The sequence below is a fragment of the Gopherus flavomarginatus genome, chromosome 20 (assembly GCF_025201925.1).
Source record: "Gopherus flavomarginatus isolate rGopFla2 chromosome 20, rGopFla2.mat.asm, whole genome shotgun sequence".
NCBI classification, from domain to species: domain Eukaryota; kingdom Metazoa; phylum Chordata; order Testudines; family Testudinidae; genus Gopherus; species Gopherus flavomarginatus.
This window is the reverse complement of record NC_066636.1, coordinates 5,862,275-5,934,113: the sequence shown is the minus strand read 5'-3', so window position 1 is coordinate 5,934,113 and position 71,839 is coordinate 5,862,275. Positions and strand designations below refer to the sequence as shown.

General features: G+C 49.3%; 1 protein-coding gene across 1 annotated transcript; it reads right to left on the bottom strand.

The window, feature by feature from the left end:
* Window positions 1–23,680: 23,680 nt before the first annotated feature.
* LOC127038139 (IgGFc-binding protein-like) lies at window positions 23,681–51,001 on the bottom strand. Its single transcript, XM_050930576.1, has 11 exons — window positions 50,909–51,001; window positions 49,815–49,868; window positions 43,705–44,931; window positions 35,259–35,596; window positions 34,301–34,874; window positions 33,303–33,901; window positions 31,232–31,799; window positions 27,845–28,434; window positions 26,386–26,956; window positions 25,039–25,238; window positions 23,681–24,122 (listed from the first exon to the last, which is right to left on the bottom strand). Exons 2-11 carry the CDS (start codon window positions 49,864–49,866, stop codon window positions 23,973–23,975), a joined length of 4,869 nt encoding a protein of 1,622 aa, XP_050786533.1. The 5' UTR covers window positions 49,867–49,868; window positions 50,909–51,001; the 3' UTR covers window positions 23,681–23,972.
* Between the last annotated feature and the right edge of the window lie 20,838 nt (window positions 51,002–71,839).

Genomic DNA, 71,839 nt, shown 5'->3' with positions numbered 1-71,839 from the left:
TTAAGGTCTGCTATAGTGTGGCCAGGGAGGATGAAGTGTTCTCCTACAGGTTTTTGTATATTGCCATTCCTAATATCTGATTTGTGTCCATTTATCCTTTTTCGTAGCGACTGTCCAGTTTGGCGTATGTACATAGCAGAGGGGCATTGCTGGCATATGATGGCGTATATTACATTGGTGGACGTGCAGGTGAATGAACCGGTGATGGTGTGGCTGATCTGGTTAGGTCCTGTGATGGTGTCGCTGGTGTAGATATGTGGGCAGAGTTGGCATCGAGGTTTGTTGCATGGTTTTTACCCTCACACACAACTATTTCAAATTTGATGATAATATATATCTCCAGATCACTGGCACCGCTATGGGCACCCGCATGGCCCCACAATATGCCAATATTTTTATGGCCGACCTGGAATAATGCTTCCTCAGCTCTCGTCCACTCATGGCCCTTCTCTACCTATGCTACATTGATGAGATCTTCATCATCTGGACCCATGGGAAGGAGACTCTGAAAAAATTCCACCATAATTTCAACAGCTTCCACCCCACCATCAACCTCAGCCTGGACCAATCTACATGGGCGGTCCACTTCCTGGACACCACTGTGCAAATAAGTGATGGTCACATTAACACCACCCTATACCAAAAACCTACCGACCGCTATGCCTACCTTCATGCCTCCAGCTTCCATCCCAGGCACATCACAAGCTGCATTGTCTACAGCCAAGCACTGAGGTACAACCGCATCTGCTCTAACCCTTCAGACAGAGACCAACACCTACAAAATCTCCATCAAGCATTCTCAAAACTACAATACCCGCATGAGGAAATAAGGAAACAGATCAACAGAGCCAGAAGTGTACCCAGAAGCCTCCTATTGCAAGACAAACCCAAGAAAGAAATCAACAGGACTCCGCTGGCCATCACATACAGTCCCCAGCTAAAACCTCTCCAACACATCATCAGGGATCTACAACCCATCCTGGACAATGATCCCACACTTTCACAGGCCTTGGGTGGCAGGCCAGTTCTCGCCCACAGACAACCTGCCAACCTAAAACATATTCTCACCAGTAACTGCACACCGCACCATAGTAACTCTAGCTCAAGAACCAATCCATGCAACAAACCTCGATGCCAACTCTGCCCACATATCTACACCAGCGACACCATCATAGGACCTAACCAGATCAGCCACACCATCACCGGTTCATTCACCTGCACGTCCACCAATGTAATATACGCCATCATATGCCAGCAATGCCCCTCTGCTATGTACATCGGCCAAACTGGACAGTCTCTATGGAAAAGGATAAATGGACACAAATCAGATATTAGGAATGGTTATATACAAAACCTGTAGGAGAACTCTTCAACCTCCCTGGCCATACTATAGCAGACCTTAAGGTGGCCATCCTTCAGCAAAAAAACTTCAGGACCAGACTTCAAAGAGAAACTGCTGAGCTTCAGTTCATCTGCAAATTTGACACCATCAGCTCAGGATTAAACAAAGACTGTGAATGGCTTGCCAACTATAAAACCAGTTTCTCCTCCCTTGGTTTTCACACTTCAACTGCTCGAACAGGGCCTCATCCTCCCTGATTGAACTAACCTCGTTATCTCTAGCTTGCTTGTATATATATACCTGCCCCTGGAAATTTCCACTACATACATCTGACAAAGTGGGTATTCACCCACAAAAGCTCATGCTCCAAAACATCTGTTAGTCTATAAGGTGCCACAGGATTCTTTGCTGCATGTACTAGCATTGTATGTGGAGTTGTGGGGTATTGCTACATGTGCTACTGAAATATGTTGTGAGCTTGGAAATACCCATGACCAGCCTTTCAGTTGCAACAAAGGAGGGCCAGACAGGTGTTAATGGCCCATCTAGGAGAATCAACTATCCCGGAGTGTTCTCAGAGAAGCCACCTACACCATGGGGGCCAACGAACCCATGTCACAGCTTCTTTCACAGATCTTTCTAGTAGCTGGAAGGAAGTATAAAAGAAGGGCAGTGACACCATCAATGGGCCTCTCCCCCTTCATCTCAAGACCTGCAAGATCTCCTGGAAAACAAAGACTTTGGACCAGGGAGATTGGGCCCAGGCTGGGATAGATTGCACCCTCAGCAAGTTCGCAGATGACAATGTGTTGAGGGGAGAGGTAGAAATGCTGGAGGGTAGGGATAGAGTCCAGACTGACCTAGACAAATTGAAGGATTGGACCAAAAGAAATGTGATGAGATTCAATAAGGACAAGTGCAGAGTCCTGCACTTTGGACTGAAGAATCCCATGCACCGCTACAGTCTGGGGACTGACTGGCTAAGGGATAGTTCTTCAGAAAAGGACCTGGGGATTACAGTGGACAAGAAGCTGGATATGAGTCAGCAGTGTGCCCTTGTTGCCAAGAAGGCTAACGGCATTTTGGGTTGCATTAGTAGAAGCATTGCCAGCAGATAGATGGAAGTGCTTATTGCCCTCTGTTCAGCACTGGTAAGGCCACATCTGGAGTACTGCATCCAGTTTTGGGCCCCCCACTACAGAAAGGATGTGAACAAATTGGAGAGAGTCCAGCAGAGAGCAACGAAAATGATCAGGGACATGACTTATGAGGAGAGGCTGAGGGAACTGGGGTTATTTAGTCTGCAGAAGAGAAGAGTGAGGGGGGATTTGATAGCAGCCTTCAACTAACTGAAGGGGGGTTCCATAGAGAATGGAGCTCGGCTGTTCTCAGTAGTGACAGATGACAGAACAAGGAGCAATGGTCTCAAGTTGCAGTCGGGGAGGTCTAGGTTGGATATTAGGAAACACTATTTCACTAGGTTGGTGGTGAAGCACTGGAATGGGTTCCCTAGGGAGGTGTTGGAATCACCATCCTTAAAGGTTTTCAAAGCCTGACTTGACAAAGCCCTGGCTGGGATGATTTAGTTGAGGATTGGTCCTGCTTTGAGCAGGGCGTTGGACTAGATACCTCCTGAGGGCTCTTCCAACCCTGATATTCTATGTTTCTATGATTCTAATACACTTAAGTTCTCTCCCAGGCTCTACCAGTGACCCATTCTGTGATCCTGGGCAAATCATTTCCCCCTCCATGCCTGTTCCCACTATCTGTAAAATGGGGACACGGACACTCACTAACCCTCTGTCATAAACAGATAAGTAAGAGTTAATAGAACAGAAGTACTTCATATCTCTTTTGCCTGTAAAGGGTTAACAAGATCTGTGAGCCTGGCTGTCACCTGACCAGAGGACCAATCAGAGGACAGGATATTTTCAAATCTTGAGGGAGGGAAGTTTTGTGCTGTGCTGTTAGTGTTTGGTTGTTCGCTCTGGGGGCTCAGAGGGATCAGACGTGCAACCAGGTTTCTCTCCAATCTCTCCAATACAGGCTCTTATAAGTTCAGACTAGTGAGTACTAGGTAGATAAAGCGAGTTAGGCTTATGGTTGTTTTCTTATTTGCAAATGTGTATTTGGCTGGAAGGAGTTCAAATTGGTATTTTGCTGAAAAGATTTTAATTTGTACTTGTATACTTACGCTGGGAGGGTATTCCCAGTGCCTATAGCTGAAAGACTCTGTACCTATTCCATTTTAAATTTACAAAGACAATTTTTACAGTTTTTCTTTCTTTAGTTAAAAGCTTTTGTTGTTTAAGAACCTGATTGTTTTTTTTATTCTGGTGTGAGACCCAGGGGACGGGGTCTGGATCCACCAGGGAACTGGTGGGGAGAAAGGAGGGAAGGGGGAGAGAGAGGCTAATTTCTCTCTGTGTCAGGATAACTGTCTCTCTCAGGGAGAATCTGGGAGGGGAAGAGAGAAGGAGGGGGGAAGGTGAATTTTCCTCTCTGTTCTAAGATTCAGGGAGTTTGAATCACAGTGATCTTCCAGGGTAACCCAGGGAGGGGAAGTCTGGGAGAGGCAATGGTGGGGGAAAGGGTTTACTTTCCTTGTGGTAAGATCCAGAGGGTCTGGGTCATGGGGGTCCCCGGGCAAGGTTTTGGGGGGACCAGAGTGTACCAGGCACTGGAATTCCTGGTTGGTGGCAGCGCTACAGGTCCTAAGCTGGTAATCAAGCTTAGAGGAATTCATGCTGGTACCCCATCTTTTGGATGCTAAGGTTCAGAGTGGGGAATTAGACCATGACACCCTCCTTTTACAAAGTTCTCTAAGATCCACGAATGAAACACTGCTGAGCACCTCTGAAAATCATTTTAATTTCTTACCCTCACGAACCCGGTCTCACGTCTGACCACTGAAATGGTGACATTGTAGACACGGACTGTCACGAAACCAGCATAGGAAACCCTTGTGTTGCCCCTGTTCTCGTTCTTGGCCTCAACACTAAAGGACGGGATCGTCACGTTGGGCCCGCAGGTCTTGGCGACGGTGTAGGTGCAGGTGCCCATGAAGTCATAATAGCGCCCGTCGAAGGTCTTGTAATGAGGGTCTCCCGAGAGCCAGCAAGTGGCTGAGGATTGTGCCACGCACATTGGGCTGCCATTTACCATCCGGCACGTCTCCTTCTTTCTGCACTGGACGGTGTCACAAGAGGACGTTGGGTTAGCTGGGGAGTCTGCATCAGTGGGAGAGAATAACACCAGAAGAACCAGTTAGATGCACAGGTGACCAGTGTGGAAAGGGTCATATGGGAGGCTGCTAATAAGGAAGCAATTATTTATCTGGAGATGAGGGCATCGGATTCCCCTTTGCCTGGTGCAGGGAGGGGAAGACTGCAAGAGGGGTGGCAAAGGGGCAGCACCATCCATGTTGGGAGGATATGGACGTACTGCAGGGGTTGGGGTGGGAACCAACTCTCACTGTGCAGGGCCAATGGATGGGACCAGCTCCGAAGCAACCCTCACCTTTGGCACAGACAGCCACAGAGCCATACGAATTGAGCCGGGAGACCCCAAAGCTGAGGACTCCGAAGGTGGAGCTAGGGTGCTCCAGGATGTGGCTGCTGGACCCTTTGCCCAGGCTGCGTATGCTCCAGAGGTACGGCATGGCGTCTACTGGGTGCCATTGGCTACGCCCCAGTGTCTGCTTATCCAAGGTGAGCATTGGGACTGCTGAGTTCTTAGCTATGACCGCAGCGTAGTTATCAAACTCCTGGAGCCCGCTGAGGCGGTAGGACAGGCAGTAGCTAGTGACGGGCGGGACGTTCATGATGAATGGGGCATAGTCAGCACCGTAGTTCTCCCCGCCGGGTGAGTAGTAGAGGACCTGGATGTGGGCGCTGGCACTAATGGAGAGAGCTTTGGTGCCTCCCATCTCCACCTCCATGACGTCCCCGGCTGCCATGTCCTGGACCCCGGACTCCTCCCCGCTCTGGTGCCTGACATGGGTGGGCTGAGAGGCAATGATGTAAACTCGGTCAAAGTTGAAGTAACCCGCCCCTAGAGGAGGCACCACGAAGATGGATCCCCAGCTGGAGACGGGCAGCAGCTGCTCCACCACGTGGCTCTGACCGTACATGAGGGAGATGCAGCTGTGTCCAGACAAGACAGCCACAGGATTCTGGGCAGACACCTTGGTGCCAGAAAAGCCATCCCGGCTTTGCAGTTGGATGGCCTGGTAGGGCTGGAGCGTGACGGACAGTGGGCTACTTTGGTTATAGTAACGGTCCCTGAAAAACACTAACCCTTTCAGGTGGATCTGAATGGTGGTGGAAGCTGGTCCGGCCACGACAGCAAACTCCGGGGAGTTGCTGACCCTGGCCAGTATCTCCCTGGGAGTGACGATATAATACTCCTTGCCCAGGCTCTCCAAAGGGTACACCACCGTGCTGTCTGCTGTCTGGTTTTTGTAGTTCAGGGCGAGGACGGAAATGTCCTTGTTGGCTTCCACCATGATTGTGCTGTTGAACAAGCCACTCCCCACCATCTCCGCCGAGGTCGGGAGCTGGACGGGCACTGTCTGGCCAGAGCTGAGGGTGACGACCTTCTGGAAGCCCAAGCTCTCCCCGGTGACGGTGACCATGGTGGAGGGGGAGTAGCCGGTGATGAGTAGCTGGAGGGCTGTCTGGGGAGTGGACATATAGGGGAAGTGGTTCTCCAGGAAGGCTGTGACGAATCGCTTCCCCAGGGGGCCGGTGCCAGAGGCGGCTGGGAGCAGAGATGGATAGTGAGATGAGGTGGTTTAGCATGTGCATGTCACAGGTTCCCCATTTCCTCACACACAGCTCTGCTGGTGTCCCTCAGTCCCGACCCGCAGCCCCCTGCTACCCAGCGTTGGGTTCTCCCGACCTCAGTTCTGCCAGCGCCCCTCAGTCCCAACCCACAGACTCTGCTACCCCAGAGCTGGAGTCTACCCAGCCCACAGCTCTGCTGGTGCCCCTGAGTCCCAACCCACAGCCCCTGCTACCCCAGCCCTGGGGTCCGCCCACCCCACAGCTCTGCCAGTCAGTCCCAACTCACAGCCACTGCTATCCCAGCCCTGGGGTCTGCCCAGCCCACAGCTCTGCCGGTCAGTCCCTACCCACAGCCCCTGCTATCCCAGCTCTGGGATCCACCCAGCCCACAGCTCTGCCGGTCAGTCCCAACCCACAGCCCCTGCTATCCCAGCTCTGGGATCCACCCAGCCCACAGCTCTGCCGGTCAGTCCCTACCCACAGCCCTTGCTATCCCAGCTCTGGGATCCACCCAGCCCACAGCTCTGCCGGTCAGTCCCTACCCACAGCCCCTGCTATCCCAGCCCTGGGATCCGCCCTGCCCACAGCTCTGCCAGTCAGTCCCAACCCACAGCCCCTGCTATCCCAGCTCTGGGATCCACCCAGCCCACAGCTCTGCCGGTCAGTCCCTACCCACAGCACCTGCTATCCCAGCCCTGGGGTCTGCCCAGCCCACAGCTCTGCCGGTCAGTCTCAACTCACAGCCACTGCTATCCCAGCCCTGGGGTCTGCCCAGCCCACAGCTCTGCCGGTCAGTCCCAATCCACAGCCCCTGCTACCCCAGAGCTGGGGTCTACCCAGCCCACAGCTCTGCTGGTGCCTCTGAGTCCCAACCCACAGCCCTTGCTACCCAAGCTCTGGGGTCTGCCCAGCCCACAGCTCTGCCGGTCAGTCCCAACCCACAGCCCTTGCTATTCTAGCCCTGGGGTCAGCCCAGCCCACAGCTCTGCCAGTCAGTCCCAACTCACAGCCCCTGCTATCCCAGCCCTGGGGTCCGCCCAGCGCACAGCTCTGCCAGTCAGTCCCTACCCACAGCCCCTGCTATCCCAGCCCTGGGATCCGCCCAGCCCACAGCTCTGCTGGTGCTCCTGAGTCCCAACCCACAGCCCCTGCTACCCCAGCTCTGGGGTCTGCCCACCCCACTGCTCTGCTGGTGAGTCCCAACCCACAGCCCCTGCTATCCCAGCCCTGGGGTCCTCCCAGCCCACAGGTCTGTCAGTCAGTCCCAATCCACAGCCCTTGCTATCCCAGCCCTGGGGTCAGCCCAACCCACAGCTCTGCCAGTCAGTCCCAACCCACAGCCCTTGCTATTCTAGCCCTGGGGTCCGCCCAGCCCACAGCTCTGCCAGTCAGTCCCAACTCACAGCCCCTGCTATCCCAGCCCTGGGGTCCACCGAGCCCACAGCTCTGCTGGTGCTCCTGAGTCCCAACCCACAGCCCTTGCTATCCCAGCCCTGGGGTCAGCCCAGCCCACAGCTCTGCCAGTCAGTCCCAACCCACAGCCCTTGATATTCTAGCCCTGGGGTCTGCCCAGCCCACAGCTCTGCCAGTCAGTCCCAACCCACAGCCCTTGCTATCCCAGTCCTGGGGTCCGCCCAGCCCACAGCTCTGCCAGTCAGTCCCAACCCACAGCCCCTGCTACCCCAGAGCTGGGGTCTACCCAGCCCACAGCTTTGCTGGTGCCCCTGAGTCCCAACCCACAGCCCCTGCTACCCAAGCTCTGGGGTCTGCCCAGCCCACAGCTCTGCCGGTCAGTCCCAACTCACAGCCACTGCTATCCCAGCCCTGGGGTCCGCCCACCCCACAGCTCTGCCAGTCAGTCCCAACTCACAGCCACTGCTATCCCAGCTCTGGGATCCGCCCAGCCCACAGCTCTGCCAGTCAGTCCCAACCCACAGCCACTGCTATCCCAGCTCTGGGATCCGCTGAGCCCACAGCTCTGCCAGTCTGTCCCAACCCACAGCCCCTGCTATTCTAGCCCTGGGGTCCGCCCAGCCCACAGCTCTGCCAGTCAGTCCCAACCCACAGCCCCTGCTATTCTAGCCCTGGGGTCCGCCCAGCCCACAGCTCTGCCAGTCAGTCCCAACTCCCAGCCCCTGCTATCCCAGCCCTGGGATCCGCCCAGCCCACAGCTCTGCTGGTGCTCCTGAGTCCCAACCCACAGCCCCTGCTACCCCAGCTCTGGGGTCTGCCCAGCCCACAGCTCTGCCGGTCAGTCCCAACCCACAGCCCCTGCTATCCCAGCCCTGGGGTCCGCCCAGCCCACAGCTCTGCTGGTGCTCCTGAGTCCCAACCCACAGCCCCTCCTACCCCAGCTCTGGGGTCCGCCCACCCCACTGCTCTGCTGGTCAGTCCCAACCCACAGCCCTTGCTATTCTAGCCCTGGGGTCCGCCCAGCCCACAGCTCTGCCAGTCAGTCCCAACCCACAGCCCCTGCTATCCCAGCCCTGGGGTCCGCCCAGCCCACAACTCTGCCAGTCAGTCCCAACCCACAGCCCCTGCTATCCCAGCCCTGGGGTCCGCCCAGCCCACAGCTCTGCCGGTCAGTCTCAACCCACAGATAACTAGGAATTATATATTAAAAATTACTGGCTACCCCCTGTACACCGACAGTCGGTAATGAACCATTACAAGAGTTAAGAAACCATTCAAATGATCATTAGCAATAGCAACTAACTAACTGGAAAGTAATTGCTGCTCTGGGGTGATCAGGTTAACTGTCCGTTACCATCCAGTGCTTGCTAATCAGTAAAGTGCATTTCCCCAGGAAGAATCCCAGCTGAGTGGAGCCGGCATTGGTGATCTCAGACTCAAAACCAGCCCCCAGGATCCCAGTGGAGTCACTCCTGATTTACACTGGGGCAGCAAGAGGGGAATTCCCTGTAACCTCAATGGAGTCACTCCTGATTTACACCAGGGCAGCCAGAGGGGAATCCCCTGTAACCTCAATGGAGTCACTCCTGATTTACACCAGGGCAGCCAGAGGGGAATTCCCTGTGACACCAATGGAGTCTATCCTGGTTTACACTGGGGCAGCCAGAGGAGAATTCCCTGTGACCCCAATGGAGTCACTCCTGATTTACACTGGGGCAGCGAAAGGGGAATTCCCTGTGACCCGAATGGCATCACTCCTGATTTACATGGAGGCAGCGAGAGTAACTCAGACCCCCTGACCCCAGTGGAGTCACTCCTGGTTTAGCCAGGGTGAGTGGAGAATTCTCCGAACCTCCCTGCCCTGCAGTTTCCTTCGCCTGAGGCTGGTCCCAGCCCTTGAATGCTCTTTACTGCTCCACTTCCAGCTCTAGTAATCCCACATCCCCGCTTTGCTCCTGTGATCCTCCCACACCCTGAGCTCCCCCAACCCTGTGTCAGATCCCCACTCACCCCCAAGCAGCACCAGTCCAGTCCAGAGCAGCAGCATCCTCCTTGTCACCATGGCTGAAACGCAAGTGGAACGGGAGAGGGTTAATCAGGGGAGATGGGGTCACAGCCGCCAGCCCTGGAGCCAGTGGGGGGAGGGGTCCAGGGATTCGTTCACCCCCAGGACACCCCCTTGGAATGAAGAAGGGGAGTCAGGCGGGCCCACTGGCTCTGGGAAGGGGAGGAGACAGGAGTGAGATCTGGTGCTTAGAGCAGGAGGTCTGGGAGTCCGGACTCCTGGGTTCTATCCCAGCCCTAGGAAGGGAGTGGGGACCATTGCTTAGAGCAGTGTGTAGGGAGGGGGGCTTGGAGTCAGAATGCCTGACTTCTATCCCTAGCTCTGGGAGGGGCGTGTGGTCTGGAAGGTTAGAGCAGGGGGAGCTGGGAGTCATGACTCCTGGGTTCAACCCCTGGCTATGAGAGGGGAGTGGTGTCTAGTAGTTAGATCAGCAGAGACCCTACACTTTCTTTCTCCAGTTGCTCTAGAGAATTGCAGGGGTCTCTCCCCAGAATGGAGCGAAAGGGGCTGGGGGCTGAGTACAGGAGAGGGGTCTCCCCCACCTCAAAGCCCCATAGGCAGATCAGATGATCCTACATTGGTCACCTTCTGGAAGTCAGAGCTGCACGTACCTGTTGGAAGCTCCTGGTTAGCCCAGAGCTTGAGCTTGCCGGGTTTATATTGGTGGGGGACACCAGGGGCAGCCTGGTACCATGGGTGACACCCATGGATTAGGGGGCATCAGAGAGGTCAGACTTTATCGCAACTTCCTGGAGGAGATAATGTGCATCTCCTGCTGTGAGTCACAGCCAGGTGTATTTAATGGCTGCAATCATCTTTCCATCTATAGCCCTTATCATCATTCGATTGCAAAGTACTTTACAAAGGAGGGCGGTATCATTACCCCTATTTCATGGGTAGGGAAACTGAGGCACAGACCAGGGCAGGGACTCATCCAAGGTCACCAGGAGTTCTGAGTCCCAGCACAGTGCTCTACCCACCAGGTAACACTGCCTTTAGGACAGCTTAGGGCTAACTCTAATTATCAGGGCATCCTCACCTGGGATCATGGTGATCAACATGGGTTGGGAATCCAGGACAGATCCCAGCGAGGTGGGTGGGCATTTCTGGGGCAGGCTTTCCAGGGGCAGGCATTCCCAGTGTGGGGAAGACTGAGAACCACTATCTATCTATCTATGTATCTATCCCCACACACCCCCTCTATCTATCTATCTATCTATCTATCTATCTATCTATCTATCTATCTATCTATCTATCTATCTATCTATCTATAGATTTGTCTGGAGATAGGTAAGTTGATGGATAGATGTGAATGGGGGTGGATATATACGTATGGGGATAGGTAGATGGATGGATAGATATGAATGGGGATGAGTAGATCTGTATGGGGATGGATAGATGTGAATGGGAATGGGTAGATATGTAGGGGATGGATAGATGTGAATGGGGGTGAATAGGTAGGTTGATGGATAGATATGAATGGGGGTGGGTAGATCTGTATGGGGATGGATAGATGTGAATCAGGATGGATTATATATGTATGGGGATAGGTAGATGGATGGATAGATGTGAATGGGGATGCATAGATCTGTATGGGTATAGAAGGGTGTGTGCACATTAGACAGGGTAGGTAGATATGAATGGGGATGGGTAGGCCAGAGAGGCGGCCAGTGCGGCCTCCTGGACAAAGTGCTGGGCTGGCATTCAGGGTCAGGGACCGGGCTGTATTCCCAGCTCTCTCACTGACTTGCTGGGTGATCTTGGGCAAGTTCCTTCTTTTGTCCGGGCCTCTGTTTCCCCTCCCACTTTTTGTTCATTGGGTGAGCACAGGGGGTGAGCTGGACTCTTCTTCCACCCCTGGGGCCTTCCTGCTCAGATATTGGGGCAGCAAATGTTTCAAGGAAATGTAGATCAGAAATGGTACCACCTAGAGGGGAAATTCCCCATGTCCCATTTCCTACCCTCCCGAGTCAGCCACTTCCTCAGACTCATTGATTTCAACTCAGGGTGGCTGGAAGGAATGAGCCCAGAGTGTTTACACTGCAGCAGGCACACTCCAGCTGGTCTCTGAATGAGTTTATGGCACTGCATTAATTATGTGCATAGTATTTGTATTTAAACAGAGCATTGACCCTAAATAGGTCAATAAAGTAACTCAGACAGGTGGGATGCACAGCTAAGTCCCATAAAACTATCTCAGGTGAAAAATGAAACACGAGAGATAGGGAGAGCCAAACGCTTTCCTTGTGGGCAGTCATTCAAACCCCAACTAGTCCAGTGGGCATTTACAGGTACCACCCCTTTAAATCATCCAGAACTCCATTGTCTGCAGGGACAGGTCACAGAGGGATGCTTTGGAAGGAAGGAGGTGCTCTTCTAAGTTCTGCCCATAAAATAAACCCCACCTATGTGAGGCTCCAGAATGAGGTGCCCCTGTGGGGTAGGTTTTGCATATGTTTGATGATGTGGCTGCTAGGTCTTTGGGCTTGGCTGCCCCTCAGTGGGTTGTGAACCTGCGTCATGGGCTCTGCTGCTGTATGGCAAGAAAAACCTGAGTGGAGGCATCACCCTAATGCCACCCTCCCGGGGGCCTTGGGATGAGACAGTGAACTGGGACCCTCCTGCCTCCTCATTCATGAGGGATGAAGCAGTTGAGGGTGTGAGCGTTTAAATGATCATCACAGGCATCTGAGTTAGCACTGACATCAGCAGAGGGGCAAATCACACCTCTCCAAGCACTCATTGCAGCATGGGTCACACTTGGGCAGCTCCCCCATCCCACGGTCACAGTGGCAGGCTCAGGCTCTCTGCAGACCCAGGCAGCATCGCTCACACTAGAGGAGGCTCCTCACACTTGGAGTGATGTATTCAGGCTCTCTGCAGACTCATCTCTGTGTCAGTTACACTCAGTTCATATTTCTGACGTTTTCTTCACAACTATAACTACGAGCAGGGCCGGCTCCAGGCCTCAGCGCGCCAAGCGCGTGCTTGGGGCTGCATCCCGCGGGGGCGCTCTGCCGGTTGCCGGGAGGGCAGCAGGCTGCTCTGGTGGCCCTCCCGCAGGCTTGCCTGCGGAGGGTCCACTGGTCCCGCGGCTTGATGGAACTTCCGCAGGCACGCCTGCGGGCAGTCCACCGGAGCCGCGGGACCGGCGGACCCTCCGCAGGGACGCCTGCTGTAGGTCCACCAGAGCCGTGGGACTGGCGAGTGGCAGAGCGCCCCCCCGCGGAGTGCTGCCGTGCTTGGGGTGGCAAAATGGCTAGAGCCGGCCCTGACTACAAGAAACTTAATTTTATTTTAACTGAATGCTGAGATTCTGGAGAATTAGATAATAAATTTGGAGCAGGAGACAGTGGATCATATGGAAACTTACTGGCCTAACTGGCCTTAACTGACCTAACGAAAAGAGGAAAAAGCATCTTCCCAAGCAGGCTGGCTAACCTAGTGAGAAGGGCTTTAAACACGTTCACCAGGGGAAGGAGACCAAAGCCCTGAGATAAGTGGGGAAATGGGGATATTGGGAGTAAGTACGAGCAGGAGAGTGCAAGGGGGAAGGACTCCTGCCTCATACTGAGAAAGCAGGATGATCAGTGAGTTATCTTAAGTGCCTATGCACAAATGCAAGAAGCCTGGGAAACAAGCAGGGAGAACTGGAAGTCCTGGCACAGTCAAGGAATTATGATGTGAATGGAATAACAGAGACTTGGGAGATAACTCACATGGCTGGAGTACTGTCATGGATGGATATAAACTGTTCAGGAAGGACAGGCAGGGAAGAAAAGGTGCGGGAGTTGCATTGTATGTTAAAGAGCAGTATGACTGCTCAGAGCTCTGGTATGAAACTGCAGAAAAACATGAGAGTCTCGGGATTAAGTTTAGAAGTGGGAGCAACAAGGTTGATGTTGTGGTGGGAGTCTGCTATAGACCACCAGACCAGGGGGATGAGGTGGACGAGGCTTTCTTCCAGCAACTAACAGAAGTTACTAGATCACAGGCCCTGGTTCTCATGGGAGACTTTAATCACTCTGATATCTGCTGGGAGAGCAATACAGCAGTGCACAGACAATCCAGGAAGTTTTTGGAAAGTGTAGGGGACAATTTCCTGGTGCAAATGCTGGAGGAACCAACTAGGGGCAGAGCTCTTCTTGACCCGCTGCTCACAAACTGAAGCTAATGAGAACTAGCCAGGGTAGAAGGAAGTTGACTTATTTCCTGTTGCGGCTGAGGCCCTGGAGTGACTCCCTCTGCCACGTATCCTGATGAGGAAGGACTGCTCCCTCACCTTGGAGCTGGGTTTGTTCCTGCCCAGGGTATTTCCCCGGCTCAGTTGCTAACACCTGCCAGGTGCTGTGACGTTATTAACACAAACTGGGACCATATAGATCATTATTGCAACCAAAGTCCTGTAGTGGCACCAAATCTTGTATAAAGGGGGTCAAATAAGGTGTCTAAGACAAGGTTATGGTTTGCTGGTTATGATTATGCTATCTGTATGCATGTATCATTTTTGTATTTAAAGTTATAAGTATTGGCTCTGTACTATCTGTATTTCAAACTTGTGCTATGCTTCTGGGTGACACCCCAGACAATTTGGTGTCAGCACTGCTTAGCTTGCTTGATGGCCCATTAAGGAACATCAGCTGTACAACTGACCCATTGAGAGAAGGCAGATACACCTTGTGACTCAGCGGCGAACAGCGGAGGCTGACAGAGGGAGTTTGCCTAGGATCTGTCCTAGAGGAGGTACGCTATGTGCTGCACTGGGGGGCTGTGTTGGTGAGTATCTGAGTGTCTGTTGTGGGGACAGTTTGTCAGTTTGAACGTGTGCTTGATGGTTTGTTTGAAAAGTGTGAACTGGGAGAGCTTTGTTCCAGGTGGGCCTTGACTGGGCCTGCTTGTTATAAAAAGGCAGTCAGCAGCGAACCAGCTAAGCTGCGAATAGCAGAGGCTAATAGAGGGAGTTCGCCTTGGGAGGGCCCACTGAGGCTTTCGTTTTGCGGGCTTCTCTGAGTAGTTTCTGCAACAGCTGAGGAAACTCTTAGACGGAAGGTAATCTGGAGGGTGAGCGTTCAGCTGTTGTGACCTGCACATGATGTGCCATGTCTGTCTTTCTTCACAGGACAGAAGCGACTTTGTCTGTACAAAGTACAAGCTGGTCTCCTTATTGGAAGAGAAGGTGCAAGGTCTGGAGAAACAAGTATTGACCCTGTGTTACATAAGAGAAAATGAAGATTTCCGGGACAGATGTCAGGATATGCTTCTATGGGCACAACATTCTGAAGAATCAGAGCAGGCGACGCAGTGGGGACAGAAGGATGGTGAAGAAAATTGGCAGCCTGTGATCTCCAGAAGAAGAAAGAGGAGCGTCCATGTACCAGCAATGGAGATATAGGTGAGCAAATGTTTTCATGTTCGCCAGTAGGCTGGCTAACCTAGTGAGAAGGGCTTTAAATTAGGTTCACCGGGGGAAGGAGACCAAAGCCCAGAGGTAAGTGGGGAAATGGGATACTGGGAGGAAGCATGAGCAGAAGATCGTAAGAGAGGAGGATTCTTGTCTCATTCTGAGAAAGCAGGATGATCAGTGAGTTATCTTAAGTGCCCATGCACAAATGCAAAAAGGCTGGGAAACAAGCAGGGAGAACTGGAAGTCCTGGCACAATCAAGGAACTATGATGTGATTGGAATAACAAAGACTTGGTGGGACAACTCAAATGACTGGAGTACTGTCATGGATGGATATAAACTGTTCAGGAAGGGTAAGACGATGAGATAACTGGCTCTGTGGATGAGGGGAAAGCAGTGGATGTGCTACTCCTTTCCTTTAGCAAAGCTTTTGATACAGTATCCCACAGTATTCTTGCCAGCAAGTTAAAGAAGTATGGGCTGGATGAATGGACTATAAGGTGGGTAGAAAGCTGGCTAGATCATCGGGCTCAAAGGGTAGCGATCAATGGTTCCATGTCTAGTTGGCAGCCAGGTTCAAGCAGAGTGCCCCAAGGGTCAGTCCTGGGGCCGATTTTTGTTCAATATCTTCATTAATGATCTGGAGGATGGCGTGGGCTGCGCCCTCAGCAAGTTTGCAGATGACACTAAACTGGGAGGAGTGGTAGATACGCTGGAAGGTAGGAAGAGGATACAGAGGGACCTAGACAAATTAGAGGATTGGGCCAAAAGAAATCTGATGAGGTTCAACAAGGACAAGTGCAGAGTCCTGCCCTTAGGACAGAAGAATCCCATGCACTGCTACAGACTAGGGACTGAATGGCTCGGCAGCAGTTCTGCAGAAAAGGACCTAGGGGTTACAGTGGACGAGAAGCTGGATATGAGTCAATGGTATGCCCTTGTCACCAAGAAGGCTAACAGCATTTTGGGCTGTATAAGTAGGGGCATTGCCAGCAGATCGAGGGATGTGATCATTCCCCTCTGTTCGACATTGGTGAGGCCTCATCTGGAGTACTGTGTCCAGTTTTGGGCCCCACACTGCAAGAAGGACGTGGAAAAATTGGAAAGAGTCCAGCAGAGGGCAACAAAAATGATTAGGGGTCTGGAGCACATGACTTATGAGGAGAGGCTGAGTGAACTGGGATTGTTTAGTCTGCAGAAGAGAATGCGGGGGGATTTGATAGCTGCTTTCAACTACCTGAAAGGGAGTTACAAAGAGGATGGATCTAGACTGTTTTCAGTGGTAGCAGATGATAGAACAAGGAGTAATGGTCTCAAGTTGCAGTGGGGGAGGTTTAGGTTGGATATTATGAAAAACTTTTTCACTAGGAGGGTGGTTAAGCACTGGAATGGGTTACCTAGGGAGGTGGTGGAATCTCCTTCCTTAGAGGTTTTTAAGGTCAGGCTTGACAAAGCCCTGGCTGGGATGATTTAGTTGGGAATTGGTCCTGCTTTGAGCAGGGGATTGGACTAGATGAGCACATGAGGTCTCTTCCAACCCTGAGATTCTATGAAGACATGAAGAGAAAAGCCTATGGATAGAACTCTAAGGTTTTTCCATGCCATGTGCTGGATAGCTTGTCTTTGGGACAAAGAAAGCAGAGACAACATGGCAAGAGACTATAAAAGGCTGCTGCATCTCCTCCATCTTGTCTTCTATCCTGCATCTGACCTCTGGAGGGACTTTGCTACAGATTGAAGCTCTGAACAAAGGACTGAATGATCCATCCCAGCTGTGGATGTAGTCCAGAGACTTGATTTGAACCTGCAGTTGATTCTATCACTGCTACAAGCCTGAACCAAGAACTTTGCCATTACTGTTTGTAATTATTCCATTTAACCAATTGTAGCTCTCATCAATATCTTTTTCCTTTTATGAATAAACCTTTAGATTTTAGATTCTGAAGGATCGGCAACAGCATGATTTGTGGGTAAAATCTGATGTTTATATTGACCTGGGTCTGGGACTTGGTCCTTTAGGATCGGGAGAACCTTTTTTCTTTTACTGGGGTGTTGGTTTTCATAACCATTTGTCCCCATAACAAGTGGCGCTAGCTGTGATACTGGAAAACTGGAGTGTCTGAGGGACTTGCTTGTGTGCCATTTGGTTAACCAGTGGGGTAAAACTGAAGTCCTCCCTGTTGGGCTGGTTTGCTGTGGCTTTGTAGTGAAGGACCCCCAGCCTTGGGCTGTAACTCCCCTGCTCTAAGCAATTTGTCCTGAATTGATACTCTCAGTAATGTCCCACCAAAGGCAGCATAGTTATAGGCACCCATTGCTTTGTGTCAATACTGGTGCTGGGGAGGCCGGTCCAGCTGCTGGGTTACAAGCAGGCCCTTGGGTGCAGGGATCCTGGGAATGTCAGATCCTGGACACAGGGAAAGATGTCTGAGGAAGTGGTGAGGGGCTTAGCTCCACATCTGTCTATTTTCATACTCGGCCATTGCCCTTGTATCTATTTATCCCCATACATACCCATTGTCCTTCTATCTATCTATCTATCTATCTATCTATCTATCTATCTATCTATCTATCTCAGTTGTGTACTGTTATCCATCACCCTAGTATCTAGCTGTCTTCCACATGAAGTCAATATCAATAGTGAAGTCTCCAGTAGACTTCATGGAGTCTCTGGTGCTTCTCCCTCTGTCAAAGTTGGTGATTTTTGGGGGTATGGAGCTGGTGGGGGATTGGGGAAGGAACCGGGTGTTCATATTATGAGTGTTACTTATAGTGGAAAGACCTGCTCAAAGGAGAAGTTTCCTAAAGATGGTGAGATCTTAGCCAGCTGTGCCATGAGACTTGTTCTTTTGTGAGAGTGCTTGGTACTTCTCAGCTTCACGACATTGTGTCTGAATAGTGATGAGAACCAGCCAAGGTCTGGAAAATGTCCCATGTGAGGAGAGACTCAGAAGACTGGGATTGTTCTCTCTAAAAAGGAGAGGGGCAAGAGGGGAAATGATAACAGTCTGTAAAACAACATCTGGGATCGAGGCAGCATATTGGGAGTTTCTGTTTTCCCTGTCCTGTATCACCAGAACCAGGGGACACTTAAAGGTGGCAAACTCAGAAATGACCCATGAAAAGACTTGTTTCACACAATGTGTGATTAGCCTGTGGAACTCATTGCCACATGATGTTGCTGAGGCCAAGAACACAGCCAGATCAAAGAGGCACTGACATTTCAATGGATAACAAAAATAGCCAGAGTTAGAATAGTTAATCATAGAATCATACGACAGGAAGGGACCTCAAGACTTCTTCTAGTATTATCTAGAACATCCCTGACAGGTGTTTGTCTAACCTCCTCTTAAAAATCTCCATTGATGGAGATTCCACAGCCTCCCTAGGCAATTTGTTCCAGTGCCTAACCACCCTGACAGTTAGGAAGTTGTTCCTAATGTCCAACCTCAACCTCCCTTGCTGCAATTTAAGTCCACTGCTTCTTTTCCTGTCCTCAGAGGTTAAAGTGAACAATATTTCTCCCTTCTCCTCGTAACAACCTTTATGTACTTGAAAACTGTTATCATGTCCCCTCTCAGTCTTCTCTAAACAAATCCAGTTTTTTCAATGTTCCTTCATAGGTCATGTTTTCCAGACCTTTAATCATGTTTGTTGCTCTTCTCTGGACTTTCTCCAATTTTTCCATATCTTTGCTGAAATGTGGCACCCAGAACTGGACACAATAGTCCAGTTAAGGCCTAATTAGCATGGAGCAGAACAAAAATATTACTTCTTGTATCTTGCTTACAACACTCCTGCTGACACACCCCAGAATGATGTTCTCCTTTTTTGCAACAATGTTACACTGTTGACTCATGTTTAGCTTGTGATCCACTATGACCCCAGATCCCTTTCCACAGTACTCCTTCCTAGGCAGTCATTTCCCATTTTGTATGTATGCAGCTGATTGTTCCTTCCCAAATAGAGTACTTTGCATTTGTCCTTATTGAATTTCATCCTGTTTACTTCAGACCTTTTCTCTAGTTTGTCCAGATCATTTTGAATTTTAATCCTATCCTCCAAAGCACTTACAGCCCCTTCCAGCTTGGTATCATCTGCAAACTTTATATGTGTATGTGCCATTATCTAAATCACTGTGAAGATATTGAACAGAATCAGCCCCAGAACTGATCACTGCAGGATCCTCCTTGATATGCCCTTCCAGCTTGACGTTGAACCACTAATAACTACTCTCTGGGAACGGTTTTCCAACAGTTATGCACCCACCTTATTATGCTCTATCTAGGTTGTATTGCCCTAGTTTGTTAATGAGAAGGTCATTGGAGGCAGTATCAAAAGCCTTACTAAAGTGAAAATATACCACACCTACCTCTTCTCCCATCCATAAGGCTTGTTATCCTGTCAAAGAAAGCTATTAGGTTGGTCTGATACGATTTGTTCTTGACAAATCCATGCTGACCGTTGCTTATCACCTTATTATCTTCTAGGTGTTTTCAAACTGATTGCTTAATTATTTACTCCATTATCTTTCCAGGTGCTGAAGTTCAGCTGAATGGTCTGTAATTCCCTGGTTGTCCTTATTTCTCTTTTTATAGATTGGCACGATATTTACCCTTTTCCAGTCCTCTGGTATCTCTTCCATCTTCCATGGGTATTCAAAGATAGTCACTTATCTTTGTGTACTCTAGGATGTATTTCATCAGACCCTGGTGATCTGAAGACATATAACTTGTCTAAATAATTTTTTCCTGTTTTTTTCTCTATGTTGGCCTCTGATCCTACCTCATTTTCACTGGAGTTAGATGTCCAATTGCAACTAACCTTTCTGATGAAAACCTAAACAATAAAGTCGTTTAACATTTCTGCCATTTCCACATTTTCTGTCATGTTTTCCCCCCTCTCATCGAGTAACGAGCCTACCTTGTTCTTGGTCTTCCTCTTGCTTCTAATGTATTTGTAGAATATTTTCTTGTTACCTTTTATGTCTCTTGTTAGTTTAATCTCACTTTGTGCCTTGGCCTTTCTAATTTTGTCTCTGTATATTGATGTTGTTTGTCATTAATGCTAAATAAAAACTTTGTAAGAGATAGTAACCCTCATGCTTCAGGGTTTAAGCCAATCTCTGACTGTTAATGGTCACGATGAGAGCTAATATGGGGGGCAGATTACCCCACAGCTGCTCCTATGGTGTTCTTCTACCTTCCTCTGGATCATTGGTGCCTGTGTGATGCTGGAGCCAGGATACTGATCTAGCTGGACCTCGGTTCTGATCCAGACTGGCCATTCCATTGTTTCTTGGCTCTTCTGTTTCCCTTTCTCTCTCAGTGACTCCTTGCATCTTGGTTTCCCCCCTTGCTGTTATGTTGGGGGCAGGAGCCCAGAAGCAGCAGCTGGGTAAGCGAAAAGAAACAATTGGCTTGCCTAGCCTGAGACCTAGACAGCACACGGGCACTGAGCCAACAAAAATAAGGAAAGGTTTCTTTGTCACTCAGTGCCCAATGCCCATATTTCCTTTGATCAGTTTGCATTTGCCACCTCTTTCATTGACCCTCCCTGGTTCTGGAGCGACAGGACAGGGTGAATGTCTGAGCCCATTTGTTATTTTATAGACCAGGGGAGGGGTAGGCAACCTATGGCATGCATGCCAAAAGCGGCACGCTAGCTGATTTTCAGTGGCACTCACACTGCCTGGGTCCTGGCCACCGGTCCGGGCGTTCTGCATTTTAATTTGATTTTAAATGAAGCTTCTTAAACATTTTAAAAACCTTATTTACTTTACGTACAACAATAGTTTAGTTCTATATTATAGACTTATAGAAAGAGACCTTCTAAAAACATTATTTCTGGTACACAAAACCTTAAATTAGAGTGAATAAATGCAGACTCGGCACAGCACGTCTGAAAGGTTGCCGACCCGTTATAGACTTTGAGCACGTCCTCTTTGACCCATCTCCTTTTCTACGTGAACAATCCCAATCTTCCCAATCTTGCTCCCCAGGGGAGTTTTTCCAAGCCGTGCATTGTTCTCACTGCCCGTCTCTGAAGCTCTGGCGATATCCGTTAGGACATGGGGGTGTTCACTTCCCAGTGAGCTCACACCATTGATTAATGTAACACCATGACAACAATCTCTGTATTATTCTCTCCCCATTCCCTGCCACCCCAACATAGAATCAGAGAATTCATCAAGTCCAACCCCCTGCGCTAAGGCAGGACCGAGTAAACCTAGAGCAGCCCTGACAGGTGTTTGTCCAACCTATTAAAATCCTCCAGTGATGGGGCTTCCACAACCTCCCTTGGAAGCCTGTTCCAGAGTTTTATTTCCCCTTAGAGTTAGAAAGTTTTTCCTAATAACTACCCTAAATCTCCCTTGCTGCAAATTAAGCCCATTCCTGCTTGTCCTGCCTTCAGTGGACACAGAGAACAATTGATCCCCCTCTTCTTTGTAACAGCCTGTAACTTATTTGAAGACTGTTACCAAGTCCCCTCTAGGTCTTATTTTCTCTAGATCGGTGGTTTTCAAAATTTTTTGATTTGCAGACCCCTAAACAATTTCAAATGGAGGTGCAGACCCCTTTAAAAATCTTAGACATAGTCTGCAGCCCCCCAGGCCTCCATGGACTACAGGTTGAAAACCACTGCTTCTGCTAGTGTTCTCACCCTTTCCTCAGAGGACAGGTTTTCTAAACCTCTGAGCATTTCTGTCGCTCTCCTCTGGACTCGCTCCGGTTTGTTCACATCTTTCCTACAGTGCAGTGCCCAGTGTAGCCTGGAGCATGGGTCCTGGGGCAAGGCCTGAACCAGAGGCTGTGAACCAAAGTCAGGCCATGGATCCAAGCAGTTAGTTACAAGTTCACTGCGAGGGTACACGCCTTGGCAAAGGCACTATGAGTGTGGCTGGCACACAGTCACTCCTGAGAAGCAGCAGATACTGAGTATGTGTGTGAACACACTCCACAAGATTATCCCGGGACATCCTGCCGTAGCATGAGATAGGAGGGTTAGACAGAAGTGATGGACAGAGATGTTCTGCCCGAGACACCTGGAGTAAGGTACCAGGGGCGGTAACAAGCTGCTGTCATGCAACACGTGAGGTGGTACATAAGTTGTTTTTTCTCAGTCTCTGAGTGTCCGGGTACTTCACCTTTCCCCTTGGTCTGGCCTAGGGAGCCACAGAACGTCCTGCTGCTGACTGAACTGTTCCTTGGCACTTGGCACTCATGTGTTAGTGTAGCTGTGGACACTGATCTGGGAAGCTAGTACTGTTTCCTGAGGCCAATAAACCTGGCCGAGTGCCTTCGCCACTGAACCGCGCCTGTGGTCTTTCTGGGTAGTGCTATCGAGGTCTGCTGGGTTGGCTATCAGTGTAGGGCTGACACAGCATGTGGCGAGAGCACACACGCACACCAACTGACAACACCCAGAGTTGGATGCAGTACTCCAATTGAGGCCTCACCAGGGACCATGACCTCCCATGTTTTACATAAGATACACCTGTTATTGCACTCTAGGAAGGAATTAGCCTTTTTCTCAGCTGCATCACATTGTTGACTCATATTCAATGTACTGTCACCCCCAGATCCTCTTTAGTGGTACGACCCCCTAGCCAGTTATTCCCCATTTTGTAGTCGTGCATTTGATTTTTCCTGCCTAAGTGTTGGACTTTGCACTTGTCTTTATCGACGTGTTAGCTTTTATGACCCTGACTGTGCACTGAGCAGAGGTCTCCACCAAGCTGTCTGGAATGACACCTGGCCTCCTTCTCTGAGTCCAGTTTGTCACCCTTCCCTGAACCCCTCTAATTCTGCCCCGTCTGTGGCACCCGCTGTCCAGTTCTGCTGGGGGAGAGGGTGCCCACGTTAATCACTTCAGTCTGGGAGCAGGAGTGTAGGTTATTGCTGTAGAGTCAATTATATATTTGGGTGGGAATTTGGGAAATATTTTTTTACAAGTCCCCTCAGTTCCCCTCTGGGCCACATACTGCTATGCACTGAGTGGAGAAGTCAGGCCTTGCATTTTAGGTTTTTATTTTGTTTAATATTTCCCAGGAATTTATCAGTGCTTATTACAATTGTTTTAAAAAGAGTGAAAATTGGTAAAAAATGAAAATAAAGGGCTGTAGATAGCCAGTGCTCATGGGGTGGTGGAAGGGCAGAGGTCACTGTCCTCACTGGAGATGGTCTTGATGCCTCCAGTTGAGGAAACATCCCGCTCACTGTGGGCCTGCTCTTAGTTGCCAGGACCTGGCTCCCTGCCTGTCTTGTGTCCTGTCCCCCATGGAGCAGCAGCCGCCCACTTGCAATTCCTCTCCTTTGCATGGCCATGCTGAAAAGTCCCATTAGCCCTGGAGAACACACGGAGTCAGCGCCTATGGTTTCTACAGTGCTACAGGTGTGCGTATCACTTCACAGAGAAGTGAAAGATATGTAATCTGCCCCCCAAAAGCTCACAATTTATGTGCTGAAAGTTTGGGAGAGAAATGTCTTTGAGATGGTCCAGGTTGCAATGCACTAGCTTTTATGAAGTCCAGGTTTGTATAGTGCAAGATTTCACAGAGTGAAACAAAGTGCAAGGTTTGGGCATCATTGGGTGATCTTTGTTAATTTTTGCAGGTACAAGATGTGGGCAGCAGTTGTTCCCATAGAAATTATAGTCCATCAGCGACACTGCAGCAGAAAGAACCCACTTTACTGAGGACAGAAAGAAATGCACCACAACTACCACAGGGCATTCTACAAGATCTCCTATACATTCAGTTAACAGAACTGGCAAAACTATTGTAGCGGCGCCATCTTGTGGCTGGCCAGTAATATTATAAAAAACAATAATTCAGAAGCACAATGCACATGCACCCATGTAATGGATAGCACCACAGAACACAATAAAACAAAGCGACTGCAATGGTAGCTATAAATCATATACATTCTAACTTGTCCATTGTTGGGTGCCATGGCCCTCACTATTCTCGCTCCTTTGTGCAGCTGTGTGTGCCGTTCTTGAGCATGCAGGTCTGTCTGGGCTCACAGGTGGCTTTCTGACACACAAGGTTGCTCCTCAGATAGCAGGTGCAATTCTCAGTGCAGTTGGCAGAAATCACAGTCTCCGTTGACTGGGGAAGAGAGCAAGAGTCAAATGTGACGCATTAGTCCTTGGTCAGAAACATGGGTTCACTGTCTCCACTCGACCTTTCAATGCTGTAAACGTTTCCCACCCCCAGTATCCATTGACATCACTTGACTTACACCAGATTTGTGCTAGAGCCCAGTCCCCTCCCAGAAGGATGACTAGAACCTTGGAATCCTGATTCCCAGTCCATCCCACCCCTTATGTGATCCACTAGACCCCAGCCCCTCCCAAAGCTGAAAATAGAACCCAGGAGTCCTGACTGCCAATCCTGTGGCTTCCTCTTTGACTGAACATGTTGATTTACAGTAGCTCAGGAAGAACTGGGCTCTAAGAGGCTGGACTGTGTGCAGTAACTGATATTCAGCTCCAAAGGCATGTCAGAAAGGGTTCTTTAGTGCCCGACAGGATTTTGTTTTAGCTTAACTGCTCTAACAACCTAAGTGCCAAGATTCTGGCAGCCAGGAGAATCTTAACCAGACACGGGCTTCACTGGAACCAGAGGAGCTCGGTGAAAATTTTTTGAATTAATAATTTATTTGCCAGAAATGCAGCTTTGGATCAATGGAAACTCTTGGGAAATAGGGGTGAATTTGACAGAGTTCTGGGCAAAAAAGAAAAAAAAATGTCTAGATGTCTAATTTCAAGCTTTTCAAAACAAGACATTTTGACCCTTCGTTTTGAAACATCATTTCATGTAGAATTTTTTTTTAAAAGATAAAAAAAACCCTAAAATGAAATGAAACTTTTTGTCCCACCCAAAATAATTTTTTTCTCCAGTTTTTATTTTTGGCACAAGAAAACAAAAGAGTTTTCCATTTGACCTGAAGCAATTTCCCCCGCGTCCGCCCCACAAATTATTTTGTCAGTTATTTGCTCAGCTTTAGTTACCAGTCGCCTACCTTGATGTATCTTCCATATCTGAAGCATCCACAGCCACCCGGAAACACACAACTCTCCCCATCAAACAGCAGCCTGTTGTCGCACTGGCAGCCTTCGAAGCATCTCTTCGTGCACTGAGGTGAATTGGACAGGCCGGCACAGGTGAAATCGCAGGAGCGGGTGCAGAGTTCGTAGTGACTCTTAGCTGGGCAGGTGAGAGCTAGATTGTGAAACAAATGAGATGCAGAGATCCATGGAACACAAACTCCACCATAGAGAGTAACCATGTTCCTCTCCATTGACTTCTCCTATGAACACTCTGGTTAAGTGTGTGCACTCTGTCTGCCTCTAGAGGATAACAGCCTACTATTGATCCCAGTTTTCCATTAAGAAATACTTATTCCTGCAAGGTTACACATGTAGGAACAAACAATGCAGGCCACACCTACAGAATGGAGGACTGCATCCTGAACAGCAAAGGATCTGGATGAGCAGCCAGATGCAAACTTCCAGAGTAATGCTGTGGTAAAGAGGCCTAGTGTATTCTTTGGATATATAAACGGGGAGTAGAAATTAGGCACAAGAAGGGGATTTTACTTCTGTATAAGGCATTGGTGAGACTGATACTGGCACACTGCATCCAGCTCTGGTGCCCACAGTTTTAAAAGGATGTTGCAAAACTGCAGCGGGTGCAGAAATAAGCCACAAAAATGATTCGACGGCTGAAAAAAAATGCCGGACAGTAAGAGACTTAAGGAGCTCAGTCTGTTCAGCTCATCAAATGGTGACCTGATTACAGTATGTAAATAACTTCAGGAGGTGAAAATAATGGGTCCTAAAGTCCTCTTTAGTCTGGTGGAGAAAGGTAGAACACAAACCAACAGCTTGAAGCAAAAGCCAGACAAATTCTAATCAGAAATAAGGCACTTTTTTTTTTTAACAGTGGGGCTGTGGGGAGATTAAATACTGGAGCAAACTCCCAAGGGAAGTGGTGGATCAAGACTGGATGCCATCGTGTTTAGGCCAAAACAAGTTATTGGCCTCCATTCAGGCGTAACTGGGTGAAATTTAAGGTCTTGTGATTGACTGGGCAGACTAGAGGAGCTAATGGTCCCTCCTGGCCTCAGCATCTATGAATCTCTGAATTAGCTCAAGCAGTAGCACTCAAGTGGTAGCACTGTGCAGAAGGCCCCAGATGTGAAATGTGGTGACGACCGAGGATAGAGTCATTTCCCTTTCCTCCACAGTTCAGTCTGGCCCAGCTGGCATCCTCCCCCACACTCCCTGGACTGGCATGCAGTTTGCACATGCTTTAAGTGACACGCAACAAGGCGAAATCAGGGCTACAGGTTGCTCTATAAACTCACGGCAGAAGGAGGATGTTCTCCAAGCTCTGATCTTGGCCCCAGCTGCCTGGCATGCGGCTGTGTAGCCCTGCAGGCTCTGGCAGAGGGTCTTGCCTGTCCCATTGGTAGCACACATGTCGTAGAGACAGTGGTTGAAGTACTCGGCAGGGCTGACCAGCGAGTGACAGTCTCTGAAGGGACCTGAGGCTGCTCTAATGAGACCACAAGACCTCTCAGTTTGGTACGGTTCTGTCTGTGTTGCATTACAGATAGGGCATCTGTCATTGCAGCCATCGGCGCACGTGGCACCATCAACGGGCACCTTCCAGGAGCTCCCAAACTCATCCGCATTCTGGGCGCTCTTCCCACTGGGCAGCAGGAAGTCGTCGTTCTTGTCTCCATTAAAGTTGCCACACAAGCCACATACATGTCCCTTGTAGTTGCTGGGGATGGACAGTAGGAGGTAGGATGCAACATCGTAAAGGACTTGTAGGCCAGAGGCTGATTGGACAATGATGTTGTTCCCCTCTTGATTGATCAGAAGATTCCCCTCATCCATAGCCAGTGGCAGATTGTAGAGCTCACCGCCCACCTGTGCCAATAAGTGGAAAATTCACCTGTCACTGGTGGGAACTCAGCAACTGTGTCCTGGCACCACACACACGCACAGGATTACACATATTGTCAGAACTACACTAGAGTCAGCTGAGTAACACAAGCGTCAGTGGAGTTATTGTGGATAGATACTGGCCTCCATGAAGTTATTCTGGATGTACAGAGGTGTCAGAATAACTCCAGATCTACACTGGCATTAATGGAGCTATTCTGGATTTACACTGGTGTCAGTGGAGTAACTCCAGATATTCATCATGTTAATGGAGTAACTCGGGATTTACATCGGCATCAATGGAGTACCTCCAGCTATACACTGCTGTCAATAGAGTCACTGTGGATTTGCACTGAGGTCAATAGATTTACACTTGTACAGGTGTGAGCAGAATCTGGGCTGGAATTAGGCCCTGTCTACACTAGCACTTCTGTTTGCAAAACTTTTGTCTCCCAGAGACGTGAAAAAAACAACCTCCCTGAGAGACAAGTTTTGCTGGCATAAGCACTCGTGTGCACAGTGCTATGTCGGTGGGAGATCGTCTCCCGCCTTCCCGCCAACATGGTTACTGCCACTCATTGAGCTGGTTTTATTATAGCGACGGGAAAGCTTTCTCCTATCGGCATAACATGGCTACACGGTACAGCCGTGCCGCTGTAAGCTTGTAAGTGTAGACGTGGCCTTACAAACGCTTCCCTCCCTGAGGCTTTGAATAGCTGCAGATGTGGTCACCTGGGTTAACCTCACCCATTAGACCCTTTCATTTGCTCTTCACTTTCTGAACTGAATAAACTTTATTTCACTGGGGGACATTGGGTCAGTCACGGAGTAGACCTCAGATGTTGGTGACATTAATCTGAAATGTAAACTTACCATGACCTTCCACTTCCTCCCTCTCTCCATGATGATGGTGTAACCATGAATGGAGACTGCCACTGTCCTCATCCGAGCCATGCGGCCATCACCAGCATTCTCCTTCTCTACTACCATGGAGAAGTTCACCAGCCCAGCATCGCTGCTACAGACTCTGGCTAAGGTGTAGGTGCAATTGCCATGTAGGACAAAAGCCCATCCATCAAAGGTCAGGTAGTGGGAATCACCAGCCATAGTGCATCTGCCTGCAGGATAGCAGCCCAGGACACCTCTCTCCACCCTGCACTCCTCACTGGCTCTGCAGGAGGCCTCCTGGCACTCGACGACTCCGTTGTCTTGGCACCGGCACTTCTCCTGGCAGGAGTTGCTGGTGTAGAACACCTCTCCCTTCCTGTAGTACCTGCCCTGGTGCACACAACCGCACTGCTCGATGGGGACACACTGGTCTCCACTCAGGAGGAACCCGGCATCGCAGAAACACCCTTCAGCACAGGGGGCGTCACAGCCGTCCGGCGCCGAGAGGCCGTGGCAGGTGGCAGGGCAGCCGCTCCCACAGAGTTCGTAGTGGGAATTACGGGGGCAGGTGGCGTCTGCAGGAGATGATGAGAGAGAATGTGCAGATGAAGGTGAGAAAAAGCTTGTGGAATCAATGAGTTTGTCAGAAAGAAAAATCCCTCCCGAACAATTTCATGTGAATTTAAAGCACTTTGGTTCCATCCATTTTTAAAATATTTTTTCTGCTGATTTTTTAAATTATATTAATTTGTTTGCTTCCAAAATTGATCATTTTCTGAAATGAATATTTTCTGCTTGGTAAAATACAAAGATCAAACCCTTCAGTGGAAGATCAGTCTCCGTGGTCCAAGCAGTCCCTCAAGGATACACGATCTGCATGGAGCCAAGTGACGAAGGGATAGAGTAAGACAAGGAGGGAGGAGAATATAACCACCAGAGACATAAAAGAAGGACAATAGAATGAGGAAAAAGGAGAAGAAAAGAAGGCAATAGCAAAATTCAAACACCTAGAAGAAGAATGATAGAATCATCAAAATGAAAATGAAGGACAACAAAACTGGAGGTGGTCAAGAATTTTCCACCAGAATGGTTTTCTGCTGGAAGATGCCATTTTGTTAAAATTGAAACTTTCTGTGGAAACGCAAATGTTTTGATTCCTATACAACTGCGCTGCTTTTACCATCAGACTCTATAAAAATCAAGGGTGATGTCATGGTAGAGGTCTACTACAGACAACCTAACCAGGAAGAAGAGGTGGATAAGGCTGTTTTTAAACAACTAACAAAATCATCCAAAGCACAGAACTTAGTGGGAAAATAACACAGCAGGGCACAGATTATCCAACAAGTTCTTGGGATGTATTGGAGACCATTTTTCATTCAGAAGGTAGACAATGCTACTAGGGAAGAGGCTGTTCTAAATTTGATTTTTATAAATAGGGACGACCTGGTTGAGACTTTGAAAGTGGAAGGCAGCTTAGGTGAAAGTGGTCATGAAATGGTAGCATTCATGATTCTAAGGAAAAGTAGGAGTGAAAACAGCACAATAAAGATAATGGATTTCAAGAAGGCAGACTTTAGCAAACTCAAGCAGTTGATAGGTAAGATCCTATGAGAACCAAGTCTAAGGGGAAAAACAGTTCAAGAGAGTTGGCAGCCTTGTGGATGGGGGGTATGCGGTAGACATGTTGACTTTAGTAAAAGTTTTTTTTATCTTGCATGACCTTCTCCTAGACAAACTAGGGCAAAACAACCTAGGTGGAGCTACTGTAAGGTAGGTGCAAAACTGGTTGGACCACCCGTCTTCCCGCCCCAGAGAGTAGTTATCAGTGGTTCACCATCAAGCTGGAAGGGCATAACGAGAAGGATCCCACAAGGATCAGTTCTGGGTCCAGTTCTGTTCAATATCTTCATCAATGATTTAGACACTAGCATATACATGTATAAAGTTTGTAGATGATACCAAGCTGGGAGGGGTTGCAAGTGCTTTGGAGGATAGGATTAAAATTCAAAATGATCTGGACAAACTAGAGAAATGGTCTGAAGTCAATAGGATAAAATTCAGTTAGGACAAATGCAAAGTACTCTATTTGGGAAAGAACAATCCATTGCACATATACAAAATGGGAAATGACTGCCTAGAAGGGAGCACTGTGGAAAGGGATCTGGGATCATAGTGGATCAAAGCTAAATATGAGTCAACAGTATAACATTGTTGCAAAAAAAGCAGACATCATTCTGGGCCATGTTAGCAGGACTGTTGTAAGCAAGACACAAGAAGTAATTCTTCTGCTCTACTCCAAACAGATTAGGCCTCAACTGGAGTATTGTGTCCAGTTCTGGGTGCCACATTTCAGGAAAGATGTGGACACATTGGAGAAAGTCCTGAGAAGTGCAACAAACATGATTAAAGGTCTAGAAAATGTGACCTATGAGGGAAGATTGAAAAATTGAGTTTGTTTAGTCTGGAGAAGAGAAGACTGAGAGGGGACATGATAACAGTTTTCAAGTACATAAAAGGTTGTTACAAGGAAGAAGGAGAAGAATTGTTCTTCTGAACCTCTGAGGATAGAACAAGAAGCAATGGGCTTAAATTGCAGCAAGGACAGTTTAGGTTGGACATTAGGAAAAACTTCCTGTCAGGGAAGTTAAGCACTAGAATAAACCACCTAGGGAGGTTGTGGAATCTCCATTGTTGGAGATAGATAACAGCAGGTTAGATAAATAACTGTCAGGGATGGTGTAGATCAGTGGTGGGCAACCTGCAGGCACGGCCTGTCAGGGTAATCTGCTGGCAGGCTGCGAGACAGTTTGTTTACATTGACTATCTGCACGCATGGCTGCCTGCAGCTCCCAGGGGCCGCGGTTTGCCATTCCCAGCCGCAGGTTGCCCACCAGTGGTCTAGATTTAGTCCTACTGTGAGTGCAGGGGACTGGACTAGATGACTGCTCAGGGTTCCTTTTAGTCCTATGATTCGTTGAGACCACTCCCCTCCTGGGGCTGGGTGATAGAACCCAGGAGTGCTCATTCTCAGCCTCTCTTCTCTAACCACTCAACTCTCCTTGCAGTGCTGGGGCTAGAACCTGGAAATCTCCTAGTTTCCCCTGCTCTAACCCACTAGACCCCACTCAGCTAGGGATAGAAGATGGGGATTGGTCCTGCTTTGAGCAGGGGGTTGGACTAGATACCTCCTGAGGTCCCTTCCAACCCTGATATTCTATGATTCTATGAGTCCTGACTCCCAGCCCCTCTCCCAATGCCCCCAGCTCTTACCCACTAGATCACACCCAGAGGCCTCTTTAAGGATCTTTGATGGCAAGTTTTCCCTTCACCCTGAATTAGTGTTCATCCCAGAAGAAGAGACCAAGTTACCACAGAAGCTGTTGGATCGCCATGGCTCTATAGTCACCCCAGAAGCCTGGCAGGTCACGGCATAGCTGGCGAGGATCTGGCACACAACAGCCTGCTGCCCCCTGAAGAAGCAATAGTCATAGATACAATCTTGGAAGTAGCCCTCTGGAGGGACTTTGCGATGGCACTCTCGGAAGGGCCCAGCCGTCGCTAGGATCATCCCGCATTCCCCCTGGATTTTCCGCTGGTGTCTCTCAACGGCTGCTAGGTTGGAGCACTCCTGTTTCTCAGGTTCAGTGCAGTCAGGTGTTTCTGCCACCCGCCAGCTCTGCCCAAAGGCTGTTGCATTCGGGGCCACTCTGCCATCCCTCATGGTCAGCTCGTCTCCCTTGTCACCATTGAAGTTCCCACAGAGACCGCACAGGGCCCCAGCGTAGGTGCTTGGGGCAGTGAGGGTGACATGGCTCTGCCAGTCGAAGGCAATGGTGAGATGGAAGTTGGTCTGGATCGCTGCATCATGCCCTCTCCGGTACATGGAGATTTTGCCATCGTCAGTGCTGTACGGCAGATTGATGAGCACTCCATTCACCTGCGAGCAATGGGCAAAGGACCGGTGAGAGTGGCAGAGACATCATCCTGCAAAGCCCCAATGTGCCTTCCGGCAGTGGAATGCAGCTGCCTGTGGGGTGGGGCATGTTTAACAGCTGTGCAGAAATGCTGCACAGGGATCACCCACCCAGCACTGAATGCAGCCCCTGCTGGAGTGGGCCATGTTTAACAGCGGTGCAGAATCACCACATGGGCATCACACAACAAGCACTGAAATGCTCAGAATTTTCAGTGGAATATGTTGGCTTTCTTCTCCCCTTCCTCCCCCCACATTTTTGAATAAATCCTGCCTTGTGCAAATCAGCAACAAGCAGCACCACAATGAAACCCCACAATATCCCAGGAGGACAATGATCAAACACAAACTTGAAGAAAACATTGAGAATGTTATTAAAATCTAAAGCAAAGAAAAATGCTCTCGTCTCCTTTCTGTATCCCGTTAACTTCCAAGGTCAGGGGTGTTCTTTGTCAGTTCCTGAAAATGTGGCACCAAGTCAATCATACATTTTTGACTCTTATGGTAAATGTAAGAGGGGTGTGAAAATCTCTGACTTTGAATAAGGGATTGGCAGTTGGAAGAGGCTTGTGGGAAAAAGTTTCAGGGCAGTTTTCTGGGCTGTGTTGTTCAGGACATCAGCCTAAGTGACCACAACGGTCCTTTCTGGCTTTGAAATCTCTGACAATGTGAACTAGATGATCATAATGGTCCCAATGATGACACGTGAATACCTGAACAAAGGGGTGACCGTGGCTGACTCAGGGCTGATCACAACTTTCCTGGGAAAACTATTTTTTGGTGGAAAATTGATTGGTTTATTAAATGACATTCACTGCAAAAGTGCCGGCCACAAAAAATTGGATTTTTTTTTGCAGCAAAACTTTTTCAACCCCATCAGTCGGTTTGTGCCTCAAACTGAAATATTTTCTCCAAAAAATGAAATATTTTGCTTCTGAAATACCACCATCCTGCTTTATGGGAGTTGTAGTTTGGGTTGCAATTTTCCTTGATGTGCAGAGCCCCCCAGCTGACCTCCATCTCCCATGATGCCCTGTGGTCATGTGCTGCCATGATGTATTGCCTTTCTTCACCAAGAGGAGAGCCCTTGATGCATCATGTGAGATGTAGTCTGACCTGAAGGCCCAAACTGCCGAGGAACCCAAACTACAACTCCCCTGAGGCACTGCAGTGGCATTTCAGAAAGGAAATATTTTGGTTTTGGGGAAGAATGTTTCAGATTTAGATTTTTTTTGCCAAAAACTTGAATTTTTCCCTGCAGAATCTCCACCCTCTCACCATTTTCCACCCAGCTTCACTGATGACACATGCAGAAGGAAGACGAAAAGTGCAATGATGAGTGAAGACAGTAAAGAAGACGATGGGAAAATTGGATAATGACCTAAACCAGGAAGCTGCGGACAAATGCAACGCAAAGCAGAAGCTCTAATGAATGGTGTCTCAGGACTGGGCAATGCCTGAACTCACCAGAACTCTTCCTGGATAGTCCCTGCTGACCGTGATGTTCACTCCGTACACTCGGACCTCCACGGCTCTGGTGAAGGACACGGTTCGGAGGCCCCTGTTGTCGTTCTGTACCAGGACCTGGAAATCCACCAGCTCTTCCCGCTCCTGGCACCGTCCGGCCAATTGATACAGGCAGCTGCCCTGGAAGTCAAACCTGTGCCCGTCGAAGCTGGTGTAGTGGGGGTCCCCGCTGGCCATGCAGCTGACGTAGCCAGTGGGGTAGCAGTTTGGGAAGCCCTTCTTCACCTGGCACTGCTCTCCAGTCCTGCACCCTGCAGCCTCACAGCTCACCTGCCTGCTCTGTGGGTCGCACACGCAGCGTCTGGTGCAGGTGCTGTCTCCCCAGAATTGCTCTCCAGGAGCATAGAGACGCCCCTGGAACTCGCACCCACAGCTGGCCTTGCGGATGCATTTCCCAGCGTCCAGCACAAAGCCCTCGTTGCACTGGCAGGTCTCCACGCAGGGCAAGGAGCAGTTGTTAGGGGCCACTTGGTCATTGCAGGTGGCAGGACACGCGGAGCCACAGAGCTGGTACTGGCTGTTCTCCGGGCAGGGCAGAGCTGTCAAAGGGACGGGACATGGGGGTCACTGGGAATATTGCTGCATTTGGCCAGCTTAGCACAGTGCTGAGGGGGCCTGGCAAACTCTGTGCAGCAGAGCAGCCCCCAGCGATGCCCTCGAATGCACCATGAGTTCTGACCCACAGAACTGAAGCTGGCAGAGCCCCTCAGGTCCCATCTCCTCCAGCCCCCTTGGCCAGGGCCGAACTGTCCCCTGTTCTCAGTTCTGTCCATCTAGCATTAAATGTCCTTAGCAAGGGGACTTCTTTGGGGAGAAGGTCTCCTGGCCCCATAGATCTGCCCATTAGCTGGTGTCTCCCACTGGTTTCCCCAGGCTCATACTCATCCAATCATCCTGGGACCACCCTACACAATTCCCCTCTACCAGGGTGTACTCACAGCATCCCACCAGCGTCCTCCATTCAGCGATATCCACCCCCTCTCCCCGGCAGGCATCGGCGTAGCTCGTCAGCGCCTGGCACAGCATCTCCTGGAGGCCGTCATTCATGCACAGGTCATAGATGCAGTTGTCCAGGTAGATTTTGGGGTCAATCACGGAGTGGCACCGGCTGAAGGGGCCACTTGCCTCTTTGTTGATCCAGCCACAGAAGGGCTCAGCTTTGTACCTGCTGACCATCTCTGGGGAGCAGCTCTTGCATTCTCCATGGCAGTCATCCCAGCAGAACCTGTCCCCATCCTCCACCTTCCAGCTCCTCCCAAACTCCACGGGACTAGCAGCCAGCACCCCCGTGGGGGTGGTGAAGTCGTCCCCAGGGTCTCCATTGTAGTTGCCACACAGGCCACACACATGCTCCCAGAAGCTGCTGGAGAGCTGCACCGCCAGGGAGCTGCCCCAGTCGTAGGAGACCCTCAGGGAGAAGTCAGTCTCGATGACCACGGAGCCCCCACTCTGATACCCCCTCAGCTTCCCCTCCATCAGGGAGATGGGGAGGCTGGAGCTCTGGCCATTCACCTGCAGGGTGCACAAACCAATTGTTGACTATCCAAGCTGCTGAGACCCCAAGTCCACCAGCTCCATTTAGCTTGGCTACTGCAGCTCCCCCTTTAGCAGCCTTCCAGACAGTTCTGGCTCCAGACCGGGTTGACCTCTCATGGGCATTTATCCTGTGGTGCTTCTCCCCCAGGGACCCATGAAATCCAGCCCATTTTGCCCCATGATGAATGAGGCCACCCAAGAATTCATCATTCCCCTTTGGATATAGGCTGCAGATCGGGAGTGAGGGGCACCAGCAGAGCTCTAGGGTCGGGGAGCCGAGGGATGGGATAGCAGGGCGCACTGAGATTCACAGGACCACAAGGAAATCCAGAAATAAGGCCTACCGCACTGCGGACTCACCTGCACCAGCCCCTTTGTGAATCTGTCCATCAAAATGGTGACATTGTAGACATAGACTGTCACGAAAGCAACAGAGGAGAGGCGTGTGTTGCCCTGCTTCTGGTTCTTGGCCTCGACACTGAACGATGGGAGAGTGGTGTCCGAGCCGCAGGTCCTGGCAATAGCGTAGGTGCAGGTGCCCGTGAAGTTGAAAGCCTGCCCATCGAAGGTGTGATAATGCGATTCTCCCTGCACCCGGCAGGTGGATTCTGAGTCAGCGATGCACGCTGGGCTGCAGTTCGTGATCTCGCATCTCTCCTTCTTCCTGCACTTAATGGTGCTGCAGGAATGTGGGCTGTCTGGAGAGAAAGGTTTGCCAGGCCACAAAACCCCCCACACCAGCTGTGATAGATGGACTGCATTGCACCATGATTGACCCACGTATCTGTCTTCACACCAGCTAGCAAAGAGCAGAACTGGTCCTGAGCTGAAGAAGAGCTCTGTAGCTTAAAAGCTCATCTCTTTCACCGGCAGAAGTTGGTCCAATCAAAGATATTTCCTCACCCATCTTGTCTCGCTAACAAACACAGGCTTGGCAGGGTTTGATTTTTATTGTTTTATAATTTTGACGATAATATCGATTTGTTTTCAAGCATTGTTTTCAATTAGTATCAATTTAAATTTTCATGGTTTTAAGCACTTTCCCCTCTATTTATTTAAATCAATTTCTATTTCCACAGCTGTGGGAAATTACGGGGAGGGGCTGGAGGGAAGATGCTAATGATTTAATGACAGTAGATGTTGAGATTCCAAAAGCTTTAGAACCGATAAAACAAAAATTGTCCACATCATTTGTCCAGCTCTACCAAGGAACTACCTTCACAGTGTGAGGAAGGATAGCTCAGTGGTTTGAGCATTAGCTTGTTAAACCCAGGGTTGTGAGTTCAATCTTTGAGGGGGCCATTTAGGGATCCAGGGCAATTATTTGCCTGGGGAGTTATCCTGCTTTAAGCAGGGGGTTGGACTAGATACCTCCTGAGGTCCCTTCCAATCCAGGTATTCTATGAAACTCTAATAAATTCTCAAGTAGCATTTTTCGCACATTGCCTGTCTGTACATTTCACTGATCATCAGTGGAAATATTTTCTTGTTGATTTTGGGTGTGTAGTGAAATCGACGTTTGCAACATTTCCTCATCACAATCTAGGCCTTTCAGGCCTAGTTATATGTTGTTAGTGCATTTGGTAGCATAGAGCTTGGCTTGGAAGGATTCGATTTTTTTATCAGTAAATGTCAATAAATGGCCATTTCCCCTTACACACAGGAAACTAAAGAAATAACATTTCCGTTGATAATCATTGACGTTTACAGACAGACCAAGGGAAAAGATGGCTGCTTGAGAACTGATTGGAGATTGACTGACAGCTATTTACTTGGCAGATTTTGACAAGTGCTGTTGACAAGTTGTGTTTGAACAGTTCTAAAGGTTTAACTTTTTGAATCTCAAAGTCTGTCGTTAAATAATTAGCATCTGCTGCCCCCATCTTTTCCCACAACTGCCCACATTTAAACAAATAAAAAAGACCTTAAAGTGGATAATTCTCTGCAGCTCTTAACAGTTAAATCAATAACAGTAAAATAAAAAGAAATTAAAAAGTACAATTGAGGTTGTCTCAGAAAATTATTATACAAGGCTTGACTAAAGCCAAAAATGTTTGGTGACACCTCCTGACAGAAAAGAAATCAGCGTGAGATTCCTTTTACTGAACACTTTTTACATTGTTAGGGTATTTGGTAGCACCTATAATAATACCACCACCACCTAGCTCCTCTGTAGCACTTGTCATCCATAGATCTCCCTGGGCTTTACCTAGGAAGTCAGTAACTGAGGGAAAGACGGGCAAGTGACGTACCCAAGGTCACCCAGCAGCAGAGCCGGCAATAGACCCCTAGGACTAATGAGGGGCCGACCAGTGCTCTACCTATTTACCCATGCTACCTTACCCCACTCTAGAGCCTCCAACGAAGGCTGAGGTCCAGTTGTGCTAGGTGCTGTACAGATACATACTAAAGAGTCAGTCCCCACGGTGAAAAGCCTAAAGAGGAGCAGGGATGATTGCTATTCCCAAAAGCTCTTTGGAGCAGGGGCTGGCTTTTTTACTGTGGCTGTAGAACCACAGAGTCCTGGTCCATGATAGCAGCAAAGAATCCTGTGGCACTTTATAGACTAACAGACTTTTTGGAGCATGAGTTTTCGTGGGTGAATACCCACTTCGTCAGATGCATGTAGTAGAAATTTCCAGGGGCAGGTATATATATGCAGGCAAGCTAGAGATAACGAGGTTAGTTTAGTCAGGGAGGATGAGGCCCTTTTCTAGCAGTTGAGGTGTGAAAACCAAGGGAGGAGAAACTGGTTTTGTAGTTGGCAAGTCATTCACAGTCTTTGTTTAATCCTGAGCTGATGGTGTCAAATTTGCAGATGAACTGAAGCTCAGCAGTTTCTCTTTGAAGTCTGGTCCTGAAGTTTTTTTGCTGCAGGATGGCCACCTTAAGGTCTGCTATAGTGTGGCCAGGGAGGTTGAAGTGTTCTCCTACAGGTTTTTGTATATTGCCATTCCCAATATCTGATTTGTGTCCATTCATCCTTTTCCGTAGAGACTGTCCAGTCTGGCCGATGTACATAGCAGAGGGGCATTGCTGACAGGAGATCTACATTACTCACTTCACTTCTCTACAAAGGAAAAAGGACTGTAAGCTGTCTAATCTCCTACCTGCCACATGGGGCCACAACCGTGGTACCCCCAACCCACCCAGCAATATCATCAATTTATCCAACTACACACTCAGCCTAGAAGAAAAGTCTGTCCTTTCTCAGGGATTCTCTTTCTGCCCTGCCACCCCCACCAACATGATACAGTTCAGCGGTGATCTGAAAGCCTACTTCTGCCATCTCTGACTCAAAGAATACTTCCAGGACAACACTGAACAGTGCACTGATACACAGGTACCCTCCCACCAACAGCACAAGAAGAAGAACTCCACATGGACTCCTCCTGAGGGTCGAAATGACAGTCTGGACCTATGCATTGAATGCTTCCGCCGACGTGCACAGGCAGAAATTGTAGAAAAACAACATCACTTGCCTCATAAACTAAGTCATGCAGAACGCAATGCCATCCACAGCCTCAGAAACCACCCTGACATTATCATCAAAGAGGCTGATAAAGGAGGTGCCGTTGTCATCATGAACAGGTCTGACTACCAAAAGGAGGCCGCCAGACAACTCTCCAATACCAAATTCTACAGGCCACTTCCCTCAGATCCCACTGAGGAATACACTAAGAAATTGCACCATCTACTCAGGACACTCCCTACACTAACACTGGAACAAATCAACCTACCCTTAGAGCCCCGACCAGGGTTATTTTATTTACTACTCAAGATCAACAAACCCAGAAATCCTGGACGCCCCATCATCTCGGGCATTGGCACTCTCACTGAAGGACTGTCTGGATATGTGGACTCTCTCCTCAGACCCTATGCCACCAGCACTCCCAGCTATCTCCGTGACACCACTGATTTCCTGAGGAAACTACAATGCGTTGGTGACCTTCCAGAAAACACCATCCTAGCCATCATGGATGTAGAGGCTCTCTACACAAACATCCCACACACAGATGGAACACAAGCTGTCAGGAACAGTATCCCTGATGATGCCACAGCACAACTGGCTGCTGAGCTCTGTGCCTTTATCCTCACACACAACTATTTCAAATTTGATGACAATATATATCTCCAGATCAGTGGCACTGCTATGGGCACCCGCATGGCCCCACAAATGCCAATATTTTTATGGCCGACCTGGAACAACGCTTCCTCAGCTCTCGTCCACTCACACCCCTTCTCTACCTACGCTACATTGATGACATCGTCATCATCAGGACCCAGGGGAAGGAGACTCTGGAAAAATTCCACCATGATTTCAACAGCTTCCACCCCACCATCAAGCTCAGCCTGGATCAATCTACACGGGAGGTCCCCTTCCTAGACACCACGGTGCAAATAAGTGATGGTCACATTACCACCACCCTATACCGAAAACCTACCGACCGCTATGCCTACCTTCATGCCTCCAGCTTCCATCCCGGGCACATCACATGATCCATTGTCTACAGCCAAGCACTGAGGTACAACCGCATCTGCTCTAACCCCTCAGACAGAGACCAACACCTACAAAATCTCCACCAAGCATTCTCAAAACTACAATACCCACACAAGGAAATAAGGAAACAGATCAACAGAGCCAGACGTGTACCCAGAAGCCTCCTACTGCAAGACAAACCCAAGAAAGAAACCAACAGGACTCCACTGGCCATCTCATACAGTCCCCAGCTAAAACCCCTGCAACGCATCATCAGGGATCTACAACCCATCCTGGACAATGATCCCACACTCTCACAGGCCTTGGGTGGCAGGCCAGTCCTCGCCCACAGACAACCTGCCAACCTGAAACATATTCTCACCAGTAACTGCACACTGCACCATAGTAACTCTAGCTCAGGAACCAATCCATGCAACAAACCTCGATGCCAACTGTGCCCACATATCTACACTAGCGACACCATCACAGGACCTAACCAGATCAGCCACACCATCACCGGTTCATTCACCTGCATGTCCACCAATGTAATGTACGCCATCATATGCCAGCAATGCCCCTCTGCTATGTACATCGGCCAAACTGGACAGTCTCTATGGAAAAGGATAAATGGACACAAATCAGATATTAGGAATGGCAATATACAAAAACCTGTAGGAGAACACTTCAACCTCCCTGGCCACACTATAGCAGACCTTAAGGTGGCCATCTTGCAGCAAAAAAACTTCAGGACCAGACTTCAAAGAGAAACTGCTGAGCTTCAGTTCATCTGCAAATTTGACACCGTCAGCTCAGGATTAAACAAAGACTGTGAATGGCTTGCCAACTACAAAACCAGTTTCTCCTCCCTTGGTTTTTCACACCTCAACTGCTAGAAAAGGGCCTCATCCTCCCTGACTAAACTAACCTCGTTATCTCTAGCTTGCTTGCATATATATATACCTGCCCCTGGAAATTTCCACTACATGCATCTGACGAAGTGGGTATTCACCCACGAAAGCTCATGCTCCAAAAAGTCTGTTAGTCTATAAGGTGCCACAGGATTCTTTGCTGCTTTTACAGATCCAGACTAACATGGCTACCCCTCTGATACTGGTCCATGATGGAGCTTCTCAGTGCTACTAGCACACTGATAATGGCCCCATTTTTAAGATGGGGAAGCTGAGTCACAACGCATTGATGACTTGTGTGAGTGTGATGGGAGTTAGGCACTGAACCTGGAACTCAAGGGGCTTTATGAACACTGAACAGAGGAAATTTAGGCAGCTGAGGATGTCAGTGGTACCTAAATGTTGGATTTCAGCCTCTAAAGAGTCAGCCAGGCACCTAAGAACAGGACAGACTGGGGTGTTAGGTGTAAAAATCTCTAAGTCTTGGTGGATCTGGCTTTTGGCACGTATTTTCATCCTCAGGGGCCTAAAATACCTTTGGAAACATGGTCTGTAGCCTCTCTGGGAATGTCTACACTGTACCCTAAGCCGGGACTCTAACTCAGGTTTGACCCCAAGTTCCCTTTCCATCCACACACAAATCAGTCTGACAAGGGTCAACAAGAGTCCTAGGACCCTACTGGGGGTGGGGGCAGTTAAAGCCCGAGTCCTGCTGCCACTTTGCAGTGTGGATGCAGCTCAAGCCGCAGACCTAAGTCAGAAGGTCGGTACCATGCAATATGGACACACAAGCACGGCTGTGAGATCTGTGTCCAGCAACTGTAAACCCAGGTTTACAGAACAAGGCAGATGCTCAAGCACAGGCTTGGAAACACTGAGTCTGCAAACCCAGAGCCCACAGACTCAGATTTACAGCACAATGTAGACACACCCTTTGAGTTTCAGATCCTCAGCTGCTCTGTAACAATACCTAGCTTTTATACAGCCTGTGTGACATAACTGGGCTTGGCTGGATTCTATTTTGGTTGTTCAATGTCAACGACACAGAACAGACGATCCGCTGGAAAATATTTCCATCCATAATAATTGAAATGTACAGCTAGGCAAAGAAAGAAAGATGCAGCTTGAGACCACCTTAGAGTTTGGTTTAAGATTATTTCCTTTGTCTATTTTGATATGTGACAGGGGCAATATGTGTCTTGATGGTGATAAAGCTTTAACTTTTTATCTCTCAGTGTTATATAACAGTGTGTGCTGTTTTCTGTTATTACATAATTATTGTCTGACTCTCACCCCATAATTTCTTGCAACTGTGAATATTTACATGAATGTAATGTTTAAATCCATGATTTTGTGCACCGGTGAAAATTTAAAATTTAAAAATAAACTTTCAGTATTACCTGTCAAAATTATAAAACAATAAAAGTTGAATTCTGCCAAGCCTAGACATAATGCAACCATTACAATAGTCTGTTTCATTTAAAAAAAAAAAAACCCATGCAGGTCAGCTGCTTAGTACAGATCGAAACATTTGATCTTCGTTTCTAGATCAAAGTGTGACCTGTTTGCCTTGCAATGAGACAGGCTGACACGGTGTCAGAGTGTTTCCTTATAGCACAAGCAGGAGCCATTTCGATCTAAAGAATGAGATAAGATATTTCAGTCTGTACTTGGTAGCGGCCTTCTGGTTGGTTTGGTTTGGTTCCCTAAAGCAAGGCTGTCACCCATTTGGTGTCATAGAGAAACAGAGCCCAGCAGGAGACTTTGATCTGGAAAAGAAGATCAGATGTTTCTGTACCTATTAAGTAGCAACTGCACTTGCAGCTTTTTTTAAAAGAAAAGATACAAATAAAATGGAATATTCCAGTTTTTCTATTGTGTCATATTATGCACTGTTACTCCTGTGATGTCTTGAAATAATATAAAAATAATCAAAAAACTCTAAAATAAATTGCAATACCAACATTTCACGTTGAAACCAAGTTTTGCAATTTCCCCCAAATGGAAGATTTTTCTGTCTCACACAGGCCAGAGAACTGCCCCCAAATCATTCCTAGAGCAGAGCTGTTAGAAAAAAAGCCAATTTTGAGTTTAAAATGGCCAGTGATGATGAAACCACCACAACGCTTGGGAAATTGTTCCAATAGCTACTTAATTTCACTGTTAAAAAGTTACGCCTTATTTCCAGCCTGAAATTGTCTAGTTTCAACTTCCAGCCCTTGGATCATTTAGCTCTTTCTCTATGAGACTGAAGAGCCCGTTATTAAATATTTTGTTCCCCAGGCAGGTGCTTTAGGTGTATGGAAAGGCTTGCGTATGAGGAGAGATTAATAAGACTGGGACTTTTCAGCTTGGAAAAGAGACGACTAAGGGGGGATGTGATTGAGGTCTATAAAATCATGACTGGTGTGGAGAAGGTAAATAAGGAAGTATTATTTACTCCTTCTCATAACACAAGAACTAGGGGTCACCCAATGAAATTAATAGGCAGCAGATTTAAAACAAACAAAAGGAAGTATTTCTTCACACAATGTACAGTTGGTCTGTGGAACTTTTTGCCAGAGAATGTTGTGAAGGCCAAGACTATAACAGGGTTCAAAAACGAACTAGATAAGTTCATGGAGGATAGGTCCATCAACGACTATTAGCTAGGATGGTCAGGTATGGTGTCTGTAGCCTCTGTCTGCCAGAAGCTGGGAATGGGGAACAGGGGATGGAGCACTTGATCATAACCTGTTCTGCTCATTCCCTCTGGGCACCTGGCATTGGCCACTGTTGGTAGACAGGATACTGGGCTAGATGGACCTTTGGTCTGATCCAGTCTGGCCACTCTTATGTTCTTATGTACTTACAGACTGTAATCAAGTTACTTCTTAACTGTCTCTTTGTTAAGCTAAGTAAATGGAGTTTCTTGAGGCTATCATGTTAGCGAAGGTTTTCTAATCCTTTAATCACTCTCATGGCTCATTTCCCAGTCCTCCCCAATTTAGCCTGGTGGTGAACGTGCTCACCTGGGACAGCCTAGCTTGCATTCAAGCCCCACCTTCCATGAATTTTTAATTATTTATACAAAATGGAACCACTTCAACATTGAAACATTCCCCCAGCACCAGCTCAGCCCACGGCTTTGGGGTTAGGTCATTCACCTCTCCGTAGCACAAGCCATGGTTAAATCGCTGCCCAGACTGGGAGGTGTCTCCCCCATCTCAGGGGAGCGGCATAATCCCTGGGCTCCAGCTATCACATGGATGGTTTCAAAAACTCCTTATGAATCTTATCCAAATGTTTTTTATTTGTCAAATTTTTGACTGGTTTTGGGTCATCCTAAAACTGCCTTTTCTGGCAAAAAAGCCATTTGTCTGGAAACTCTCCCCGAACCCCACATACAAGGAACGAAAATAGAAAAAACTGGACTTACCGCACCTGCAGAGAGCCTGCGAGCCATACCCCGCAAACTCCGTTGAGATCCCAATGCTCAGCGCCCCAAAGGCGGAGTTAGGGCTCTCCAGGGAGTGGGAGCCAACCCCTTCACCCACATCATACTCTGCCCAGGAGAAATCTGTGCCCTGGATTGGTTTCCATTGGATGCTGCCAAGCAATTGTCCATCCGTGGTGATCCCATCAGCTTCGGAGCTCTTCGCAATGATCAGTGCATAGTTCTGGAAGCCCTTTATCCCATCCAGGTGGTAGGACCTGCAATAGCTTGTGATGGGAGGGATGTTGATGATGAAGGGGTCATACGTGAAGCCCTCTTTGCTTCTGCCCGTGAAGAAGAAGACAACTTGGATTACAGCACTGGAGGTGATGTACAAGGGCTTGGAGCGTGTGATATCAAGGGTCATCACCTCCCCAGCCACCATGTCCTTCCTGGAGATCTCTCTCCCCCAGTGATAACTCAGGTGGCTCCTCTGGGAGGCTATGATATACACCAAGTCATACTTAGGTTGGAAAGATAAGGGCGGGATGATGAAGGTGGTGCCCCAGCTGGAGACAGGCAGGAGCTGTTCGACCACGTGGTCACATGAGCTATGTTTGGAGGTGCAGCTGTGGCCGCTCAGGACGGCCACATGTTTCCAGGACACAATCCTAGAGCCGGATAAGTCTTCTCGGCTTTGGAACTGGGCAGCTTCGAAAGCCAGGAGGAAAACGGTGAGTCTGCTTCCTGCTGCGTACCTGACCCCTCGGAAAGTCACCGCTCCTTTCAGCTGGATGCTGACCGTGGTGGGGAATTGCCAAGCCAACACAGCAAACTCCTTGTAGGGGTCATCCGCCTTGCCGCTTGGCGTCATGGCATAATACAACCTCCCCATGCTCTCCACAGGGTACACAACAGTGGTTTCAGACGTATACTGCTTGTAGCTGAGAGACAGAACAGTGATGTCTTTATTGGCACAGACCAGCACGGTGCTGCTGAATGTCCTGCTGCCCACCATCTCCACGGAAGGTGGCAAATGCACCGTCACTGTCTGCCCTTGTTCCACTGTGATCTCTTTCCGGAAGGTGGAGTTGTGCACGGTGACGGTGACCAAGGTGATGGCAGAGTAGCCGGTGATGAGCAGCTGGAAGTCAGGATCTTTGCCTTTGCCACTGTTCTGCATGAAGGCGGTGATGAACTCCTGGCCGAGGTGGCTGGACTCACAGAGGCCTGGAAGGAGCACACACAGAAAACTAAACTGAAGGCAATTCCAGACACCACCTGAACACATAACGCACCAACAGCATCTAGCACACAAAGGTCTCATAAGATCCAATGGCCAGAAGTTGATGCTATGCAAATTCAGACTGGAAATAAGGTGCAAACTCTTAGACGGTAATTAACCATTGGAGCAACTCACTGAGAGTTGTGGGAGATTCTCCATCACTGGCCATTTTTAAACCAAGATGGGCTGTTTCTCTGAAAGATCTGCTCTAGTTCAAACAGGAATGAATTCAGGGACATTCTCTGGCCTGTGTTGTACAGAGGAGTCAAAGTAGATGATCACAGTGATAGTTTCTGGCCTTTGAATATAAGAATCTCTGAATATGAAGAAATTTTGTGGGAAGCAGAGATTTGCCAGGGGGGTTAGATTATATCTCACAAACTTAGAACATCAAGAGTTTCCAGAAGACTGGAAGAATGTTAATGATGTCATGGCTAGAGACTGGTTAGTTTGACAACAAGCCTGAGCAAAATAATGGAAAAGTTGACACCGGATTAAAGAATGAGGCTATAATTCTTGCCAATCAGCCTGATTTTAGGAGATAAAAATGTAAGAACGGCCATACTGGGTCAGACCAATGGTCCATCTAGTCCAGTATCCTCTCTTCTGACAGTGGCCAATGCCAGGTGCTTCAGAAGGAATAAACAGAACAGACCAATTACTGAGGGAATCCATCCCCTGTCATTCATTCCCAGCTTCTGGCAGCAAGAGTCTAGAGACACCCAGAGCATGGGGTTGCATCCCTGACCTATTGGCTAACAGCCATTGATGGACCTATCTTCCATTAAATTATCAAATTCTTTTTTGAATCCAGTTACACTTTTGGCCTTCACAACATCCCTTGGCATGGAAAATAGGTCTGGTCAAACACACCAATTTCATTCTTTGATGAGATTACAAGTTTGGTTGATGGAGGTAACTGTAGATGTAGCAGACTTTTGTAAGGGTTTGACTTAGCAATGCACCATGTGCTGATTAAAAAATTAGCCCTATTCAATATCAACAGAGAACATGTTAAATGGATCAACAGCTGGAGAACTGGTGGATCATGGTTGAACTGGGTGGGGGGTTCTGCAGGGATCGGTACATTTTCACCAGTGATCTGGAAGTAAATAATCACTGCTGATAAAATTGGCAGATGACGCAAAGTTTGGTGGAATGGTAAAGAACAGTGAAGGCGGGGCTGTTACCCAGAGCAATCTGGGTCGCTTGGTGAGCTGGGCCCATTCAGGCAAAATGTGGTTTAATATCGCTGAATGTCAAGTTCTACATCTAGGAAGAAGGAATGCAGGCGAGAGCTCCACGCTGGGAAACTGTGCACTGGGAAGCAGTGACTCCGGAAAGGATTGAGGGGGGCCATAGCGAACAAGCCACTCGACATGAGCTCCCAGAGCTACTGCAGTCCTTGGCTGTATAAACGGGACTAGTGAGTAGGAGTCCAGAAGTGATTTCCCCCCTGTGTATGGCTTTGGAGAGACTTCCACTGGGATCCTCCTGCATCCAGTTCTGGTGCCTGCATTTTAAAAAAGCCATTGCAAAATTGCATAGAGGACAGGGAAGAGCCAGCAAAAGGATTCGGGGCTGGAGAAAAATGACAGTAAGAGACGTACAGAGCTTGCTGTGCTTAGCGGATCAAAAAGGAGATTGAGAGGTGCCTTAAAATAACTTCCTGGTGGGGAGAAAAATAGGGGCTAAAGGAAGGCAGAAGAGCCAATGGCTGGGAGTCCAAGCCAGACATATTCCAACTGGAAAGTAGGCTCAACTTTTTAACAGTGACAGCATTAAGCCGTGGCACAAACTTGCAAGGAAAGTTCTGGCTTCTTCAGCTCTTCTTCAGCCATGTCTGCACAGCAGAGAAAAACCTGCGGCTGGCCTGTGCTAACCACTTTGGGCTCGCGGGGCTCTGGCTGCAGGGCTCTTTCATTGCTGTGTAAACTGCCCGACTTTGGCCGGGCCTGGGATCCTACCATCTCACAGCGACTGTGCTCAGTACGGAGGGTAGGGGGAAATGGCTGAGTGATTTCCCCTGGCCTGTGATATGGCCTTAAACTCTGTGAATCATGAAATCCACTTATGCTTTAGCAGAGACACCTCCACTACCCTTTGGCCCTTCAGCCAGGAGCAGCTGGGCAAAAAATTGGTGAAGTCACTGGCACTCCGCCAAAGCATTGCCCAGCAGAAATGAGTGTGTGTGTGTGTGTGTGTGTGTGTACATGTTTGTCTGCTGCCCCCTGCTGGAGTGGATGAGCCCTGCTGTGTGTGGGGCAGGGGGTGGGGGAGAGGGAATTAGCTGTTGGTAAGGATTAGCAGCAATTGCTGCCTCCCATAGGAGCCAAGGGGAGGGAAATGCACCACTCAGACCTTGTTCCCACCCCTGCTTCAGTGGGAGTTCTGAGAGCCACTGAATCACACTGTAAACCCTATGTACGATGGAATCCACTTCAAGGCAGGGGCTGCGGCAGCACCCCCAGCACCCAGGGCCGGCACTTCCATTTAGGTGATCTAGGCGGTCGCCTAGGGAGCCAGGATTTGGGAGGGCGACATTTTGCCGACCTCGGCGACAATTCGGCGGCGGGGGGTCCTTCCGCGCTCTGGGTCATCGTTGGCAATTCTGCAGTGGGTCCTTCACTCGCTCCGGGACCCGCCGCCGAAGTGCCCCGAAGACCGGGAGCGCGGAAGGACCTCCCACCGCAGAATTGTCGGGAGCGTGGAAGGACCCCCGCCTAGGGCGCCAAAAACCTTGGTGCCGCTCCTGCCAGCACCCTTAGATCCAGCACCTATGCCTGCCACCGGCCCGTGCTCAGGGCTTGTGGCCAGGCTCTGTTCAGCCCCGGGCGAGTTCCCTCTAGCAGAATTTCAGCCCTGGGCAGAGGGCGGGCACCAGGCAGCACCTCAACCCCAGTTAGGGGCTTGGAACTCTGCCTCCACCAAGAGAGGCCTGGGTAATTCTATCCAGCAGGGTAGAGTGCTCACCCACCCACCCGCACCTCTGAACCTAGCCAGCAGGGTACAATACAGCCACACACACACACACACACACACACACACACACACACACACCTCTGAACCTAGCCAGCAGGGTACAGTACAGCCACACACACACACACACACACACACACACACACACCTCTGAACCTAGCCAGCAGGGTACAATACAGCCACACACACACACACACACACACACACACACACACCTCTGAACCTAGCCAGCAGGGTACAGTACAGCCACACACACACACACACACACACACACCTCTGAACCTAGCCAGCAGGGTACAATACAGCCACACACACACACACACACACACACACACCTCTGAACCTAGCCAGCAGGGTACAATACACACACACACACACACACCCCAGAACCTAGCCAGCAGGGTACAGTACACACACACAAACACACACACACACACACACACACCCCTGAACCTAGCCAGCAGGGTACAATACAGACACACACACACACACACACACACACACACACACACCCCTGAACCTAGCCAGCAGGGTACAGTACACACACACACACACACACACACACACACCTCTGAACCTAGCCAGCAGGGTACAATACACACACACACACACACACACACACACACACACACACACCCCTGAACCTAGCCAGCAGGGTACAATACAGCCACACACACACCCCTGAACCAAGCCAGCAGGGTACAGTACAGCCACACACACACACACACACACACATCCCTGAACCTAGCCAGCATGGTACTGTGCTCACGCCTATACACACACACACAGAGGCATATCTGAACCTACCAGCAGGGGCAGTGCTCTCTCTCTCTCGCTCTCTCTCTCTCTCACACACACACACACCACACACACACATACGTCTGAACCTACCAGCAGGGCCAGTGTTCTCTCTCTCTCACACACACACATGCGCACATCTGAACCTACCAGCAGGGGGCAGTGTTCTCTCTTTCTCACACCCACACACACATCTGAACCTACCAGCAGGGGGCAGCGTTCTTGCTCTTACACACACATGTACACGCCTGAACCTATCAGCAGGAGGAGTGTTCTCTCTCTCTCTCTCTCACACACACACACACGCACGCACACGTCTGAACCTACCAGCAGGGGCAGCGGTCAGCAAGATGGGGTTGAGCTGCTGTTGGGCACGGTTATTGCTCCCTGTGGCTTTACTGGTTCGTTCCCAGCACTGTGACTCAAAGAACATGCCCTGCATGTTGGGTCCCCAGTGACACTAGTGCAAACTGGGTGTGGAACACAACCATGCCAGAGCCCTCCACTCACATTGGCAGGAACAGTTTACTGAGGGAGGGGAAGATCGTAGCTCTCGGGGGACGTGAAAGTCACAGTCCTCCTGCACTCCCACCAAACCAAGTAGCCAGGGACCAGGGTTGGTGGAAAGGTAGGGCTGGGGTTTGGGTCCTAGAGAAGGGGAAGTCACTGGCCCCAGAGATCACAGTGTGAGTCCTGGCTCCTAGCCCTTCCCACTCTACCTACCAGACCCCAATGCATCCTAGAGCTAGAGATAAAACCCAGGAGTCCTGACTCCCAGCCCCCCTGCTCTAACCACTAGACCCACTCTCCTTCCAGAGCTGGGGACAGAACCCAGGAGTCCTGCCCCACAGCCCCCACAGTAGACCCCACTCCCCAAAATCTAGAAAACTTTCCTGGGATGGGAAAACCGTTTCCTTGCTAGCTCCAATCCAGTCCCCTTTGGCAGCTGAGGATGATGCCCAGAAGGAGGGGGCTGCATCTTCTTGAGCAGAGACACCCACGTTGCACCCCCAGTGCTGGGATCCCTTGTGGCCCCACATGTCACACTCACCCCCCAGCAGTGCCAGCCCGGCCCAGAGCAGCAGCCTCCTCCTGGTCGCCATGGCTGCAAAACAAGGGGCAGGGGAGACAGTTAATTTGGGGAGACAGGTTGTGGCTTCCAGCCCTGGGGCCCCTAGGAGAAATTGGGGGTCACTTTCACCCACAGGAGTTGGGGAGCCCCTTGAATTCTCCCAGGAGCCCCTGGGGAGTGGAGATGGGGATGCTGGGGGTCTCAGTGACTATAGGTATGGAGGGTAGGTACCCTTGACAAACCCAGACACTTTCTGACCTGATCTGATGTGAGGGTATCACAGAGTATCTAATAGTTAAAACGGGGTATGTGTGTGTGTGAGGGGGGGGGCGTGGGGCTGGGACTAAGGACTCCTGGGTTCTCTCCTCAGCTCTGGGAGGGGAGTGAAGTCTAGTAAGTGAAAGGAGGGGGGGCTGGAGGCCAGGTGTCCTGGCTGCACCGCTGACTCACTGTTTGACCTTTATATATGTCTTTAAAAATCTATGTATCCCTCCCCATGTAGACCTATCTATTTGTCCATCCCTGCCTCCCCATGTACACCCTCCCACCTGTCTACCTATCCACCTACCCCTACCCTCCCAACACACCGCTCTGTGGCTCCGTCTAGCTGTCTGTCACAGTTTTCAGACTCCGTGTCAAACTCCCACCCCCTTATTTTGCCCCTCATTCAGTGACCTCCCTTTGGGGGCTCTGGGTGAACCCAGGGATCTCGTCCTGACCTGTGGGTATCCAACAAAGCCATTCAGTGAGGTGCCAAACCAGAGATTTGGGAGCCTAATCTGGCTGGGTTTAGCCTCCTCTCTCTCTGCGATGCCCATCTCTCTGTCCTGTCTCTGGTACCGGCTGTCTCTGCATAGTGCCCATCTGGCTACACACTGCCTAAATCTGCACCGGCTTATCTCACCCTGCACCTGGCGCTGCTGTCCTGGGCAGCCCATTTGACTTCCCCAGAGCTCAGAGAACTGGGGGCGGGGGAAGGAATTCCAAATGCCAAGTATCCAGCCCCATGCCTGGTGAGACAGAGCCGAGGGGTGGCTGGTGGGGTGAGAAAGAGAGGAGAAAATTGGACTTACCTCTTCTGTGCACCTGGCCAGCCCAGAACCGGAGCCTGAGGGCTTTATATAGCAAGAGACACTCTGCTCTGTGTCTTAAGGTGACACCTATGGAGCAAGATATTAGTCACAGCTTCCTGGAGTGCCAGAACATGCAGGGTATGTGTCTGCTGCAGCTGGCCAGCCTGGGGAGACATGCACGTGCTAGATCTCCTCCAGCTAGTGGGCTAAAGGAGTGTGGACATTGCAACACAGGTGTGCTACTGGCCTAAGCCCAAACTCTCCTGCTCCCCGGGGTCCAAGTTCGGGTGGCTAGTACTTGTGCCACAGCATCTACATAGTTGTTTTATAGCACGCTGTCTGAGACCAGTGTCTCATTGCGCCGGGCAATGCACAGGCACACAGTAACCAAGACCAGTGTTTCATTGCGCCGGGTGCTGCACAGACACATAGTAACCAAGGTCAGTGTCTCATTGTGCTGGGCACTGCACAGACACATAGTAACCAAGGTCAGTGTCTCATTGTGCTGGGTGCTGCACAGACACATAGTAACCGAGATCAGTGTTTCATTGCGCCGGGCGCTGCACAGGTATGCAGTAACCAAGATCGGTGTCTCATTGTGCCGGGTGCTGCACAGTCACGCAGTAAACAAGATCAGTGTTTCATTGCGCCGGGCGCTGCACACACACACAGTAACCGAGATCGGTGTCTCATTGTGCCGGGTGCTGCACAGACATGCAGTAACCGAGATCAGTGTCTCATTGTGCCAGGTGCTGCACAGATATGCAGTAACCGAGATCGGTGTCTCATTGTGCCGGGTGCTGCACAGACACGCAGTAACCGAGATCGGTGTCTCATTGTGCTGGGCGCTGCACAGACACGCAGTAACCGAGATCAGTGCTCCTTCATGCCAGTTGCTGCAGAGACATCCACTGAGAGACAGTCTCTTGCCCTAAAGAGCCTACAGTCAACAGTGACATAGGGGGATGGAAGATATAGGCACCGAAGGGAGAAGAGACATGCCTAAGGTCACAGGGTGCATCAGTAGCACAGCTGGGAATAGCAGCCCATCATGCAATCTATGGTAGCTCTGTCTCGTCTGCCATTAGTCCATTTTGTGACATCAGCACTGCTGGCTGCCAGTTTCAAAGAAAAACATTTTTCACCCTCAAATACCTCCCTTCATTGGAATTTTTCATGAAAACATTTGGATTTCTTTCTCCATTCCCCCCAAATTATTTTTGGGGAAAATTTTCTGTGGAAATGTTAATCAAAAATGTCCTGTGGCACCTTATAGACTAACAGACGTATTGGAGCATGAGCTTTCGTGGGTGAATACCCACTTAGTCAGTGGGGTCTTTGTTACTTTTTACAGATCCAGACTAACACGGCTACCCCTCTGATACGAAGCAAAAAATGGTTTCCTACTGGTCTTTCTAAGAGACAGAGAGAGAGAGAGAGAGAGATTTGTATGTAGAGGATAGATAGAAAGACAGAGCAAGAGGTTTTTTGGGTTTGTTTATTTTTTGAGTTTTGAGAAGCCAGAATTTTTCCTACTAAATTTTCCATGGAAAAAATTCCCCTTTGACAGTTTGAAATTTGTGTTCTGCAGGACACATAAAACTGTAACAAAAAAATGTAATTCCATTTCAAAACCTTGATTCCAAAATGAAAACAGTTGTTTTGTTTCCACTTAAAATATCATTTTGTGTTGGGTTTGGAAACAAAAAAAATTGTTTTTTCCCTCCTTTTATTTTGTCACCTGGAAAAGGAGTTTAAAAAAGGAAAAGGAAATGCAAGTATTTTCCTGCATCAATTTTTTTTGACAAGACAAGCGTGTGGGGGAAAATGTAAGTTGTTTCACATGTTTTTCCATTGGCAAATTGTCAGAATCAACATTTTCCAACAGAAACTTGCAATGAAATCAGAGCTTAAGCTAGGAAAAATTTCCAGGTCACAAATTTTGTCCTCTGTCCTCTATTCTTTTTTTTTGGGGGGGGGAGGGAGTATCTGAATTGCGATTTTGATTGGTGCCAAGATTTTTACCAAAATTAAAAAAAAATTCTTTTTCAGCAGTTATCAAGGGGAAACAGCTATTGAAAAAGGCAGCTCTGCTGAAAAGTCCCTCAAAATAAAGTCAAATCATCATGAAAAATGAAGGCGATTGAAAACTCTTTTCAATTTGCTGAGATGCCACTAAATTTCCATTTCCCACCAGATCTAGCTGAGATCTTGTGGATTCTCACCTACCAGGCAGGTTTCTTTTGGGTCTGTCAGTCAGACCCCAAGACTGAATTAACCACAGAGACACAAGGATTGTCAGTGCCTTGAACTCTGTGTGCGTGTGATCATTGCCCTCTACTGGAGGTAATCAGAACCATTTCATTGAAGAGAAAGGCGTTTGCCCCAGTTTAATTAAATCGATTTCAAATCCCATATGGAAAGCAGGGCAAGCTTGGTGTGTAGATAAGTCCTCAGTACATGAGACTAAATCAATGCAGGCAAATGAATCCCATATCAGTGCGTCTACACAGGGTATGGCACCTGTTTAACTAGATCCAGAAATTGATGTAATTAATTCATAAAATCAAAGGGGACCAGACTAAAATTCATGGCTGAGCCCTGTTCCTGCTAGAATTTCATATAAAATCCAGTAGGGAGCCCTAAATGTTAACAGAGTTCGCTCATGCTTTTCTCACAAAATATGGAGAAACTAAAGCTGGCTGGGAAATAACTTTTGCTAACCACTAGACTCCCAGCTCCCCCAGCCCTACCCATTATACCCCACACCCCTTCCAGGGTTGGGAACAGAACCCAGGAGCTCTGACTCCCAGCTCCCTTGTTCTAACCCACTAGATCCAACAGCTGTGGCTGGAACCTAGCAGCCCTGGCTCCCAGCCCCCCGTCCTTGAATCATCAGACCCCCCTGCCACACACACTAATTCAGATTTATGTTTTTGTTTTTTAACAACCACCCCTAAAACGTTTTCACCTAAAATAACAATTTTTTTTGGCAAAAACTTGTAGAAAAGGTATTTTCCATGGCGGGGAGGGGGTGTTCTAGTGGAAAAATTTTGCCCAGGTCCTGTATAAACCACCCCTGGCCGGCCTTGCTTCTGTTTCTGTCTTGAGACACTTCATTCCTAAGTGCTTGCCAGCCAGATCCAAACAAAGGGACCAGTCACTGGATATCAGAGCTTCCTGCAGAGGAAGAAGTCTGTGGTTTGCGCTGGTATGCAGCTCAAGAGCAGATATTCCAGCAGAGCAAACACTCAGGCAAATGCAAATAACCCAGTGGGAACATGTCCCTTGGTTGCATAGGTCAGGTGCAGCACTGCAGTAAATCATGCCAGGCCTGGCCAGTGATCAGTTGCTAAACGTGAAATGCAAAGCAAAGTGCTGACTGGGGATGGACTGGCTGGGGATGGGATGCAGAGATTTGCATGGCTAGGGAGTGGGCTGAAATGGCAAGGCTGCAGGTAGAACCCAGGAGTCCTTATGTTCAATTTTCCCCCTTACGCTCTAACTACAGTAACTCCTCACTTAACGGTGTAGTTATGTTCCTGAAAAATGCGACTTTAAGTGAAATGATGACAAGAATTAATGTAAATAGGGAGGGAGAGGGGGTTAGGTTCCAGGGAATTTTTTTTCACCGGACAAAAGACTATATATATATATATATATATATATATATATATATATATATATACACTCACACACACACACACAGAGTATAAGTTTTAAATAAACAATTTAATACTGGCACACAGTGCTGATGATTGTAAAACTTGGTTGAGGGGGAGGAGTCCGAGAGTGGGATATTTTCCTTACTGCTAAATGATGAACTAGCAATTGGCTGAGCCCTCAAGGGTTAACCCTCTTACTCTACAAGGAAGCAGGAATGGAGGGAGGGGAGACATTGCAGACAGAGACACACACTGTATGTGTGTGTGATAGATATGTGCATTTCCCCTTTAAGTACACTGCCTCGTTAATTAGATCAGCTTGATGAGACCCCAGCTGCTGCAAGTTCCCTCCATCCTGAGCCCAGGTGTGTCCCCCCTGCTCTATAGAAGATGGGGTAAGTGGGGTGCAGGAGCAGGGGGGAAGGGGACACCCCCAACAGCCCCCCTTTTCCTTCCCTCCCCGCCACACAGCAAGCAGGAGTCTTGGGGAACAGCTCCAAGACAGAGGGCAGGAGTTTCATGTGGTGTGGGAGGGACAGCTGAACTGCAGGCAGCTGCTGCACAGGGAACCTAGGGGAGTTGGGAGCTGATAGGGGGGCTGCCGGTCCACCCTGGTTCCAAGCCCCCACCAGCTAGCGGCAACGTGCCGCTCTTCCTGCAAGCAGTAGACAAAGCAGGCGGCTGCCAAATGACGTTAGAAGGGAGCGTTGCACAACTTTAAAAAAGCATGTTCCCTAATTGATCGGCAACGTAACAAAGTTAACTGGGACGACTTTAAGTGAGGAGTTACTTACTAAACTCTTCCTTCCCGAGCTGTGGATAGAACTCAGTGGTCCTGACTCTCAGCCTGCCCTATTCTAACCACTAGATTCCACTCCCCTCCCAAAGCTGAGGATAGAATCCAAGAGTCCTGGCTCCCAGCCCCCACCCTCTGTAGCCAATAGATCCCATTCCCATCCCAGAGCCAGGAGTCCAGGGTCCCAGCCCCCCTGCTCTAACCCACTAGACCCCACTCCCCACCCCCCGCCTAGAGCTGGGGTTAGAACCCAGGAGTCCTGGCTCCCCGCCCCCTGCTCTTTCTAGATCTGGAGTTAGACCACAAGAGGGGTGACCAATTGTGGATAAACATTTCACTAGACATGGGGCCAGAGAGAGTGAATGAGTGTGAGAATGAGTCTTTAGCCCAGGGGGTTAGGGTAGCCCCCCCACTCCCCTGGCAGGAGAGAGCCCTGGGCTCTGCCTTCCTGCTCCAATCACTTTCCATTATCCATGCCGAGAGCTACAGGTCCAAACAGCACGTGGCGGCGGTGGGGTGGGGTGGGGTGGGGTGGGGTGGGGTGCTGGCCTGGGAATGTCCCGTTGGCAGGGGGTAGAGCAGCCTCCCAAGCAGTGGGAGGTCCTGGTTTCACTCCTTCCTCCCCCTCTGCCAGCTGGGGGAATTGAACCTGGGTCCAGTTATAAGTGAGGGAGGCTCCATCATCTCCTCCTTCACTGGGCAGTTTGTGTGGGGCAGCGGCTGGCCCCACCTCATTCCCTCAAGCAACAGCTCGGGCACTGAGCCTGTCTGACCCCAGGCAGCTGGCTCCAGGCTGTGGATTGCAAACAGAGAGCAGACAACGTGGCAGAGGATGAGATCCTGGACAAGCCTGACTGACTCAAAATAAATCTTACTGAATTCAGCTGGCCTGGATTGAATTTATGGTTTATGGTGAGCATGTGTGACTTTCCCCTCTGGTGTTATCTGGGCCCATGATCTGCTAGGTCACTCCAATCCTTGACTCTGGGAGCCAGCCTCACCCTGCTCTGCTGTGAGAACCCCACTCATGGGCTGTTCACGCACAGCCTCTGGCATGTCAGCTGCTCCTTGGCTTGTGCAACCGAATGACACTAGCCAATATCTCCAGTCCCAGACACAATCCTAGGAACTTCCATCTTGCAGTGTCCAGATATGCCCACTCTCAAGATTCCAAACCACCATTAATGGCCCACACTTTGCATAATTACAATAGGCCCTCAGAGTTATGTTTCATATTTCTAGTTTCAGATACAAGAGTGATACATACGTACAAATAAGATGACCGCATTACCTCATCGCAGTCCCAAACTGACCAAAGTCAGGGGGGTGGCTCACTCCAGAGCCCATCAGCTCCTTTTGTTGCTGCCTAGGCCAGTGTCCTTTGTCCCTGTGAGGCTGGGCTGGGTTTGTCCCATACCTGCGCTGATGAGGTGGGAACTGTCCCTCTGCTCTTGGGGAGTTTTTGCCTGGGCTTGCCCTAAGCCATGAGGACACATTTTCAGCCTCATAACTATATACATGAAATGACAACCCATAACGTTACTATAACAACCATGCTCAGTACATCCCGAGCCTTCCAAAGACACCCGACATGACAAACTTTGCATTAAATACCACAATATCATGTTATAAGCATAAACATGGGGGTGCTGGATGTTCCCCCGAGGTACAAAACATCACAGCGTGTCTAATATCAGCCTTGGGGAAATGGTAGGACCTTCAAAGGACTCCTTAGGACAATGCGTGTGACATGTATTTCCTAAGAGGTACTTGGAGGCCTTTTGAAGCTATACCCTGCAGAGGAAGGCCCATCACCCAGTGATCACCTGCTCCTGGAAAGTCCCACTCAAAGCCCCCCAACCTGTATAAAGGAGGGATTAAACTGGCCATGAGTGGGCTGGCTCTGAGCTGAGGTTGCTATGAGCTTGTTGAAACTTTGGACCACAAAAGAGACCAATTTGCAGGGCTGGCAAGACACCTGCCAGACTCATGCTGGAGACAGCTGGGGGGGGGCGGGGGGCGGTAGGGATCTCCTCACTTGGGTAGGTTCTTTTATTGTTTTAATGTTTTCTCTGTCTTGCTTTTGCCTTTGGAATAAATGTGCTTACTTAGGGCAAGCTGTGCGGTAACTTGCAACTGTAAGCAATTGCTCTGTTCTTAGTCTCTGGAGAGCAAGCCAAGTGCAGAGAGAGGCTGGCCATGAAGGCAGGCTGCTGGAAGTACCCTCGTCAGGAAGGCGAGAAACTTAGATCTCTGCCCAAAATGGCTGGGGAGCCAGAAGGCTGAGGGTGGCTGCCCTCGGTGGACCATACAGAGGGACATACAGCTGCAGTTCCCTCACCTGTCACAGGGGCCTGCCTGCAGCTTGGATTTAGGCATCAAACTCTGTGAGAAGAGTGGGGCCTACCTGGTGTGGTGGCTTTCATGGATCCCCTTCTCAGGCACCCCTCTTACTCTGACTGAGGCTTAGGAGCAGCCGCACCTCCCTCAGCTTTGTGCATCGTTAGGTAGGGGTCCCTGGGATTTTCTGGGGTGCTGTGACGCTCAGCGTTGCAATGCCTCTATCCCGCCAGGGATCCTACCTGTAGCCACCATGTCAAGTGTGACCATGAAAAGCATGTGGCCCTGACCCAAGTGAAATCAGAGTGTGACTCCAGAGAAGCTGAGATCATAATCCTTTCTCTGTGCCCGGGATCGAAGGGCACAGTGTTCCTGTCCTGCTAGCCTGGCCATATTTAGCTGACCCGGCTCCTGTGCCGGCCTGGGAAGCTCTGTAGCTCCAGGGAAGTGCAGTCAATAGACGCAGGCTGCCAAGGCAAACCGAGGAGCCCAGGGGACATGCTTCGTGATACGAGTCTGGCTGCCACGTGCTCTTGGCCAGAACTGCCCGGCTCCTGCAGAGACAGAGACACCTACATCTGTGCTGGACCAGTGGTAGGGCCTGAGCTGACATCTCTGGGCCCGATCCCCCTTCATTCACAGCAGGGCCACTGTTCTGGGGCTAGTTCTGCCCTGCCTGGCGATGGGTGTTCTCATTTATACTGACACATGTTCCCCAGCCCAGCCAGTGCCGGGATTGGAACATCCCTAGAGGGGAAAGACCCAGTGCCCCATTCCTCACCCGCCTGCATCATCAGCCCAGTGCTCTGCCTTGAGGCTGGGAAAGGCCCCAGATCAGATTCCCCATTCAATAGAAGTGAAAAGGAAGAAAGTGTTTACTTTGCAATGCAGAGATTACAACTGATACCTAAACAAGGAAGGAATTCAGCTGCTGGGGGTGGTTGAATGAGCGAGGGCTGAGGGCTGGAATGCAGCCCAGCCAGGTCAAGGGACGGGCTTTTCCAAGGAACTGAGTATTCGCCTCTGTAAATAACCTGAGCTCCAAAAAGCAGCTTGAATAAACAGGTCCGGCTCTGAAAGGGCTGGGGGAAGAGGACTCCAGGATTTGCACCTGGACCCGCCATGTGATTTCGCAAGCTAATGTTTGTGGATTATTGATGGTCAATGATTTCATACTGTGAGACTCAGCGTAGAGGGGAGGATTTTCATTGGGAGCTATCGCATCTCGTTACAAACCCTGAGGTGTATTATTATCCTGCGTCTCTAATAACACCAGTTGGATCACACAGGCCACTGAACTAGCAACCTGTAAATCTACGACCACAGACCAGCTCTGTCTGAGCCAAAGAAGCAGTAGCTTAAAACTGTGGTTATCAACCAAGGTGACCAGATGTCCCGATTTTATAGGGACAGTCCCAATTTTTGAGTCTTTCATATATAGGCTCCTATTACCTCCAACGCCTGTCCCGATTTTTCACATTTGCTGTCTGGTCACCCTATTTTCAACCTTTTTTCATTTGCAGGCCCCATAACAAATTTCAGATGGAGGTGCAGACCCTTTTGGAAATCTTAGCCATAGTCTGTGGATCCCCAAGGGTTCATGGACCAGAGGTCGAAAACCACTGGCTTAAAAACAGCAGCTGATGGGAGAGCTGCTGTGCAAGGTTTTGCCACTAGCAGGCAATAGGGCCATACTGGGTTACTGGACTTTCAGATGACTGGGGAAACTGAGGCACAGAGCAGGACCTTGTGTGGAGAATGGGTGCCAGGACACCTGTCAAAATTGTTCACTCTCAGCACAAAGAACAACATTTATCCCCAGACTGACTCCCAGCCCTGCACTTTGTCCTAACCCCCATGACTAAACCCCACTCTCCCCCTGCCCACAGCAGGGGTAGAACACAGAAGTCCTGGCTCCCAGCTCCCTGCTCTAACCTACTGGACCCTATTGCAGGCCCTAGGGCCCTGCTCTCGGTCGGGGGCTCTGCAGCGCCCTGCGCGGCAGGGGCCCTGCTCTCGGTCGGGCCCCAATACAAACTCTGATGAGAGTGTTGCGACTCAGATTCTCTTATCCTATCTTTTGTAAGGTTCCCTCTCACCCCTTCTTCTTTCATCTCAGGCTCTGAGCACAAGGGTACAATTGTCAGCCAAGTGGGGACAGAGACATTGGCTAGCTGCACCCTGGACAGGCACAGAAGATAAGAGGAATTCAGGGGACTGTGGGAGGTGTGACAAAGTTCCTCCTCTACCTTGGTGGGTCCTGTGCTTATTTGGCAGATTTGCTCACCTCAGTGATCTTCCCCACAGCCTGGGTTGACTCCTCCTGTGTCTGATCAGGAGTTGGGAGGTTTGGGGGGAACCCGGACCTGCCCTCTACTCCAGGTTCCAGCCCAGGGCCATGAAGATTGCAGCTGTCTAGAGTGCCTCCTGTAACAGCTGCATGACAGCTACAAGGCCCTGGGCTACTTCCCCATGGCCTCCTCCAAACACCTTCTTTATCCTCACCACAGGACCTTCCTCTTGGTGTCTGATAACACTTGTACTCCTTAGTCCTCCAGCAGCACAGCCTCTCACTCTCAGCTCCTGGTTCCTCTTGCTCCCAGCTCCTCACATGCACTTCCTCTCCTCTGGCTCCCTCCCTCCCAGCTGACTGGAGTGAGCTCCGTTTTAAACCCAGGTGCCCTGATTAGCCTGCCTTGATTGGCTGCAGGTGTTCTAATCAGCCTGTCTGCCTTAATTGGTTCTAGCAGGTTCCTGATTACTCTAGTGCAGCCCCTGCTCTGGTCACTCAGGGAACAGAAAGCTACTCATCCAGTGACCAGTATATTTGCCCTCTACCAGACTCCTGTACCCCACTGATTTGGGTCTGTCACAGTGGATAGAGAGAGAAGGCAACAGACCCAGGGTGCAAACTGGACATAGGCAAAAGGCCCTGATTCAGTGCTCCCTAATGCTAGTTCAGGGAGCCAGGGAATGGGATATGGGCTGTCACGCTGTCTGAAGTGCCTCACGACTGTGAGTGCTACCTCAGGACAGAGTGCCAGAGAACAGGGCAGACACCCCGAGCTGGTGGTATGGACTAGGATTAGATTTCACCAAGCCAGTGACAAAGGTGAACTCCTTGATCACTGTACAGTCTTACCATGGAGCCAGACAGTCCCCTTAGACTCCCCAGCCTGTCTTGCCACCTAGGCAAACTGGACTTCGTGATAAAAGGTCACTTACACCAAAAATCACACCACAGTAGGTTGCTCCCAGTTCCAAGGGACCAGTCACTTACTCCCGATCAATGAGTACCTAGATCCTACACCAAAGACAATGCTGGCAGCCAGTTCTACAGTAAACTACGTAAAAGTTTATTAGCTAAGAAAAGGACATGAGAGTTATTGAGGGTTGAAACAGGTAAAATATATGTACAGGTGAGTCACAGTTTGTAATTCCAGCTGGGGGCAGTGATGTAATAAACAGTCCTTTCAGAGTATCCAGATTGTCTCTGGGGATCTCTGCTTTGTATCCGATACAATTCCCTGTCAGAGTCCAAACACTCCAGAGATGCAGGATATTTCCTTGATCCATACTTGTAGCTTCTTCTCACAGAAATCAAGCTGACAGTGTCACTACCCGCATGGACTTTTCCTTTGACGGCAGAGAGAGAGGAGCACATTGTGAGTCTTTGGCCTCCTCTCATCACACATGTCAAAGTTAGAATCAGGACTCACAATTTGTCAGACCACTCTGTTTATTAGCGCAGCGCTCCGCCAATAACATTCAGAATATGTGAGTGGCCATGTAAGGCCCAAACAGTCTTATTTATACAGATAAAAGAGCGGGAATTAGACAAAGGGACAAAGAAATCAAAACAGTAAAATTCACCTGGGGCACAACATGCATATCCTATTTCCTTACTAACTGTTATCGATCTAAGGCTAATGCTTCACCAATTGCCCTTAAACGGTGCAATTGTTCTATGTTAATGTCTGTATTCCTGACACCTGGTTGTAGCATTCCAACAATTTTGCTTAAAGGTACAGACAGCATTTCTTTAATCCTTTCTATTCTTACTATATAATTCATTCTACTTTCACAATCCCTCCTTTTGGTCAGGTCTACGCCATGACCAACCCTTACTGGGTTCCACAAATTAACCGTTCCTTATCTCTTTGTTCATCAGTGATATTAAAAATAATCATATTAGCACTCTGTTTTGGGGCAGTCACCTGGGTGACACAATTCTGGATACAACAGGAGATTAACTGAAAGCATACAAACATCACTAAGATTCCAAACAGGATAGTTAGGGCTCCCTGAAACAACCAGTTTCCTATGCCAGAGAAATTGAACAGGTTACTTGGCCACTTCCATAAAGAACTCAGCTCTTCATGAGGAAGATATGCGATTTGTTCTAAGTGGCTAGCGCGATCTATTACCTCATTGGTATTGTCAGGTATAAACACACAACATTCTTTCCAAATGAGAGCACAGGTCCCTCCTTTGGCCACCAGCACTATGTCTAATGCTTGACAGTTTTGGGGGGCCACCTGTCTGATCACCCCTGTTTCTTTGGCCAGGGTTTTTAAACTTTCTCCGGTTTCATTTGCCATTATTTCAACCACTGCTTGTAACCTTAGGCGTCTTCTTGCATGGTGTATTACTCCCCCAAGTGGGATAAAGGAAGTGCCAATGGCCTCTTCCCAAGTTAAGGGGTTTATGTTATGTATGTACCATTGGGCATCTGGCAAGTCCCTTCTTTTTCGCCTGAAATTACGGAGGCGTTCTCGTGGGAGGGACTCTAGTACTCGGAATTGTGGGAAGAGTTGGGCGGGATAACAGATACCTGACCAGTTAGCTGGCAATACAGTATAAGCTTTGGTTCCACAAACCCAATGATGGCCTATTAATGCCCGAAAGGGTCGATTGCATCCATTTGTTACATAGGTATCTGCAAATGAGGAGTAATATCCTCCAAAGGGCACAGGGTAATCCTCCTTACGAGGAGTGGTAGTGTTTGTATGGCATTGGAAGATTGTATTATTTTTACTAAGATTACTGTAGGGGGAATATGAGATTGATTTTTCTGTTTGATCCCAGGTTGAGAAAAAATTCATATCCCCATACCCGGCCCACCACTCTTTAGTTTTGTTTGAACAATCCCATACGCCATTTGCCACAATATGCTGAAGGCAACGGCTTTTTCCCAGATCCAGCCCTGTCCCATTACACACCCAACACCAATGACCTTTCCCCCACACACACTTATCCATTTAGATACATTTATTCCCACTGCTTCCCAAGTGTCATTGCTGTTCCATGTTTTGTTAAATGGACGAGGTCCTCCAGTGAGGTCTGGGGAATTGAGTGGGATAGCCAGGACAGGAACACCAGTTTGAGAGTGGGCTGGGATGTGGCTGCAGACCCAGCATTTAGAAATATTAAGGGTCTGAGCTATCCACACTTGCTGCTGGATAAAAGAATTGTCATTGTGGGCTCCCCAGATCTTAAGATACCAGCAGCCGAGGAACAGGCGCCACCAGAGGTGCATGTTGGAGGCAAGGCCCTTCTGGTTCTGACAACCTCAACTGAGGGAACCGCAGTCACGGTTTTACGTCCACCAGGCAGCAGGCGCTGGGCTCACTACTGCTGCTTCTTGGGCCTTGCTTTAGGTTGTCGTCTGCTTCCGGCAACCCTTACGAGAGCATAGATTGTAAGGTATTGCAGGCTGTTCTTCTACGTCTTCTTCTGGAGTCAAAACTGACTCTGCGCAGTCCTGAGGTGTTGATTGGTTCACCGGGGAGGGTGTCTTCTTACACTGTGAAGTATGTATCCACGCTGCGATGCCAGATAGCTTAACAGCTGTCTGGGTAGTAAGCAGCACCTGATGAGGACCCTTCCACCGAGGTTCCAAGGCGTGTTTTCGATGGTGGTGCCGTACGTAGACCCAGTCACCTGGCCCAAGGTTGTGGCAGGCGTCAGAGGTGGGTTCCGTCGGCCAGGCGGCTCGAACCTGTGAATGGAAGTGATTTACAGCTTGCATTAATCCCTTGCAATATTGAAGGCGCGTACTGTGAGTCAAGTTCAAGTCTGGGACTGGAGTAATGGCAGCCACAGTTCGCATAGGGTGTCCCATAACAATTTCAAAAGGACTCAGTTTATGCCTTTGGGATGGAGTGGATGGCATTTCCATAAGGGCTAGTGGTAAAGCTGCTGGCCAGCTTAACCCTGTGGAGTCACAAATCTTAGCAAGCTTATTCTTAAGTACACCATTTCGCCTTTCCACAGCACCTGCACTTTGTGGGTGGTAGGGATAGTGCAGCAGGTGTGTGACGGGTAATATACGATCCAGGTGTTGGACAATTTGTCCGGTAAAGTGTGTACCCCAGTCACTGGACAGAGTGGCAGGAATTCCCTTGGCAGGCATAGTATGGTTTAACAAACATTTAGCAATGGACAGTGAGTCAGCCTTGTGACAAGGAAAGGCTTCAATCCAACCAGAAAATAAACATACCATAACCAGAATAAATTCATATAATTGACACTTGGGCATTTGTACAAAATCAAGTTGCCAATGCAAGAAGGGTGCTTGGGGCAAGCCCCGGAATCCCTGAGCCACTTTTACAGGTTTACCAATATTGTGGCTTTGGCAAGTGGTGCAGGCGGCACAGTGGCGGGCTGCAAAAGAGCTGAAATGGGGAGCCCACCATCCCGCCTTAGTTAGAGCAGACACCATTCCCTCCTTTCCGACATGCGAAACACCGTGTAGCAGGGCGGCCAGCGATGGGTAGAATGAAAAAGGGGGCTACAAAGGTACCAGTGGGCGAACGCCAAAGGGAATCAGGATGTAGAGAGCTACCCTGGGCAACCCAGGAGTCTTTTTCGGTTTCTGGGGCGGAGTCCTGGAGCAGGGTGAGGTCAGTGAGGGAGGGTGGTGGTATAGAAACAGAAAAGGAACCTAGAAATGCATCTGGGGAAGGTTCTATGGCAGCAGCATGTTTAGCAGAGGTATCAGCAAATGCGTTACACTTAGCAACATCAGTGTCTGCCATCGAGTGGCCAGGGCACTTAACAATAGCCAGGGCAGAGGGAAGTAAAACTGCATACAGGAGAGCAGCGATATAGGGGCTGTTCTTAATTGGGGTACCGGCAGATGTAAGGAAACCCCGAGCTTGCCAGAGGGTACCAAAGTCATGTACAACCCCAAAAGCATAGCGGGAGTCAGTGTAAATGGTGGCGGAGCGTCCCTCCACCAAAAAGCAGGCACAGGTGAGGGCAAGTAATTCAGCAACTTGTGCTGAGGTTACAGAAGGTAAAGGTGCAGCTTCTAGGGTTTCAGAGAGTGACACTATAGAGTATCCTGCAAGGAGACGAACTTGGTTGTCTCGAAAACAGGAACCATCAGTAAACAAAACAAGGTCAGAGTTAGGGAGAGGGACATCAGAAAGGTCAGAGCGCGGAACGGTGATAGCAGAGACAGTTGCAAGGCAGTCGTGAAGATCACCGTCATTAGACAACGGAAGGAGAGTGGCAGGATTTAACTGAGAACAGCGCTTTATAGTGATATATGAGGCCGACAGCAGTAGAAGTTTGTACCTGGTAAGGCGAGCGGAGGAGAGGTGGCTTGTATTGCGTTGTAACAGCAGAGTTTCTACAGAGTGAGGGACCATGAGAGTAAGGGGGGAGCGAAGGACAAGGGATTCAGACATTTCGACTAGGCGTGCTGCGGCAGCCACAGCACGCAGGCAGGGGGGCAGGCCTTGGGCCACAGGGTCCAAAGTGGCAGAGAAATAAGCTGCTGGGTGATTCTTGCCTCCGTGCACCTGAGTGAGAACTCCAAGTGCACATCCAGATTGTTCATGGCAGAAAAGGGTAAAAGGCTTAGAATAGTCTGGCAGCCCTAAAGCAGGGGCAGAAGCCAAATCTTGTTTGAGGGAAACAAAGGCAGAGTCTGCTTCAGGTGGCCATGGCATGGGATTAGGCACAGAGAGTCGAGTGAGTTCCTGGAGAGGTTTTGCAAGGGAGGCATATTGGGGAATCCATTGCCTGCAAAATCCAGCCATGCCCCAAAATTTTCGGACCTGGCGTGGAGTGCAGGGTCAGGGAAACCTAAGGATAGCCTGAACGCGGGTGGGAGAAAGCGTACGGGAACCCTGGGAGAGGAGAAAACCAAGGTATGTGACAGAGGTTTGACAGAGCTGTAGTTTAGAGCGAGAAGCCTTGTGATCTTTGTTTGCTAGGGCAGTAAGGAGCACTAAAGAATCAGTTTCTGAGGCAGATAACGAGGGGGAACAGAGGAGCAGATCATCTACATATTGGACTAGAGTGGACCCAGAGGGGAAAACAAGGTCAACTAGGTCTCGGGCTAATGCCTGGGAGAAATAAGATGGACTTTCCGTATACCCCTGAGGGAGCGTGGTCCATGTATATTGCTGTCCCCTGTAGGAAAAGGCAAAGAGGTACTGGGAGTCAGGGTGAACCGGAACAGAAAAGAAAGCAGAACACAAATCAACAACAGTAAAATGAGTTGCAGCTGGTGAGATAGAAGCCAGGATCGTTGCTGTTTTTGGGACAACAGGAAAAATGGGTATGACAATACAATTAATGGTTCGAAGGTCCTGAACAAATCGCCATGATTTGCCATCAGCTTTTCGAACGGGGAGGATAGGAGTGTTACAGGGACTGGAACAGGGAACCATAACGCCTTGCTCCCGCAGGGCAGTTATGATCAGAGTAATGCCAGCTTCTGCCTCAGGGTTTAAAGGGTACTGGGATAGGTGAGGCAGGGGTTTGGAAGAGTCAACAGTAATGCAGACAGGATCGGTATTTAAGCGGCCCACCTCAGAGGGATGGGTTGGCCACAGAGAGGATGGGACCTGCGAAATTAGGTGCTCAAGGGACAGGACCAGTGGGCAACAAGGGACCGGAGTAGAAAGGGACGTTTCAGACAGCAGGGAGGCTACAGAATCACTCAGGGAAGACTAGGGAATTTGTAAATAGACCCCATCCGGGGAACAATATATGGTGCAGCCAAGCTTACATAACAGATCCCTACCCAAAAGGTTTACCGGAATGAAATCAGAGAGAAGGAAGGCATGATCCGCAGAAAGGGGACCAACCTGGACCGGTAGAGGTTTTGAAAGGGGATAAGGGGTTGGGACTCCCATAATGCCCACAGCGGACACGGTTTTTCTGGAGCGGGGAACCTCAGGCAGGTCGGTAGTACGAACTCCAGAGAGCGAAGCTCCCGTATCAACAAGGAAAGGGAGAGAAAGATCATTGATAGTTAACACACACTCACCCGTGGGAGTGAGAGGCAGTAAAGGGGCTAAAATTTCCTGAGGTTCCCCGGTGTCCTGTCGTTGTGGGGCAAAGTAAGGCTGGGGGCTGACTGGCTGTGCTGGCAGGGAGTTTAACTGGTTGTTCACAGAGTTACCAGGCCGGCTTGGACACTCATTCTTCCAGTGTCCCGGCTGTTTACAGTAATTACAAACATCTCCATTACCCGAAAATCCAGTTCCCTGTCCCCTCCCACGACCACGTCCCCGTCCCTGGTATTTTCCCCATCCCCGGTACTGTTTGCCCTGCCCTGAATAATGCTGTATTTGCAAGGCCATTAACTGCTGAGCTGATTGCTCTTCCTTTCCTTTTAAAGCACTTTGGCAGTGCTCTGCCACTGTTTGCAATTTGTCCATGGTTTCGGTCTCCCATCCAACACTTATTCATTTTAGCAGATTGCCAATAGCAGGCAGGAGGCCATTAACAAATGCACTAGCCAGGGTGCCCTGTCCATTTGTATCTGGCTGCTGTATACCAGAATGTTGCAGAAAAATGTCAGTTAGCCGGGTGCGATAGTCGCCCGGGTTTTCTCCCTGTCGTTGCTTACAGCTATTTACGGCTGTCCAGTTGGTTTTAGGAGTCCATACCCAAGGGATGGCTTCAAATAGATTTTTAGCTCGTTCCTTACACTTTTTTTGGTATTCAGCATTAGGATCAGTGTTTGGCAAAGTAGAGTGGCAGTCAGCAGCGAGCCATTCTGCTGCTGTGAGCCATTTTTCATGCTCACTAGGGGCTGTTACAAGTAGCTTGCACAGCTGCAGGAGGTCTGCCTCAGAGGGTTCATTGGTATCACACACTAACAAAAATTCCTCTGCAAATTTGGTAGGATTTTCTTGGGGCTTTGGAAAGCCTTTTACAATTGAAAGGAGCTCAGTGTGAGTCCAGGGTTTATAGCTCCAAGTGGGACCCCCGTCCTGGCCCCCAGTATGCAGGATTCGGATGGGAGCCTGGATATTTTTAAGGCCCAAGCGTGAGCTTTTACAAGGCAGAGTGAGTCCAGAGGAATGGGCCTCGGCAGTACCGGATGATCCGGACGGGTCGGAACTGGAGATCTCTGGGAATTGTTCTTGATCTGAGAGATCTGGTAACAGTTGTTCCTGAGCTGGGGGCATGGGTGGCCGTCTATTGATTCGATGCAAGGCTGCCAGGCCAATTAATGCGTCTTCTTCATCCTCGTCCCCAGAATCTAGCAAGGGGTTTTCTTCATCTTTTCCCACCCGGAGACAGGAGTATGAAGGGGGGCCTGCTTGGAGAACAGGGTAAAGGGGAGCACTCGGTCTAGTGGTGGGAGAGGAGGTTTCCAATAAAGATTTTAACTTATCATTTGAATCTTTGAGAGAGGCGAGTTTCGATTCTGTCCATCTACGATTTGCCTCTTCCCACCATTGCATGAAACAATCGACCTCTCCTTTTGCCAATTTAGTTTTAGATTGGCCGAGTTTGTCTTTTAAGACGTCTACTCGATCCTTATCCCAAGATCCTAACAGCGGCTACTGAGTTTTGGGATCTCCCTGAGTTAGCCTAGACCATTTTTCCAGAAACTTACAGGAGTCCAGACCCTTCCTAAAATACATAAAATGAGCCGGAGTTCCTTTAGGGAACTGCCCCGGCTTAGACGTCTGGTTACCCATACAGGAGGACTTCACACACCAATCACACAAGAAGGAAATTAGGGTTCGTCAGAGCGATGCCCAGTGCAACACACAAAAGGAGCCCACAGGCTACTGCCTCAATAGCCCTTGCTTTCACACCAAGGGTTTTACCCAAAGTGCGGTGCGGCTGCGATTGTGCAGATTCTACTCACTCAGACCACGGGGACAGGAACCCCTTGGTCGGCCGATCCCCGGACGGAGACGGCACCCAGACTCAAACACTCCACAGGGAGGACGGATAGACACAGAGACAGGACAGTCCTCAGTCCGGACAAAACACAGAAATAATTACCTGACCAGATTCCTGATGTCAGATCCTGGAATCCCTACCAGAACAGAGTGGGAACCAACAGGTTCGATGGCGTAGACTTCACTGTGGTCGTGCGCCTTTCTGTTCTAGTGGAGGACTGCTTGGGCCAAGTGCCCAGGTGCCGGCTACCATGGTCATCCTACAAAAACGGTCAGGAATCACACAGCCCCAGTGAAGACGGTTGCCATCTTGGTGGGACCTCCAAATTGTCAAAGTTAGAATCAGGACTCACAATTTGTCAGACCACTCTGTTTATTAGTGCAGCGCTCCGCCAATAACATTCAGAATATGTGAGTGGCCATGCAAGGCCCAAACAGTCTTATTTATACAGATAAAAGAGCGGGAATTAGACAAAGGGACAAAGAAATCAAAACAGTAAAATTCACCTGGAGTACAGCATGCATATCCTATTTCCTTACTAACTGTTGTCGATCTAAGGCTAATGCTTCACCAATTGCCCTTAAACGGTGCAATTGTTCGATGTTAATGTCTGTATTCCTGACACCTGGTTGCAGCATTCCAACAGTTTTGCTTAAAGGTACAGACAGCATTTCTTTAATCCTTTCTATTCTTACTATATAATTCATTCTACTTTCACACACACAATAACCACTTGCTTTAAATTAGCACTGTTCTGCTAAAGTTTTTCATTTGCATTCCACAAGGTTCTTTCTCATTTACTTAGTTCCAGGGCTATACACAATGTAAATGTTTGTTACTGCATTATAATGGGATACAGATGAGTGAAAACAATGCAAACACCATCCCATTAGTTTTCATGAAGCTTAAATACCAAATACACTTGTATATATTTAACAATGTACTACTATACTGTAGATAGTATACACTTCTATACTATACTAGACTAATATACAAGTGTCACAGTGTCACAGAGTCGATGCTCTGGAACTGCTATGAATGAAGCCAGTCAGGACTCCTCTCTCTCACTGTTACCAGGGCAAGAAGCCTGCACAGCTTCGGCCTTCCTGGGTCTGACCCAGGGGCATAACTATGGGTGGGCCATGGCCCACCCCTCAGCCCAGACTCTGCTCTGGCCCCAACTCTTGCCCAGCTCTGCCTGCCCACCTGGCGTGCCAGCCGGGGAGTGGGCCAGGTGGATGGAGTGGGGTAAGCCTCCATGTCCTGACCCCTCTTCCAGGTTGGAGTGCTGAGCAGGCGGGCAGAGTGGAGCAAACCCCCACGCTCCCACCCTGCTCCCAAACTGGAGCACTGGGACACTGACCTTCACCCAGGTCACACAGCCCTGCAGCATCTGGTGAGGCTGCACCAGCTGGGGTCTGACAAGAGTCCTCTCTGTCCCAGAATCTGGCCGCTCAGGAATGTCTCCTCATTGACCACCACGTTCCACTCCCACTGGGGATCTGAGAGGCCTGAGCCCAGGACAGTGCAAACAGACATATATGCTGGGGCTGGGAGTGGAAGCCTGTCTGCCTCCCTGCCCATCTAGCTGAAGATGTCTGTGGCTTGGGACCCAGTCAGGGAGTTAGATACTGGAGTTTTTCTGCAGTGTGAAAGAAACAAAACTCCACTCTCAGGTTGGAAGAACAAAATCAGAGACAGCTTTATTCAAGCAATTGCAGGGGAAGAATACAGTTGGCAGAGAGCATCTCTGCCTCAGTTTCTTCAAAGTACAAGCAAAATCACACAAACATTTATACCTCTTTGTGATGTGCATTAATTAAAAACATCTGCATTTTATTTAGGCTATTTGCTATCTATTCCAGTATTTTCTCATTTTCTCTTCTCAAAACAGCGTTATCTCAAGGCTAGGTCACACTGACTATTCTGCTGTTTTCCACTCACTTCTGACGTGAGCCCTGTTTCTATAGGTCTCGCGATATTAGGCTAAGACTTAGCTCAACAGTTGTTCTGTCTCTAACACTTAAATGGCTGCACTTAAACCCTCTCTTTCTTTCTCTGCTTCCACAGCAGGATCCCCCTGGTTCAAATTCCAAGCCTTCCCAAAGGCTGTGAGGTAGGCATTGATGTCCCCCCTTCCTTAAACTGGGGCAGCAATTTAGTCCCTCTGCCTCTCTGCTCTGCCATTGTCAGTTCATGCTGCCTGTCCCTCACGCTCCTCTAACTCTTTCAATCTCAGTTCCAATTCCATCCATCTCAGGTCCACCAGTGAAGACCCCCAACTAGTTGTGGACATGATTAGCTGTGCCTTAGTGTACTTTCCAATGCACAGCCCTCTCTCTCTGCACAGCTCTACAAGGGGCTTATTAAGGACATGGTTACAGGCCATCACTTCACTGTTTCCAAGTTGTCACGGACTCACAGGCCTGTGCTCTCTCAGCTCCTCACAGTCCCTGGGGGGAATCTCTTCAGTGTGATAGCCCTTCTTGGGGTCCACTCTCTCTTGGGGGTTAAGCCATAGGCCCCTCCACCTCATAGAATCATAGAATCTCAGGGTTGGAAGGGACCTCAGGAGGTCATCTAGTCCAACCCTCTGCTCAAAGCAGGACCAATCTCCAAAATGCGTTAGCCTTCTTGGCAACAAGGGCACACTGTTGACTCATATCCAGCTTCTCATCCAATGTAACCCCTAGGTCCTTTTCTGCAGAACTGCTGCCTAGCCATTCGGTCCCTAGTCTGTAGCAGTGCATGGGATTCTTCCGTTCTAAGTGCAGGACTCTGCACTTGTCCTTGTTGAACCTCATCAAGTTTCTTTTGGCCCAATCCTCTAATTTGTCTAGGTCCTTCTGAATCCTATTCCTACCCTCCAGCGTATCTATCACTCCCCCTAGTTTAGTGTCATCTGCAAACTCGCTGAGTGTGCAGCCCACACCATCCTCCAGATCATTAATGAAGATATTG

Excerpts from the sequence above, each read along its gene's own strand:
- LOC127038139 (XM_050930576.1), bottom strand. The coding sequence starts at position 49,866 with ATGGCGACCAGGAGGAGGCTGCTGCTCTGGGCCGGGCTGGCACTGCTG. Across the intron at positions 44,932-49,814 it reads CGGGCTGGCACTGCTGGGGG|GCCTCTGTGAGTCCAGCCAC; the intron begins GTGAGTGTGACA and ends TGCTCCTTCCAG. Across the intron at positions 25,239-26,385 it reads GAGAACATCCTCCTTCTGCC|CTCTCACCTGCCCAGCTAAG; the intron begins GTGAGTTTATAG and ends TTCACAATCTAG.